The sequence below is a fragment of the Nicotiana sylvestris genome, chromosome 6, assembly GCF_000393655.2.
Source record: "Nicotiana sylvestris chromosome 6, ASM39365v2, whole genome shotgun sequence".
In the NCBI taxonomy this organism is placed as follows: domain Eukaryota; kingdom Viridiplantae; phylum Streptophyta; class Magnoliopsida; order Solanales; family Solanaceae; genus Nicotiana; species Nicotiana sylvestris.
The window spans coordinates 15,626,649-15,698,737 of NC_091062.1; the positions used below are offsets into that span (position 1 = coordinate 15,626,649).

Here is a 72,089-nt window from a genome sequence, read left to right on the forward strand (position 1 = left end):
TGTGTACAGACTCCGGAGGGGCTCCCAAAGCCCAAGCTCTAAGCGCGGACAATTCATGTGCCATCATATCAATACCTGGATCAGCACGGTCAACTCACGTGCTACGCGGACAACTCACTCGCTATGGTATCAATACCTGGACTCGCACGATCAACTCACATGCTACGCGGACAACTCACGCGCTATGGTATCAATATCCTCACAACCAGGCCCTCGGCCTCACCAATCATGTACCTCACTAGCCTCACCATCATCAACAAATAAGGGGACACAACTCATATCAAGTATCACAGCATATTACCAAATAATAGAGACTGAGGTAAACATGTACAATAATTTCAATGACTGAGTACAACTAATGTGAGCATGAATAAATTCTAAGTATGATCTCTAACATGAAGGTAGACAAGTTCAACAACAAGTAACTATGTAAACACAGATGATGGCCATAAGGCCTCATGGGACGGACCAAGTCTCCATCCCTCGAGGTATACACCCACACGCCCGTCACCTAGCGTGGGTATCACCTCCAAACAGTCATACGATATCAAATTCTCCGAGTTTATACCCTCAAATCCAGAGTTAAAACTGTTACTTACCTCAACCGTATAAAATCCTACTCCGGGATGCCCTCGTCTTTTCTAGATCGTCTCTTCTCCTTTCTGTGATAGTTATGTCCAATGAGTTTCTTTGTTGATATTGAGGACATGGTGTTAGCCCGTTTATTTGTTGTGCTTCTTTTCTATCTTTAACTCTTTAGGTAGCCCAAATGCCACTAATTCTCTTTTCGTAGAAATGGCGTGACCTTCCTTACCAATGGGTGAAGGTGAGGTTTCGAATACACGATTGCGCACCTTAGATGCGGAAATGAAACAGTATAAATACACTGTATTTTCGTTTAGGAAAAGAGATAGAAGAAAGGGTAACATAGTCTTTTCATATTAATTTTAATAGACTAGTGGCTACCATTGCTAAGCATTAAAAATACTGGATAAAAAGTAAATACCAGCTTAAACAGTGGCCACCCCACGCCATTTCTACGAAAAGAGAATTAGTGGCATTTGGGATACCTAAAGAGTTAAAGATAGAAAAGAAGCACAACAAATAAATGGACATAACTATTAAACTCAAATTGCTGATTGTTCTTGTCTTTTGGTTGGTCAATATTTTTGGTTGAACTCCCAGCAAACTGAAAAATTTAAATTAGTTAGGATATATATTTTAGAGGTAACATAAATAGTTTTGTTAATATGATTAAAATTCAAATGTTACTTTTGCATCAACTTGATCATTTGGACTATTTATCACCTGCAAAACAGTCTTGACTGACTCCTTTATTAGGTCTCGAAGGCTACCTAGTTCTTCAAATACATCTTTCCTAAAATCTTCACACAATGTTGTTTAGGAATACATGTTACCTTCTCACGACCTATTTTTAACTTTGTTTTTTTTACGAAAAATAGACTTCTTTTCCTCTTTTCCAATTGATTTTTTGGGTTCTAATCGAGGACCATCAACTTTGAGATCCTCATAAACATGTTCAGCATCTTCAATTATGTACTCAACTTTGTCAGGAAAAGACATCACTGAAAGCTCTTCAGGTGATTCATTTATGTTGGTGAACAGAATGATAAAAAAAATTAGCTATTAAGGCAGAATATGTATACAAATTGTAGATATTTTGTAGGTAAATTGTATAATCATAAATAAAAACCATTTACCTTCATCCATTCAGGCTTGATCATTCTGTCTTCAATTGCAGCTAATCAAATCTGACCCTTACTAGCTGACTAGTTAAGTATGCGAGGGATTGAATTAGAAATCCTTGTAGCTATATCAATGTTGACGGAGAAGCAACACTCATACAACCATACTTGCATGGCTAGTGGGAATCCTCGAATGAGATAAGAATGAACGAAAGTATTTAGCATGTGCCTAACTGATTCAATCAACTGTCTGTAAGACTGAATACCCCATGGAAATGTCTCGTACTGACCGGATTCCACCAAGTAAAACATAAAATGATCTACCAAACCAATATGGTCTCTCTCTGAAGGACAAATGAAGAACTCTATGAGATATAGAATACATAACTTTACTGCATCCTCATCATTTACCCAGCTTTTGCTGGTTACTATCTGTTTTAGGTATGTCTTCTCCACTTTTACTTTGTTTGGAAAGTAACTGCTCATTATCTTACTGACATAATTAGGAGTGTAACCAAAGTCTGTCACCTCGGTATGACATTTAAGACCAGTTATTACTGCAAACTCTCTCAATCCAAAATTTAACCTCTCACCTTTTAGCTTAGCTGAAAAATATGAAGCATCGGATTAATTCAATTCATACTTCATAAGAAGATGAATAGCTTGATTTTGCATGCTTAAATTGGGAATGACAGTAAATAACCAAAGCATGTCTTCTTAAATAGCTTCAAACCATTTGGAGACAAAAGCGCTTTAATTTGGCTAGGAATGCCAAGGTCACATAATGTTTGGAATCTAAGCACCCCATAATCAACATTATGGGATGCAAAAAATGTCCATTCTGCAAAATTCAAAAAATATAATCTAACATTAATACAGTGATTAAAAAACATAGATACATTTGCATTTTATCTACAAAATTACTTCAAAAAATATATAAAATATCAACCATTTTAAACAGATCAACAAATCTACAATTAATCTTCAAAATTAAGACAAATAATCTTACATTAATTCAGGGCTTAAAAAACATAGATACATTTGCAATTTATATACAACATTTCTACAAAACATCTACAAACCAAAAACAACACAAATTATGTAGATTTTTAACAACTAAAACAAGCGAAATAACTAGTGAAGAAATTACAAAATTCTTACCTTCACCAATGACTGTTTTCGAACATTTTTAGGAGATTCAACACTAGGGGCTTTTTTTTTTTTGAATTTTTCTTCTTTTAGGGAGTTTTTGAAATGGGAGCCACCTTCGCTTTCTTTCCAGGTTTACTGATAGGCACATCTTCTACAAAATCATCATCGAACACTATCTCTTTTCATTTCCTTTCCGCTTGTTTGATTGGCCTCGAAGATTCTCCAACATCGAAATCATGTTTTTGTTTAGTTCTAGCTTCAGCCCTGATTTGACGCGGAGAAAGACTATGCTTCATATCTACAATTGCATCTGCAGATTTCTCTTGCTTTTTGGGTGAATGTGGTGATAATACACCCAAATCGAAAGAAGGTATATCAGCTTCTAGAGCTTTTTTAGGGCTGTGCTTTGAAGGTTTGTTCTTCTTCATTGAGAAATTTTGAAGCTAAAGGTAAATGTGTGTATGAACTTTGAAGATTTGACTTCAATTTTGACTGGTTGTAGAAGAAAAAAATTGAATTTGGACGTTAATTGTAGGGGGTTACATATGTTTCTCTGGTTTTAGCAGAGGGAATAATGGTTTGAAACGTGGGTGTGGGATGATACGTGGGTGAGGGTGAGGGTGTGGGTGAGGGAGAGTAAAATGTGGGGAGGGGGGATTTGGAGGAATATACGGTACCATTAATTTAGGAGTGATATACGGTACGATTAATGTATCGCTAAAATACATTATGCTATAGAATTGATAATTAGGTATATTAAATGTAATTATATCAAACCTTAAACATTGAGGGTAATATAGTTTTCTATATGGCATAGGAATGTAAAAATTTCTAATTTTTTTGTTAATAGAAAGAAGACCTAATCAGAGGTTGAAAGCCCACTCCATTTGGAGAGAAGGCACAAAAGAAAAGAAAGATGCCCCAGCCTCCAGACAGGAGAAAAGGGAAAAGAGAGGGGGAAGTGCACGGTTGGTCACTAATAACACATGTATTTACTTTTAAGCCACTGTTTAAAATATCTTTAGTCTTTAGCCACTGCTTTAATAAACTTTAACTACCCGGACGAAAATACCCTTCTACTCATGTCCTTAACTTCAGGACCTCAGGACTACATGTCCTTAACTTTTGAGCTTAGAACTCTAAGTTCAGGACTTCAGGACTACATGTCCTTAACTTTTGAACTTGTAACTCTAAGTTCAGGACTACATGTCCTTAACTTTTGAACTTCGAACTCTAAGTTCAGGACTTCAAGGCTACATGTCCTTAACTTTTGAAATTGGAACTCAAACTTCAAGAGCAAGCATCCTTAACTTTTGAACTTGTAAGTCAAAGTTAAGGACCTATTGTCCTTAACTTTTGAACTTGTAATTGTAAGTTAAGGACTGCTTGTCCTTAACTTTTGAACGTGTAACTATAAGTTAAGGACTGTCTGTCCTTAACTTTTGAACTTGGAAATCAAAGTTAAAGACCTATTGTCCTTAACTTTTGAACTTGTAACTGTAAGTTAAGGACTGCATGTCCTTAACTTTAGAACTTGTAACTGTAAGTTAAGGACTGTCTGTCCTTAACTTTTGAACTTGTGTTCTTAACTATTGAACTTAACTTTAGGACTTCAAGACTACATTTCCTTAACTTTTGATCTTGAAACTCTAAGTTCGGGACCATGTCCTTAACTTTTGAATTTAACTTTAGGACTTCAGGACTACATGTCCTTAACTTCTGGGAAGGAATTGCATTTCCTGTTTACTCATCACTCTTTTTCTTATTTTCACAACGTCATATCTTAATTTTTTTTTTAAATCTAGAACCTCTCCCCATTCTCCTTTTGCTTTTGTAATCGTTCTCTTATGTTCTTCATGCTTGTTTAGCTTATCAACAAGAACTATAACCAACGCCATTTAACATTCAGTAGCATTAATAGAAGTCATACCATTTGGTGCTCTCGTTGACCTTCATTACCAATGGGTGAAGGTGAGGTTTCGAATATACGATTGCGCACCTTAGATGCGGAAATGAAACAGTATAAATACACTGCATTTTCGTTTGGGAAAAGAGATAGAAGAAAGGGTAACACAGTCTTTTCATATTAATTTTAATAGGCTAGTGGCTATCATTGCTAAGCATTAAAAATGCTAGATAAAAAGTAAATACCAGCTTAAACAATGGCTATTCCACACCATTTCTAAGAAAAGAGAATTAGTGGCATTTGGGCTACCTAAAGAGTTAAAGATAGAAAAGAAGCACAACAAATAAATGGGCTAACACCATGTCCTCAATATCAACAAAGAAACTCATTGGACATAACTATCACATAAAGTAGAAGAGATGATCTAGAATTTCAAGAGCATGGATGTATCATGAGCATCAAAAACTTGAGTTTCCGAGAGGAGTGTTTGAGAGATATATTTTTGATTTAGCGATTTTAAAAGTCAAAACAAATACTAAAAAAAGACAACGGAAAAAACTAAAAAGAAAACGTGTAACCAATAGGGGGGGGGGGGGCACAAAACAATGTCTTTAATTAGAAAAAGCGGCAAAGGCATGGGGATTTACTTTTATTTATTAATTAAAATATAATTTAAGAGAAGAAATGATACGGGAATCGAACTAAAAGGTAAAAGGTGTAACTCGTTACCAATGCACTAAAATGGCTACTTAAATTTGGGTTTATTCATGCTAATTTAAGTATTTGAACTGAAATCCGCTGATAGTTATATATAATTTAGGGAGAGGCGGATAAGTTCTCGTGACTTCTTTTATCTAAACTTCTTGTTGTTTGACTAGTTGCCTCATAATACCAGTTGACCATTAATAAAAAGAAAAAAGAAAAAAGCTTCTTCTAATAATAAAGGAATAAACTGTACTTATTTTCTATTCCTACTACTGCGGCACGTGGATCATGACTAAAAAAGATGATAGGCTTATTTCAACCATATAATATTAAATTATAATTTTATTTAAAAAGAACCATATATATATATATACTTGGTGCCCAAGTACCACCAACTCTATGGTCACTTGTTGTTCTGAATATTTTAAATATTAAGGACCATACTTTGATTTTCCAAGTAGCACTAACTCTGTTGTAACTTTCATGTGCTTACAAATATTTTAAAATGGACCATACTTGGTGTCCAAGTAAAATTAACTATATGGTCACTATAAGATGCTTATACTGAACCAATATCTAATTCATCTTTATCTCTCCTTCTAATCAAAACTTTTGTGTTTCTCAGTCCTTTATTTCTTTTTTTGGCACATCTTAAGTGAAATTTTTATGTGCTCTCTTTAATCAAAGGGTTTCTATTGCTAGTTCTCGAACCAGATATATATCTCTGATTAATTAAGAGCAGAAGATTCGAACCATCCCACCACACCTTTCGGCCAAGATGGATGTCCCCGACACACAACAAAATTATGATAAACAAAGTGAACTAAAAGCCTTTGACGACACAAAAGCTGGTGTCAAAGGGCTAATTGATGCTGGGATTACTAAAGTACCTCGAATATTTATTCATCCAGAGGCCTTAGAAAACCCCTCGAGCCCCAGAAAAACACGTTTTATTTTCCCATTAATAGACCTTCAAAACATCAATAAAAATCCTATCAAGCACAAAGAAATAGTAAATAAAATTCGAGATGCATCGGAGACATGGGGTTTCTTTCAAGTGATCAATCATGGAATTCCAGTGTCAGTACTAGATGAAATGTTGCGAGGAGCACGTCGTTTTCACGAGCAAGAAATCGATGTTAAGAAGCCATACTATAGTCGAGATGTGGCAAGGAAGGTGATGTATAACTGCAATTTTGATTTGTTTAGTGAGAAAGCTTTAGCAGCAAATTGGAGAGACTCACTTTATTCTGTTATGGCTCCAAATTCTGCTAAGCCAGAGGAGTTGCCTGAGACGTGCAGGTACTTTTTTCGAGTTTAACTTTTATTCACTGATAATTAAAAACATGTAATGTCATAATAATTGCAATTAATAATCTGGAAAACCAGTTAAATACATTAATATTGGTTGTTGTTGGCCCGGGGGAGTTATAATGTCGGTGAATATAAGTTCAATTATTTTCTGAAAACTAACTTCATCTGTTTCATTTTATATGACACTTTTTCTTTTATTATTTTCTCTATCAAGCTAAATTTTCAATCATTACGTTGTTAATATAGTATACAAGTAAACTTAATATCTTAAAGTTCAATTGGAATTCTGTCCTATAAAATTAGAAAGAGGAAGTAATTAGGAGCATGATACAATGAACTAAAGAAATTTTGCTTTCACATCTTTTAGTATCAAATAATCCCTCTCCTAAAATATCTGAGCTACTCGGGTAAAGTTACTGTCATTTGACCAGAAGTTTACGTGTTCGAGACGGGGAAATAGCCTCTTACACAAATACAGGGTAAAATTGCATACAATAGACCCTTGGGGTCTGGCCCTTTCCCGAACCCCGCGATAGCAAAAGCTTAGTGCACCGAGCTGACGATAGTTCATGGTTCTTTTATGCTATTAGATAATTTAACCTAGAATAACAGGTAATTGTTTTATAAGAAAACACATATGGTAACTAAAGAATAGAATAATAACACGTTACAATGTGTTAGTATGACAACAACAATAATAGATCCAGTGTAATCCTACACGTGGCCGGATCTAGGGAGGATAGTGTGTACGTAAACTTTATCCCTACTTATGAAGGTATAAAGACACTATTTCCGATAAATCCTCCGCTCAATAATAAAACGTGTTAGTGCGATTTGTGTATATAATATAAAATTCCATTTTAATTTATCAACTTTACTTGCATTCTTGCAGGGAAATTGTAATAGAGTACTCAGATCATGTGATGAAATTGGGGTGCAATTTGCTTGAGTTATTATCAGAGGGTCTTGGTCTCAAACCTAATCATCTCAAAGAAATGGACTGTGCTGAGGGACTTGGCATTTTGTGTAATTATTATCCAGCATGTCCACAACCCGAACTTGCAATAGGCACAAGCAGACATGCAGATAATGATTTTTTCACAGTACTTCTACAAGATGATTTTGGAGGACTTCAAGTTTTTCACCAAAATCATTGGGTTGATGTTCCTCCTATCCATGGAGCTTTAGTTATCAATATTGGTGATATTCTCCAGGCAAGTCTTTTGTATTCTTTACTTCTTGACCTTTTGTTTAGGGTCAGCTTCGTGTACGAAGTATTCCGCGTTCACGCAGGGTTCGGGAAAAGGTTGTACCTGCACTGATGCAAGCATCAAGGGCTAGTTTCACGGCTCGAACTCGTAACCTATAGGTTACACGGAGACAACTTTAATGTTGCTCCAAAGTTCCCCTTCACTTCTTGACCTTTTGTTTAGGGAGCGTCCCGGGGCACGAAGCATCCCGCGTTCATGTAGGTCTATGAAAAGACTGCACCCCAAGGGGTATGATGTAGACAGCCTACCTTGATGCAAGCATCAGGGCTAGTTTCACGACTCGAATCCGTAACTTATAGGTCACACGAAGACAATTTTACCGTTGCTCCAAGACTCCCCTTCACTTCTTGACCTTATGTTTACGCATATACTTTACGGATAGTCATCCAACTATTGAATTATTGTATCAAAGTCATAATACTAGTTTTTTTAATTGAAGAAATAACTCAATTATACACATATCATAGAAAATAAAATGAAAAACAGAAAATGCTAGTCCGGTCCTGGAAACACAAGTGGCCGCTACATAACAACTTAGAGGGTGTTTGGCTAAGCTTATAAGCTGGTCAAATTGGCTTATAAGCACTTTTTGGCTTATCTACGCGTTTGGTAAAATTAAAAGTGCTTATAAGCCAAAAATAAGCCAAAAGTCATAAGCTGGTCTCCCCTAACTTATCAAATTTCAGCTTATAAGCACTTTAGGTTTGACCAAAAAATTTACTATTCTATCCCTAAAATACTTTTTTTTTAAAACAAAACTCTTCATATGTCAGTTCTTCAATTGCTTATTATTAATTTCAGCACTTTTATCCAAACACATAACTACTTATTTTTTAAATCAGCTTCAACACTTAAAAGTGCTTTTGAGCACCTAATACTTATCAGCTACTCTAAATTAGCTAAGTCAAACTTACAAAATATCTTTGTGCCATTACTTAAAAGTTAAAAATATTATTTTCTAAATCGCTTTAAAAAAACATGATGTACCACATGGTGGAAGAACGTTTGATATTAGCTAGGTTGGGTCAAGAAATGAGCTTTTTATTTTTTAAAAGTTGTATCACCTAATTGGTTATGTACGGTGAGTTGCTGGCATGACATATTTACATAGTGATTTTATACATATGAGAACTTATAACTTATTCTTTTAAAAAATTGAAATTAGCATTTTTCGGTTTTTTTTTTTTACTTTTAATGTTATATAGACATACTTGAGTTATTCTTTTATTATAAAAGTTAGTTTTGCGACTTTGATGCAACCGACTGAATAATAGATGATAATCCATAAAAATTACCCTTTCTATTTTCGGCTGATATCAAATAAATCTTTTTTTTAATCAATTTTAATAGGTCACTGTCATTTTTTTTTTTTTTTTGAACTTTCGGTTTTCAGCTCATATCAAATGACAAGTACAAAAGCATAGAGCACAGAGTGCTGGCAAACAAAGTTGGTCCAAGAATATCAGTAGCAAGTTTCTTCGGCACAGGGCCATTGGCATCTTCAAGGATTTATGGACCAATTAAGGAGTTATTATCAGAAGACAATCCTCCAAAATATAGAGAAACTACAATGAAAGACTTCTTTGAATACTCTAGCCAGAAAGGACTTGATGGCAATTCTAATTTGTCTTACTACAGAATTTGAAACTTACACTTTGTTTGGATCATTGTTCCCCATTGTTTTATAATGTATTGTATGGTATTGTACCGTATCGTTTTATGAATAGAATATTTGGATAGATTGTATTGTTTATTATTGTTAAAATATATTTTGTTGTTTGGTTTCACTGTATCGTACTTTACTATAACTGATAAGTTTACTAAAATACCCTCAATTATTTAAATATTAAATTTATCAAAAATTATGTATAAAAATAATTTGAAAAAAACAAAACAGAAGAAGGCAAAACACCTTAAGAAAGCAAAACAAAGGAGTACATCTAATTAGAATTGAGTTTAAAGCAAATTAGGAGAAAAAATAAAACAGAAGGCGGTACTTTAGCATTGGCCTGAGAAAAAACAAAGTAGGTTATAGGTTGGAGATTTGGAGTTAAAATAGAAAAAAAGATAAAGGGTAAAATAGAATTGTGGAGTAATAAGTTAAGACATAATTGGAAAGAAAAATAGGAAACAATCCCACCACGCCAAATCGGTTGTTTCAAAAAATGGGATTTTTCATTGTTCCGAAACAATGAATTTAACAATACAATACAACCAATTTTAATGAAACAATAAAAACAAACATTGTTTTGGAATAACAATACAATACGATACAATGAGGAACAACCATCCAAACAAAATGTTAGATATTGAGTTGAAATAACGTTTTTGTGATTTAACTAGTAAATATATATATCCTTGAAGAGGTCCATGCCCGACCTCTTCCCTTGTACCAAAGGGTTATCGTCGTCATCCTCATCCTCATCCTCGTTATCGGAACTCGCTCCGGAAGCTGAAGACGAGACCTCGACCTCAGCTCGAGGCCAGTGAGACTTGGGCTTCTTTGATACAGGGGATTCGGCAGTCGTCCCCTTTTTCCTCTTCTTACCCTTATCGGGCTTAGAGGACCCTCCCTCGCCGACAGGAGGCGGTCTCATTAGCACTCAATCGCCAAGGCCTACGTGAGCATAGTAATCAAAATTTATCAGCACAGAGGATATGGGGAAGAAATATGAAAACATGATAGAGGCGGCAAGAAGGAACTTACCATGATTCTTGGCCACCCACCGCGATTTAGCCAACTCAGGCTAAGAACGATCGGGATAGGGGAGCGAGGTATTTAATCCCCTAATCCACCCCAACAGGTCCGAAATAGATTCAGGATACCAAAGGGCGGCTGTGTGAACAAAGGGAAAGTTAGTTTTTTTAGGTGAAAGTAAGAAGACAATAAAGCATACTCAAAGAAGAGGCACTTACGCTTCATGTTCCACTCCTCTGGGAATGGCATCCACTCAGCCGAAATAATGTCTAAGGTCCTTACTCAGACAAACCGGCTTATCCACCCCCGATCCTTGTGCTCATCGATACTCGAGAAAAAGGGTTTCGAAGATCGAGGGTGAAGATTGATCAAGCCTCGAAAAAGACGGGGGATGTACAGCCTGATCAGACGATCAAGGGTAAGAGTCGTACCTTTGACTTTGCTGGAAAAGTAGTGAAACATGTAAACTATCCTCCAGAAAGAGGGGTAAATTTGGCCAAGTGTCACCCGGTATTTACAATAGAAGTCGAGAATGACCGGGTCTATAGCCGGAGAAGAAGGGTTCGAGGAGTCGACAGGGCCCAAGGTGAACGGGTATGTGTATACATAAAGAAAACCGGCCTTATGGTCCGTTATGCTCTCTTTAGGGCTAGGGATCTCAATCAGCACTTTCTTCTCCCATTGCCGGTCCGCCCACACTTTGTCTATATGCTTCACAACGCTAATGAACCAAGACACATGTTCGCATCGACCCGGCGTAGATAAAGGTCTCTCGATGGAAAAATCCTTCATACTATCGAACTCGGTGGGTGTACACTGTACGACGGTAGGTGCCACTTTGGTCTTACCCTTGGATTTATTCTTGGATGCTCGAGGTAAAGAGGCAGCTTCATCTTTTTGAGGCACTGTCTTGGAGGTCCTGGCCATGGCAACAAAAAGTTTTCTTTTTCTCGAGAAGGAAGGCAAGAAACCAAGAACAAAAGAAAGAGGGGCGCAGAGGAAGATGGATTTGGCTCTGAAAGCTTGAAGGAATCACAAAAGTTGAGTCACTAAGCAATTGGGGTATTTATAGAAGCCGTATGGGCAGCGGAAAAACCCAACCAATAATGGTTCGTGGGCTTTTCGATAGTCGTGTTGACAGCGACCCTTGTGTGGCCGTTGAGTTATGGCATTTAATGCCCTGATAGGCTGACGTCATGACGGGTGCAAAAGTTCAAAATCGTTTTCTATCATCTTACTCTAGGAAATGCGGGAACTATCTGTATGCGGTAAAATCGGCGGGACCAATTTTCGGCCATTACGATGCTTCGTAAGCACGTTTTCCAAAGGCTCGAGGCTACGGTCGGGATTTACACCCGAGGGGTCATCAACGTATGACCTCAAGACAGTGCAGATCGACAGTTATGGTGAAAAAGTGTGAAGTTCTATAGGTGCGCGACTAGAGCTGACAAAGTCTAGTAGGCTAGTTAGGACCCGTATCATGGCATTAAATGGTTGTACCAGCCCCATATCTTTGTAATAAATGTATTTGTACTATGTTGGGATTCCCTCTCATATATAAAGGAGATCCTTGTCATTTTGTACAGGATATCTGATGCTCAATACTAAAAAATACAAGAACATTCTCTCTACTCTCTAACATATTCTCTTGATCTCATTACTTCTATTTATTGCTTATATTCATTGTGTTCTATTTATTGTTCTTCATTTATTGCTTATTATTGTCCATAAAGAGCTGTCATTGAATTTATCATAACTGTTAATTCCCCCTCGATCGCCCCTAGCCGAGCATCCGATTCGACCTCGGGGCCCGTATATGCCAGCTCGAGGCTAAACAACTAGCATAAAAATAGATCACATATTTTTAAAACCACAAAATTAAATCTACATGTTATTACCATTTTCGAGGTAAATAGCTACTGGACATTAATGTAAGTAATCCATACATAACAAACTCTTGATTATTATTCACCGTACAAATAATTATTTTATTACAACACCCGGCATTATAATATTTGAACAAATGAACAGTACGTTTTTTCAATATCTGGTTTTGTTAAAGTTTCTCAAATCAGCTAAAGTGTGAAATATCTTTGTGTAGATGCATCTCTCTAATAACAACAAAAACAACTCACTATAATCTCATTTAGTGGGGTCTGGGAAGGGTAGTGTGTACGCGGACCTTACCCCTAACTTAGGGTAGAGAGGATGTTTCCAAATAGACCCCCGGCATCCTTCCCTCTAAGAACTTTCCATCTTGTTCTTGGGGAGACTCGAATTCACAACTTCTTAATTGGAAGTGGAGGTTGCTTACAATCAGAGCACCTCTTGCTTACCATGTCTCTAACTTGTTCATTATCTGAATTCTCTACGTGGTGTAGATGTGATGACAACGATAGATGCTTCGTATGTCTCCTTTGCTTTTTGCTTTTTCTTTTTTTTGTTGGCTTATTCTATGTTTTTCCATTAATGAGATACATAATTACATATAATAGAAAAGATCTCAAGAAGGCAATCACATGGTCCCTGCAAAATTATAGAGAAAAGACCACGTTTACTATCACACAAGATCAGTCAGTTTAAAGAACATAGACCAACGATGAGAAAGAAGTTATTTCAAAATTAATTATCCCGAGATTGTTATTGTACCTTTTTATAAGGATAAATTATCCTAGGAATAATATGCGATATTTGTGACTGATCAAAATGGGAGTTAGACGAGATTTTTGATTCATTCTTCAAATTTTCAAACTTAGAAACTCTAGAAGTGATTTTTCAAAGAAGTCTTCTTCCCCAAATCATTGGTAAGTAATTCTAAACTAGTTTATTTCAATCTTTCACTACTTTTCCTAAGATTTCAATATAAAATCTAGTGTGTTCATGGTGGAAATTGGGGGTTTGGGTAGAATTAGGGATTTTTATAAAATGGGGATTCAGACCTCAAATTGAGGTCAGATTCCAAAACAAATTATATAATCGGGCTCGAGGCCAAATGAGTAATCGTATTTTGGTCCGAATTTCGGGTTTGGACCAAGCAGGTCCGGGGTCGATTTTTGACTTTTTGGGAATTCTAAATCTATGCATTGTAATTGATTCCTTTAGCAATATTTGATATTATTGAAGCAATTGTGGTTATATACAAGTGGTTTGGATGCAGATTCTAGGGGGAAAACCCCGATAGAGCTTTTAATTGACTGCGGAGTGAGGTAATTGCCGTGGTTAATCTTGACTGGAGGGAATTAAAAACCCTCAGACTATGTGCTATGTGAATTTCATGTGAGCGACGTATATGCAAGGTGACGAGTGCTTATACCCCACCGAATTATCAGTTTACCTGATTTTCCGTTTTTTCTTAATTGTCTTTTTCCTTGTCTTAACTGTTATATGCTCTAAATGCTTTCCATGTTTAACTGCTACCTGTTAATTAATGTCTTCTGCAGTTAATGATGTTAGACCTTTTCATAGTTTCCCTGCTATTTGACTAAATTGACTCACTAGCACATTCTAATTGTCAATTACTGGATTGGTCTCGCTGAGTAGTATTACTTATGTAGAACCCTCTGTTGTACAAGGTTTTTCTTTTTTGGTTCCGTTTGGTATTTATTGATTGTAAAGGTTTTCCTGGTACGAATTATTAGTTTGACTATGTACATTGAGTACTTAATATTGATATGGTGGGATTGGGTTGCACGTCACAATATGTGGAATAAGGGTGAAATGATATGGTGGAATAAGGATGAACTTGTATTGATACAGTGAGATCGGGTTACACAACGCAACAGGTGGAATAAGGGTGGATTGATATGGTGAAATAATGGTGGATTATGATACTGATATATGGTGGGATCGGATTGCGCGCTGCAACATTTATATATTATCTCTGTTGTTGATGTCATTACGGTGAAATAAGGGAGGATTCTGTGTTGTACGGTGGGATCGGGTTGCGCGCTGCAACAACCTATGTGTTTTCATTTCTTGAGTTGTGTTGGTTTTCGGTATTATCATTTTGAAATGGTAAGGATTGGTAATTCTGGACGACACTGGTTTTTTTATTTGAGGTTGTTGTTATTATTTGCAGTTGACTTTTCTTATCATGTTCTGTATTTCCTTTTTCTGCCTTTTATTATATATTGCGTACAAATTGTAGTGTGAGTGACCCGCCTTAGCCTCGTCACTACTTCGTCGAGGTTAGGCTCGGCACTTACAGAGTACATGAGGTCGATTGTACTCATACTACACTCTACACTTCTTGTGCAGATTTTGGAGTCAGTCCCAGTGGCGGCTATTAGCGTGCTTGGATTGATCAACTCAGCGGAGACTTGAGGTATAACTGCTCAACGTCCACAACTCCTGGAGTCCCCTTCTTTATTTTTATTTAGTTGTGTATTTTCATTCAGACAGCTCTGTACTTATTTCAGAACCTTGTATGTATTAATCTAGTAGCTCATGCATTTGTGACACCGGGTTCAGGAATGTAATAGACTGTTTGGCTATTTTAGCTTCCGCATTATTTATTTTGGATTATTGCAGTTAAATCAGTTCTTCTTCATTATTTAATTTTAAATTGTTAAAAATGATAAAATTGTTCTATGGTTGGCTTACCTAGCAAGTGAAATGTTGTGAGCGCGTGATTTTTGCCCTATATGAATTACTCCTATAAAATTCAAGAAAATAAAAAACTTCATTATTCGCAATTTTATAGGATTTTATTAGAATTTTTGTTAATTGTTTACATTTTTTGTGCATGTTTATCTTATTAAAATCATAAAAAATATAAAAATATCATGTATTGTATTTAGGATTTATCTTTACATTTTTAGGATCAATTAGCTAATTATTGATCATATTAAAAGTGAAAATCACAAAAATGATTCATTTTGCGTTTTTAGTTTTAATTTTAGAATAGTATTTTTCCTTTTCTAATTTAGAATTAAAGAACCTTTATAATTTTTAGAAAGTGGGTAGTGTTACAATTTAAATCAGTTTTAGGTTTAATTTAGTTTTGTTTCATTAATTATAGTTTAAAGAAAATTGAAAAAAAGAGAAAGGAATTAAGTGAAGGTTGTTACAATTTGGGCCAAAACTTAAAATTGAGCCCAAACCCCACGTTGGTATTCAACCCGTCCGACCCAATTCCAGCCTTCCCGGTCCCGTTCCCCGATCTCACCAAACGACGCTGTTTCAGAGGTGTTTAATCCCAACCGTTAATCTCCATTGATCGAACGGCCGGGAACTGAGAATTCATTTATATTTAAATGTCCGAAATCAACCCTATCCCCCCCCCCATTCGAACCCCTTCCACTCTTTCACCTCTTTCAGTCAGGAAACCCTAGATCCGCCGCCCTAAAATCCCACCGTCCTAGCCGGTGGCACAACCCCAATCAGCCCCAAATTAACACCACACCACCCCCGTTCCCTCCTCTTTCCAAACACCCCAACCGTTTTCCCCAAATCTTTATCAAGTTCTTCGAATTTGAGATTGAAGATTGGAGTTCCAAACCCTAACTTACCCAAACTCGCCCAAATTTGCACCCTACAGTCCCTATGTCTCCCTAAACCCAAAATCCTTGGCAATTTCCCCAAATGAACTCTAGAATTTGTTGAATTTGGAATCTAGGATTTGACCTAATCTCGGGGTTGGAATTGTGTTGAAGATTTCTGCTCATCAGGGGCTCGAAGCTCACCTTGACAGAGCATTCTTGATTAAGAGTGTTCACTAGGGTGAGTTTCCAGCTTCGATGAAACATTTCGAGTGGCCAGTCATTCATCTCTGCTTCCTTTGCCAATACTCTCCGATTTCTTTGGTTAGTCTTTCATTTTTCCTTTTCTTTTGTTGTTATTTGTTTATTTCTATTTTCATCTCTTCTTGTTTCTTTCTCTTTCTTTCTTTCTTTCTTTCTTTTTGGTTAAAATCGATTTCTGCTTGCATGGTAGATTTAAATTAGTTTATAGTAATATTAGCTTAATAATATAACATATCTTTTTAGTACTTTTGATTTCGTACTTGTTTTTTTTGCTCCATTCTCCTTTTGTTTTTGTTTCGTTAGAATTCTGATATCAGGAGTTTACAACTCCATTGGCCTGTTTTCTTGTGGTTTGTTGGTTTTGGATTAGAATTTGGGCTTCATAGGTCAGAAGCCCAGAAAGGGGAAGGGTTTCAATTCTGGTTGTGTAAACCATTGTTTGGATTTTAATAAGGTAATAACAGCCTTCTAATATTTAGGGGAATTGGATAGGGGGAATCTTTCCTAACTGCTTGGGGAAGGTTCTAGGAAGGTGGGAATTAATTGGGTAGTTTAACAAACAGGTTTAAATCTCAGGATCTGAAATGAAAAGAGGAAAATTGGGGAAGGGGTAAATGGTAAAGTTTTAAATCAATTTTGCTGCCCTAAAGCTGGCTATAAAAGACTCATTCCCTTCATTTTCTGGAAGGATGAGAATACCAAAATAGAAACGGCTGAGATATACACTATGAAAAACACTCAAGTTTTCTGCATTCTTTTGGTTGGAAATTATTTGAAATTGTTCTTTGATTTTCATTGTTGAAAGAGTTTAAAGGTCTCAAGGGATCTCTACTTTGTTTGGGGGTTAAAAATGGTTTGAAAGAGCTGAATATTGCTGGGTTAATGTGTTGATTTACTGCTATTTTCTGAAATCCTCACCTTATTTTGTTTATTTTGACTTCCAAGTATTTCCTTGGCTCTTATGTAACATATGAAGTGCGAGTCTAAAAATGTGCAATCAAGTTGGAAGATTTGAGGATGAATCTCAATTTTTGCTGAATATCAATCTATGTTCTTTAGAGTTTTTTCTTGTCTACGTGTTAATTCCAGTGCTTTCATGTATTTCCATTCAATCATGTTGATATTCTTATATTTCATCTTCAAAGTGTGTTATAGGTTTTAGCTTGTTATGTGATTGAGCTGAAGGTCTTTGTATTCGAACATTTAAAGGGTCCGAATGTTTCTGTAGTGCAGGCTTAAGTCAGTTAGGGAACATTATATTGGTTTGGTTTAAATTTGCTTAAGTTGATGTTTGAATTTCAGTTCTACATTAATGCATGTTATGATTACATGGCTTTAAAATTTGGTCTTAAGTTTGCATCGTTTTGAGGATTTTAGTTCAAGCAGGGGGTTACATGTTTGATAATCATTGCAAAATTAAACTGGTTAGGTACTGATTAGGATATGTGAATAATTAATTGATAGTTTCGAACCCCAGGTGTATGTTGTCAGTAGAATATCTCAGAAAGATGTGCAACATGTTATTGGAATATTGTAGTTTTGGAATATTGCATATTATCTTATCATATGTTGATTAATATCACTAGGGCCTTATTCAATCCTGGCTGGTTTGTTTGTGCCAAGTTTGAGGCAGTGACTTGACCCAAACGAGGTCTCCTAGGCTGTGGCTCTATCCTTGGCAGGCCTAATGATATTAATCATTAGGCTCAATTTCCCCTTGGCAGCCTCAGCTATTCCCCTTCTCCCATTGGGCTCAATTTCAGGCCCAAGCCTCTTCAGTTTTATTACCCCTCAAACAACCATCTTGAGGGGCGATTTGAGCTGGATCAGTTGGTCAGCAATGGGCGACCTTATGCCCAGCCGCGCGCCTAGGCTCGTTTTGAGCCCAATTTTTGATAATTCACTGAGTTTAAGCCCAAACCAATTGACCTTAAAGGTTCCACACCCACCCCAACTCTATTGCCAAAATTGTCATTTACTAAGTTCAAGACATTTGCAATAAGGATATCCTTTGGGCCTAATTAAACAAATTGAGGCGTGCCATATCAAAAAAGACCTATAATTTATGGCCCTCTTAAGATTAGATCAAGAAATCACTTTAAGAGAGAGGTTTGAGGCGTGCCATAAGTAAATTAAAACATCTATGGCCCTCACAAATATTATAATTTAGATATTAAAAATGAACTTCGTAGTTTGCTTTAGGCGCGCTAATTATAATTATCACAGCTATTACTAAAATCCGGGGGTACATTTCCTGTGGCCCGGTTCTAATTTTCAACAAGGTTAAATAGAACGTGTCGTGAATCACGGGTGCATTTCATGTAGCGTGGCTTGCGATGTGTTTTAAATAACCTTGAAATAATTCCTTAAATAAATGGAAGCGATTTTAAAGTTAAAAATGCACATAGGTTTAAAGATGTTTTAAAACCATATAATTAGACCAATAATAATAGTTGAGTGACCGTGCTAGAACCACGGAACCCGGGAATGCCTAACACCTTCTGCGGGTTAACAGAATCCCTTACCCGGATTTCTGTGTTCGCGGACTGTAAAACAGAGTCAAACTTCCTCGATTCGGGATTTTAAACTGGTGACTTGGGATACCATAAATTATCCCAAGTGACGACTCTGAATTTTAAATAAAAATAATCCCGTTTCGATTGTTACTTTAATTGGAAAAACTCCATTATACCCTTCCCGAGGTAGGAAAAAGGAGGTGTGACAAATGTTAGGCGCCATCACGGTACCAACGGTGGGAATTCCGGGTCGTGACAATAACTAATCCAGAGATTAATTGTACCGTGATTTTATCTTAACCAAACGTGTAATTAACTCATTTCAAATTTAATCGTGGGATTAATTATCCCTTTTCCCATACCAAACGAGCTAAAATGTCTAAAATGAATATCGGGTGAATTCTTTTTGTTTAAAAAATGTATTAGATCACATACCAGATACAGAATCCAATTTCCCTTCCTCCTCTGTTTACTTGTTAAATCTATATAAGGTACTCCCTAATTAATTAATACTTTGCACGACTAATATAAATATAGTAATCCAATGAAATGCACTATCATTCAGTCAATGTTGGTGGTGTAATAATAATAATTGTCAAATTGAGTCGAAGATGCACAACTACTATATTAGTGGAGCAATAAATGCACCACACACAATTGTTTATTATCTTTAAACCCTTCTGTATTTTGTATGATATTTTAATACCTATAAGTAGAAACATGATCTCCTCCACTAGTTTGATGTCCCTTACTTTACAATGCATTCCCAGATGCAAATCATGTGTACAATATGAATCTTAAAAGGTTTGAATTCACATGGTATTTTATATGGTTCTCTACTTATTTTATTAAAGGCAGTTAGTTGCATAAGGTATTTCGCGTTCACGCAGGTTTCGAAGAAAGGTCGTACCTCAAAGATGTAATGTAAACTGTCTATCCTAATACAAGCATTAATGGTTGTTTTAACGGTTCGAACCTGTGACCTATAGGTACACAGAGACAACTTTATCATTATTTCAAGGCTCACCTATCCTTATTTTACTAATAACCTTTAAGTAAAAATAATATTAGAAAACTAGCATGTGTAATGGAATTGAAACAAATAATATACATGAGTTACATATATATTATATACCGATCGACTATTTTAAATTTAAGTAATTAGATAAGCAATTATTTGGTGAGTTCTTCTAATTATGTATTAATATCATAATTTAACTGGTTGTCTCCGTGTTTTGGGTTCGAGTCGCGGAATCGATTACTAATACTTGAGGTGCAACTCTTCTTGGACGCTTCCTAAATACTAGATATTTTGTACAATATTTTCGAATCTCAGAATATTCTTAATTCAGTCACCTCCTTCCACGTCTACGTACGAAACACCAACCATAAAACCATAAATATCCCAACGCTTTTCCTTTCTTTTCCCTTCGTCTTCCCAATTCCTCCTCCAAAAAAAAAAAAAAACTCGATTCAGTTTCATTTCTCAAAATCCCAATTCTCTCTCCAGATCAAACAATTCTTCATTCAACGGAATTGTTAATTTTTCCGTAGAATTGTTTCAATTCTGATCAGGAGAGAGAATATTTTTAATTTCGATCTCCATTTTTTTGGTGTTTTTACCCTTTTTGCCCTTCTCGCTTTTGTGTGTGATACGCATGTGTTCTAATTCTAATCACTTCATTACTTTCTTTTTAATCTTTCTTCTCCATTTTTCCCCTCAGATTTTCAATTTTAGGAGTAATAATTGTAGTATCAACAACTCATTAATACTGAGATTCTTATTAAGATAAGATTTTTAACGATAATCTTACTTAATCCCATTATTTTTGTCGGGACGATTTCCAATTAATCGCATTTTTTAGCCATGGATTCTCAAAACAAGAGTAATCGTCAGTTCCAAAGAGGTTTGTTTCTTTAAAGTTTTAATTTTTAATCTATTTTTCACTCTTTTAAATTGAAGTTCGTACTTACTTTTGTCGGTGGAAAGATTTTTTATAAAATGTAAAATGATTTAAAAAAAAATCTATTTACAATAGACAACACTTACTCTAAATTCTATATTTATTTCTGCTTGTACTCAAATTCAGTTCGTTTAGTTTTTAACAGTTAAATTTTGTATTATTGAGCTGAATAAGCCCATTGACGGTTGATTTATCAATTATAGTTTATTTAAAACTGTGTATACTGCAGCATCAGAATGTAAACTTTTGGTTTATTTAATAAAAAATCCACTTTTAATGTTTTCAGCTTGCAGGAATATGCTTTTCTAACATTTTCTGACGCCACCTGTTTTTCGTCCTTTATATCAAGAAACAATACTCCCTTTCTTTCAAAAAGAATAAACCTATTTCTTTTTTAGTTAGTTTAAAAAAGAATGCCCCTTCTTGGGAAAGAATTCAATCTTAATGAGATAATTTATAGCCACACAAATATTCATAGATTTTTTTGGATCACAAGTTTCAATTTTTTTTTTTTCCTTAGACTCTGCCTATAGTCAAATAGGTTCAAACAAATTGAAACGGAGGGAATACTACTCCCTTTGTCCTAATGTTGTTTGACCGAGTATAAACAAAAATTAATACTTTTGAAATTTGTGATTTAAAAGGAGTCATAGATATTTGTGTGACTATAAATACAAAATGAGAAGCTTAAAGTTAAATTCTTTCATCATTCTTCTCGGACAGACTAAAAAAAATCACATATATTGGGATGGAGGGAGTAATACGTTAGTCTAGAATTTCTATGCTGGAGCAGGTCTGGACAATGTCAGAAAACAACATATTGGTTTTATTTGATAAAAAAATTGTTTTTGAAGTTTTCAACTTGTAAGGAATATGCTTGTAAATGGGTTTCTGTCAATGTGATGCCGCATATTTTTCATCCTCTATATCAAGAATAATACTGACCCCAATTTCTGTGGCGTAGTTGTTGCTTTTACTATATCAAGATTAATAATGCGGTACTAGTAGATTTTCTATCTCTGGACCAGGTTTATAAGCGCAAACCTTTTTACTGCTTAACCGCCATTTAGAAGATGCTTTGTCCTTCCTTGTTTCCCGAATTAGCAGCTATCCTGCTTATCGAAGAGGCAATGTTTGCTAAATTTAGCATAAATGAGTTCCTGATTAAAACTTAGACACGGGACAAGACACCCGATAGTTACAGTCCTTTTATGTTTTGGGATCCGAAGCACGTGAAGCATTAAAAAAAATGCAAGCATTAGACCAGTTCGTATTTTGCTTATACTAATACAAAATTTTGTCACCTTCTGTTTTGGCTGTCTATATGATCATTTCAAACATGAATTTATACATTTCTGTGTCTGATCTTATGGATGCTTATCATTTTTCTCGGTAAAAAACTTTATTAAGTGAGTTGTTATTTTCTCCCTAGCTCCTTGCTTCTCAAATGTTGGACGGAGATATGTGGCCTCGCCATCTGTCATTGTAATAGGTGGTGGGATGGCAGGCCTTACAGCTGCTCGTACTCTTCAGGATGAGTCATTTCAGGTATGCCCTGGAAATATGTAATAGTAGAAATATGACCATTTTATGATTTTTTATTTACTATAATGGTGATGGTGGGAAGGGGAGCCTTGGTGTAACTGGTAAAGTTGCTGCCATGTGACCAGGAGGTCACGGGCTCGAGCCATGGAAACAGGCTCTTGCAAAAATGTAGGGTAAGGCTGCGTACGATAGACCCTTGTGGTCCGGCCCTTCCCTGGACCTCGTGCATAGCGGGAGCTTAGTGCACCGGGCTGCCCTTTTTTTTAATGGTGATGGTGGATGTGCATCATGAAGATAATATTCTCTTGCAGGTTGTTGTGTTAGAATCACGAGATAGAATTGGAGGCCGAGTTCACACTGATTACTCTTTTGGTTTTCCTGTTGACTTGGGTGCATCATGGTAGTGAATTGTTGTTTTTTGAAATTATGACTTGTATGTTTATTACACGGTAAACATATGCATTTTGCTTCCGATGGATGTTAAGATTTTAACTGGTGTAGGTTACATGGCGTCTGCAAAGAGAATCCTTTGGCACCTCTTATTGGAAAATTAGGACTGCCTCTCTATCGTACAAGTGGTGACAATTCAGTCCTGTACGACCATGATCTGGAAAGGTTTATACTCTAAGCTCTCCTTGCCTTTCATGCGTGTACTTAATATGCATCAAATCCATGCATAAATACTTACATGATCAAGTTGATATGCTTCTACATGTCATTATGTGCAAGTCTGGAAACACTAGTGATTGCTAATTTTGGGATAGTGACCTTTCTAATCACGTATAATAATCAACTAACATATCTTTCTATTCTCCAGTTATGGGCTTTTTGACATGGATGGAAATCAAGTTTGTCAGGACTTAGTTGCAAAGGTTGGCGAGACATTTGAGAGCATTTTGAAGGAGGCATGTTCTCCCTTTTTTCTACCACTTATATTTCTGAGTCATGATTTATGAAATATCTAATTCTTTCCGAGTTTCGTAAGGAAAGGATCCTTCTTCCATGTCTTTAAAGTATGTATATTGTGGACATTTTCTGACTATGAGCTGACTCGCTTTGTCTGCAGACTGATCAAATTAGGCAAGAATCCAGTGAAGACATGTCTATCAGTCGTGCTATATCAATGGTTTTCGAAAGGAGACCCGATTTAAGGTCCTACTTAATTCTGTTTGTTGACATATTGACCCAACTCCCCGAATCACCCAAAGAGGAAAAAAGAGCATTAAAATTTTTACTAAGTGAAAATTGTTAATACAGGTTGAGTGGCCTTGCTCATAAGGTGTTGCAGTGGTACCTATGCAGAATGGAAGGCTGGTTTGCCGCGGATGCAGATACCATATCACTCAAGTGTTGGGACCAGGTTGGTCTCCTTGCCTCCTTTTGACAGAGTTAACTTGTTGGAGGAATGCTCACCTTCTCATTGACAATTGTCTTTCATAGGCATTTGAACTGGTTATAGGAACTTGCTGATGTTAGAAATGGTCTTACCGTAGTGTACACCTGAAAAGATAGCTTGTTCAGATTCTATAATTCCTGTTACCGTATGGTGTCTGTGTCAGCTGTCTAGTGTAGGTAATAAGTAAGATATCTGGGGATGAGGAAAAGAAGTTACTTTTTGACAATATAGAGTACAATTGATAGTAGTGAGCAGAATGCTTGGCTGAGGGATTGGAGTTGTCAATATAGTTATTTAATGTTTCATGAAGAAGATAGCAGTATATGCTTGACCAAGCGATTAAATAGCTTCAGTCCAGGAAAAATGCCTCAGGCATGATCTGCAATTCCACGTCCTCAGCTGACAACTAGCTCCGGTGACTTATGTCCACAATTTCATGCCTAAAGTTACTTTTATCTTTGTTAAAAGCTTTACACCCCAGATTCTCCTTCAATCGCACAAGCTCTTCATGTCAGGATGTCCAGAATGTCTGGGTCATGTCTAAAAGATAATAATATTATATGCCATTCTCACTTCTTAAAGGATTCAAGTTAATTTAAATTATGGTATGATGACTCCCTATAACACTAACTGATCAACTACTGAAGTTTTTCTTCTATTGTTACAAATACAGTAAGTCATTAAGCTCTATGCTTAGTCAAATTATATCATATGAAATAGGAGAAAAGAAATTGATTGTTTATTCAACATTTGAATTCTACACGTAGCTGGTCTTGTCGGTAGCTGAGGATATAGGTGACATTGACCATTGTAGCTTTTTAACTTCCTACTAGGATCATGAGTACCATGGAGGAGTAGTGTTATGTGTCATGAGCTGAATTAAACTTTCTTAAACATCCATCCTTTGTTTTCTTTTTCTGGTTTTTAGCATCCAGTCTTCCTCATTTTAATTTTGAATAACTTCTTTGTAAGATCAGTCCACTGGTATATTGCTGCATTTTTTTATATGAAGCAATTTGACATGAAAAGATAATATTTAAGTCTTGTAACTTATTACTAGAAAATGCAAAACCTCAGTATTAGAACGTGGCACCTCTAATAAATGTGAAGGGATCATCACATCAGCTCAGGAAAGCTTAGATCTCCTTATAGCTGTGTCAGAAGAATCACTACATAAGATGTCTGAAGCTCTGAAATGTCTCTTCTATAAAGAATATGTATTTTAATTATATGCTCCCCTATTGGTCATTTGACAAGAAAAACATCAAACAGCAAGAGTGTAGTTTGTAGTCCTTGAAAAAGTTGTTTAAAGTGTTGCCTTACAGATTCATGATTTTTATATACAGGAAGAATTGCTTCCTGGTGGGCATGGTCTTATGGTCCGGGGATATAAGCCTGTCATCAATACACTAGCAAAAGGGCTTGACATTCGGTTAGGTCACAGGTAAAGAACATCTCCCTGACATCCCACCCCTCACCCCCTGCTGGAAACAAAGGACACTAGCAGTTCCTATGACTCATTTGTTCTTGGAATCATTCCTCAGGGTTACAGAAGTTGTTAGACGTTATAATGGTGTGAAGGTAACAGTTGAGGATGGGAGTTCTTTTGTAGCCGATGCTGCCATTATTGCTGTTCCACTTGGTGTTCTAAAATCAAATTGCATCAAGTTTGAACCAAGATTACCTGAATGGAAGGAGGCCGCCATTAAAGAACTTGGTGTAGGAATTGAGAACAAGATTATTTTGCACTTTCAAGACGTGTTCTGGCCAAATGTTGAGTTCTTGGGAGTAGTTGCAGAAAGCTCATATGAGTGCAGTTACTTTCTTAATCTTCACAAGGCTACTGGCCATCCTGTCCTTGTTTATATGCCTGCTGGACAACTGGCCCGTGATATCGGGGAACTATCAGATGAGGCTGCTGCTAATTTCGCATTTAAGCAACTTAAGAGAATCCTTCCTAATGCGACTGCTCCAGTAATGTTACACTTTCTTTTTTGCTCCTATGCATATTTTTTGGGTTTTACATTTTTCGCGTTGCTCTGAAAATTCCCTTCTCTATTTTGTTTTCTCAGCATCGTTATGTGAATTAACTCTTTATCATACAATGTTGGTTTACCGCTAACTCAAGATGTTAGTGGCTGACAAGTTTTAGTAACGGAAATCTTCCTCTAGTTTATTTGTTCTCTGGATGTTCAAGAAGCATGATTAAATGTCTGAAGCATCATGATCTTTCTTTAACCCATTAGTAGTTTTTTTGGTCGAACATGATGCTTCTGAATCAAATAGTACAAAGTTCTAGAAATTTTGTCTTAAACCAATATGTAAAGACTAAAGATCTGTACGAATTGTCTTACCCATGTTTGTGACTTGCGCTGACTTTAATGTGCTTGTGGGTTCTTTCAAGAAAAGCATTTGACTGGTTTAAGATATCATACAAAGGACTGTTGAAGCAATTTATTCTGAGTAGTCCTTTCCCGTTACATCGTTGTAATTACTATGTTTTTATGAAAGTTATATTATCCTAATAATCACAGTATCTCACTCTATTTATTCTCCTGGTCTTGGTGCAGATTCAGTATCTTGTTTCTCATTGGGGTACAGACACAAACTCACTGGGATCATATAGCTATGATACAGTTGGGAAGCCCCATGATCTATATGAAAGGCTGAGAGTACCAGTGGATAACCTATTCTTTGCTGGGGAGGCAACGAGTTCAGATTACCCAGGTTCTGTACATGGTGCATATTCAACTGGATTGCTGGCTGCTGAGGATTGCAGGATGCGTGTCCTGGAGCGACATGGAGAGTTGGATATTTTCGAGCCCGTCATGGGTGAGGAAACACTTATTCCCATTTTGATTTCCAGATTGTAACTCGTAGGTTCCGATATACAGAAACAGAAACACTATGAATTAGTTGCCATATGGGATTGAGTTGACACAATGTGGCTGGCTGCTTAACGATAAATTATTGAAATCACACGGTTTTTAAATGAAATTTCAGCATCAGATAACATGAGTAGTCTCTCCCCGGTGAACTAGGTAATAGAGGACATTTTTGTAATATGGTGCTATAGCTGTGAATTGCAGCTTGTAGTGACACTGAGTTTATACCTCTGAATTTTTGTGGTTAAGAAGATTATTTTATGAATACTTTATTTTTGCATAATGAGGTGCATTCATTTCCCAGGTTTCTTTTCATTTTGGCAGATGCAACACTAAACATTTCGTTTTTTCATCTCTCATCACATATATAGTAAGATTCATTTATCTTTTGGTAAACTTCAACTACCAAATGCTAAAACTACTTGATAACAAATACTTGCTGGGGCTTGAAGAATTTGTGACAAGTTTTCAAGGAAAATTTATGCATTTTGATGTGAAAGCAAACACTCATTGTCAAAATGTTCGTTCATCGTCATGGAAAAATAGTTATGAATTTGTAAACAGAAACTCTCTTCAAGGGCTGTCTGCAAGATCTTCACTTTCTCTATTTCCAGCTTCCTTTAAGCGCGCAGCAGCGGTTGCAACCTACATTTCAGTTGAGAATTTGTAGCGAGTAACATGTATAGTTGAGACTGCATTCTGGATTTATAGTCAGTGAGTTCATAGTCAAACGTGAACACATACACACACCCAAGCATAAAAGTTTTTGCATATGTAACTTATGAGTCAAGCTGAAAGCAATGGGTTCAGTTGAATTCACAGAATCATTAGCTAATGCCAATGTCGAGGCGAGTTTGAAGTAATGAAAATGGAGCAGCAAAGTTACCTCAGTATTCCAGTTTGTTCTGGCAGTTAAAATAGATAATGTGCATGTTTGTAGGACAACTCCTGCAATCATACCCCACCATATTCCCTGAAAGAAAAACCATAGTGATTTTGTATGTGTGAGGCAAAAGGCCAGAAAAGGAGGAGAAACATAATTTCTGAATATCCAATTTTGTTAAGAAGAAGAAAAAAAAATGAAAAAAAAAACTCACTGCTTCCTGTAAACTTGTTTTGAAGCCAAGAATACATCCAATTGGGAGGCCAATAAAATAGTAAGTAGCTAGATTGACATATGCTACCACTGCTTGCCATCCACTACCAACAGCCACACCTAAAGATTTGCAAGAAATTATGACAATCCACTGCTTGTAATCAGATTCAAGTAAACTTAGAATTTAATAAAGGATTTAAGTCATATACACCGACTGTAAATAGTTTTCACACTACCACGATAGCTTAACCTGTTATAGCAAGTAACTTAATATTCCTTTTGGTTACCGATCAATATAATTATAAATTATGTTGCTCGTATCCTCTAAAAATTATTGCAGCAGCTGTGAAGGATCCTCCAAAAGCTGCACTATTTTTTTAGGATCAGACACAGGTGCGGCGGAACAAAGACTATAAAGGTACCATTTCAAATGACATGATTCCATAAATATTTTTACACCATCAGTGCATATAACTTATAGTAACCTTTACTAAATTGGTTCTTTAAAGAGCAAGAATTGCTAGAGCTTCTTTACCAGAGAGAATAGGTTGAATGCCATTCAACCAAACAGAAATGGCAAGTAATGGAGTCAAATTAGAGACAGCCTCAATGACTTGAGTGTCACTTGTAAAGAGTTTGCTTAATCCAATCCTGAATATCAGCACAACAATGCAGAGAACTGTGCTGATCAGGATACTTGTCAAGCTCACTATGATCACTGAAAACTTGGCAACTCTTGGATGTCCTGCTCCAAGCTCATTACTAACTCGAACGCTGCAAGTATGAGTATTAACCACTATTGAAATAATGATGTTCTTTAGCTGCCAAATGAACCGATTCTTTAGGCGTATACTGTAACATACCTGGCTGCAGCGCCTAGTCCTAACGCGACTTGCATATCCCAGTTCCAGTAATTCATGCTGTTATTGTCACAAGAAGTTGTGAGCCTGAACAAGTAATTTGAGAAATAGAACAAGAGAAAGGAAGTTTTTCTATCTTTTACCAGATAGAGATGGAGTCTAATGAGATTGTAGAATTTGGAAGGAGGCCTGACACAAGCACTAGGCCTTGAGAGTACCATATCTCCAAGCTACATTCAGAAATGAATTAAAAATTATTACTACTTGACCATAAATTTTACAAAAGCCAGTTAGTGGCTGCTGAGCATTGGATTTCAGTTAGCCGGGCCAGGTTGCTACGGCCTATGTTGCTCGGACTCTCCGAAAAATTCATCGGGTGCATGTCGGATCCTCCAAAAGTAGTGTATTTTTGGAAGATCCGACACGGGTGCGGCATCATTTTCGAGAGTCCGTGCAACATAAGCTACGGGTCGCTAAGTGGTCCCTGGCCGAGCCCAATTCGCGGGTCACATATGTGAAACAGTCCCAGGCCGCTTCCTTAAAGAACCAGGTCGGTTAATGCATGAGGCGGGCCGGGCCAGTTAAGGGGGTCGACTTAACTGGGCCGGGTTTTGGGTCGGCCCAGGCCACTTGACAGGTCTAGTATTTGAGAGGGAAAGGGGTTCTGGAATATCTGAACTAACCATAACATGACAGCTGAGGCAACAGTTAGCTTGAAGTAAGGCCAAATGCTTTTGAAAGCATCAATAGAGAGACCAGTCCAAGTTTCCTTGCATAAAGGACTAAAAATTATATAAAGATATTGCGCAACGACTAAGAACCACCACGAGAAGCTCTGTGCGAGAGAAGCTCCGAGAAGCTCATATTCCAAGACATCAACCACTAGCCAAGTAACCAGAACATGCACAACAAACACGGCGACAGCTATATAAGCCATAGGATTGACAATGTTCTGTGCCTGCAGAAACCTCTGCATTGGGCAGCTTATAGCAAATGCATAAAGCTGAAGGATCAATCCACGGGCGAATAATTCGCCTTGTTCAGAAATAGTGTCTGATTGCCCTATTGCTTTAAGAAGTGGCCCGGAGAACCAATATGGAAATGAGAGGAGAAATGCTGCTCCAAGGTGTAATATAATTGCTCTCTGGCATATTACTCCCATAACTGCATATCTTTTTGCTCCATATGCTTGCCCACAAACTGTCTCAACAGCACTTGCCATACCTAGCTGTTATCAAGGAGAAACATTAATTTTAGGAAATACAAACAACAGAAAGTAAGAAGAAAGACTTTGACTCATGAAATAATCACTATCCTTAAAGAATAGTATTGCATGGTGGAGGCGGACCCAGGATTTGAAGGTTGACGGTGACTTGTAGGATTCAACCAAAATCTGTATAAGGTGCCCACTACTAATATATCACAATTTTTCTAAAGACATATACATGCATATATGAAATTTTTGCCCAACTTTACGGGTGCCAGTGACCCCTCTTGGTATAGCATAGGTCCGTCATGCATATTATTTTGGTGGATACAACACAAGTTTCTTCAGGATACAACAATGCCAAACTAATCAACTTAGCCACTGTTCATAAAAATCAGAATTTATAGAAGTGAAACCAAGTCTATTTTTATCAGACATATTATTTCATGAGCAGACATACTTGTCAATCCCCCCGTCATATATTACAAACCATCTAATGAAACAAACTCTATTAAATGATGAAATGGTAAAACCTAGCAAAGTTTGCGAAGTCAAAAGTTATACGACAGAGGTGAATCCAGGATTTGAAAGCAGCAGGTGTATCATTTACTAGCATTATTTACATACCACTCAATAATCTTTGTAACTTTATATATACATATAAATGTATTGACTTTGACGCGTAATGGGTGCACGTGCATGCATTGTGTCGCGCTAATGCTATATCAGCATGACGTGTAGTGGGTGCACGTGCATGCACTGTGTCGCGCTTATGCTATCTCAGCAGTTACTGATCAACTAAAACAAAAGCATACATATAAAAAAGAACAAAAAATACCATGACACCATAAGCAAAGCCTTGAATTCCCACACTAACAATGGAAGCAGCAGCTAATTCCAATGAACCAAAATGTCCAACAAACATGAGTGTGACAAAACCAAGCATGTAGTTAAAAATCAAGACTATAATAACAGCCCCTGATAAAAGCCAAAGTAGTCTTGATTCCCATGCAAACAACTTGAAATACCCTTTAAAAGACACATTCTTGTGTTCCAAGAACTCTTCGATTTCGTCCGACGACATGTCTGATAACTTAGTTGTCATGTCAAGTATACTAGGTAGCAATGGCTGGTCCTCCATTAGTCCTGTTTCTCCCTGTCTTTGTCTCTTAACAATGTACCCTTTATATGCATTTAAAGGAACAGAATTTGAGTAGATGTAAATATTTTTGTACAAAATTCACTAAGGTGAACAGGTGCAACTACCAGTCCTGTTTGAGACTAAGGTATAGACTAGTATTTGACCTTTTCTTTTTTCTGTTTTCTTGATTTATTATTTTTACCATGAAAAAGGGTAGCTGGTAAAACCAGAGGAATAGTTGTTAAGTATTTTTTATAGTACAGTAGGAAGCTTAGGTATGGATCCTCTTGACTGTCCGAGTGGTGAAAAATGTTAGGTAGCCATGAAATTGCTTTGGAAGTTCCACGTTCTGTCTCTCTTGAATGTAATATGTCTCCTTATTCAAAACTAGCTAGTTTGTAGTAGGACTTGAGCCATTAAAGTTAGAATTTTGTCATATTATAAGTTAATATGTTCCTACTTACTGGTTAGTAATAAGCTTTAAATATTATTATTTTTCTTATTATATATATAACACAAATTTTTACTACTACTCTTATTTAATTTTGACATGATGATGATATTAGTTGAACTTAAAAAAATAAGTGAGGATTCATATCGCCGATCCCAATTATATTTGGAATTAAGGCATAGTAATTGTTGTTGTATTAGTTATTATGTTCAAGGGCACCATTTGACTAGCAAAGACTTAGAATTAGTTTTGACATTCAAATTATGTTTTATACTTTTAATAGTTACACCTGCTTAAGCGACTTGACTTGTAACAATAGGTAACTGCTTATAGCAAAGATCATCTAGGACATGAAAAATATAATAGATAACCTATTATCACAAGCAATGTTTTAACAGGCGGGGTGAGGCGAGACGTTTTATTTGACATGATGCGAGGGCTAAGCCTCAAGATATGGGGCATAAGTTTCACAGATCTTTGAAGTTTTTAATTTATAAATTAATAATATAGCATTATAATACAAAAATATATAAAAATACTTTAAAAAGTTCAAGAAAAGTAAAAAGAATTAAAAACTATTAGAAAATACAATATCTAACATGTTTTACAAGTATAAATAATGCAACAATATTAAAGTTACTATGAAATATAATTCAACTATAACGTCTTAACTTTCAAACAATTAAAAATCATAATTTCTTAAAAAGTATTATCAAACTGCATATTGTACCTCCCTAAAAGTAAGTTCAATATAAATTTTATCAATATTGTACAACAACAACGACCCAATATAATCCCACAAGTGGGGTCTGCGGAGGGTAATATGTACGCAGACCTTACCTCATGAGTAAATAAAAAATTACTTTTAAATAGCAAAATAATAAATGTATTATAATTTTGATAGACATTGAACTAAGACAAGTACAAATATAAATTTTGGTAATCTATTTTCAGAAAAATGTTCAAATTATTCACTCTAACGATGTTCCCAATTAGTAAATATGTAATACTATGGTTCGTTATTTGAGTTATTCAGAATTTTCATATTCCTTTAGATGAAAAAAACTTTAATCATTCATTTGTTAAAGAATTTTAAGAGTCAACTGTATTAATTAGTGAATTCGACATATGATTTGCATAAGAACTATTGGGCGAGCCCCGAGCATTGAGAGCTAGGCGTGTTTAGGACGTACTGTTGGACGCTTGAAGGTGTAATTAAGCCTCATAGAACTAAGCCCCACATATGAGCCTCAAGGCGTTTTGATAGTGTCCCATCCCGGAACGAGCCTCGAGGCAAGTCCCAAAAAAGTCTTTTAAACCACTTATCACAAGTTATCGTAGGTTAAAGGCAATACGATCTCATAGCCACTTAAACTTGTACCGATTTGTCATCCCGATATATGAACTTAGGAGTGTCCCATTTTAACACCTTCAGTCAATAAAGTGAGTTCTTGGAGGTTGTGAGTTCCAAGAGGGGTTGCTCTGATGGTAAACAACCCCCACTTCCAACTGAGAGGTTATGAGTTCGAGTCTCCCCAAGAGCAAGGTGGGAAGTTCTTGGAGGGAAGGATGTCGGAGGTCTATTTGGAAACAGTCTCTCTACCCTAGGGTAGGGGTAAGGTCTGCGTACACACCACTCTCCCCAGACCCCACTAAGTGGGATTATACTGGGTTATTGTTGTTGTAGTCAATAAAGTGAGTACTAATAAACACTCTATTGATGCGCGTTGCTCAATTGCACTGATGTGTCATTCACATCAGCGTCCGCATCACATAAATGTCATTTATTCTTAATTTGTATTTAGAAGAACTCCAAGATCACCCCTTCCCCCCTGGCTTCCGTCACCCCATCTTCGTCCCCTCTAATATTCCGATTCCTTTCTCTTTCACCACCATAAATTGCGCTAGGAAAAATTGATAGACTCACCATAACACATCCACAACCATTTTTCTTTTGCCTAAACAATATCTAGATTCTCTTTCAAAACATTAATAGTCTCATAAAAGCTATGGGAATGATTTGCCAAATCAAATAAAAAAGGGATATCACCATGGCTATAAATCGAAAATTTGAAATAGCAGCCAGAAGAAAAAACACCATTAATAAGTAGAGGGTGTGGCTACAGGTAACCATTATTTATGGTGTTAGGCACGCATTTTTGCCACGTCAGGTATGTCGTTGCCATATAAGCTTGGTCAAGGGTCAGAGGGGTTATTAGTATTCATTTAACAGAGTTGAGGTATTAAAATATGACACTTCTAATTTCATATACTGGGATGGTAAACCAGTGCAAGTTTAAGTGGCTACAGTATAAGGTAAAATATGTTTATATTAAATGCTTGCATAATGATGCGACACGTGGAGCCGGAGGCAGATGGAAAGCGAGGCAAATGGAAATCAGGTCCGAAGGCAGCAATCCCATTTGTTCCCGAAGGGAATGATGTTCATAAAGACAAAATAAATGCCTGTCACCCGGTAGTATTTTATGGAGAATATTCGATAGCATTAAGTACGTAGTCCGTCACAGAGAATATGGCATTCATTGCCTAGCCTTACACATTCTTAATGGCCCCCATAATTGTCATTTAAGAGGGGCTTGATCCTAGTACCTTGTTCCTTAGGAACAACTATAAATAGTGAGTCCAACAACCATTGTAAGGGGAAGAATTTTCTGATAAGCTTATGCTATATACTGTTCAAAGCTCAATAATATTTTATCTTCTTGCTTATTAATATTGTTACTACTGCCTTCGGAAGCTCTGCTCCCGAAACCAAGATTTCTGCTGTCTTATCTCGATTTCAACGCTAAGTCTTACATTCTTGTTTAATTTATTTATCATTTTGGGATCAAGTCGATTCACTTGTCTATAAACCATGTAAAAATTCAACTATACTGTTTTAATGGTAGATAGTTTGGCACCCACCGTGGGGCTTAGATAGTTGTGTAATTGAATTGATCCTTGCATCTATTACTAACCTGTTTGATTCTTTGTTCTTAGCAAAAATCATAGAAAATGGCAGATAACGATGTCAATATCGCACACAACATTGAGGCCTAAGGAAATCAGCCTCAGCATGAAGATTCGATCAGTGCTACCCGCAAAAAGGGGGACGAGGCCAATGGGTCCATGATGGGCGATATCCACGACATGTTCGAGAGGAAACTCCTAATGATGTTGAATAGGAGCACGTCGTTGAAACAGTAAGGATCCTAAGGGAGCAACAAAAAGCCATTATAGGCCATCTCTCATGACATGATCAGATAATAACGGAGTTTATGCAGGCATTGTCAGGTGCTTCCAACAACACGAATGGATGAGGTCCAGTTCCTCCCATTGCTCCCACAAACCAAACAACGCAGAGGGTCGACAACAACACCTCGAGGGGCGAAGTCGGCTTCGAAAGGGGCCTGGGGGATCGGTAGCAGATTCGATAACAATAATGAGAATGATCCCTTTAAAACTGAACTCATGCGTTTTATGAGGGAAATAAATGCCCGAATGGATCAAATTCCGAACGTATCAACAATGTTGAAAAGACCAGACTCAAAGAAATACACCTAGTCATCGTTCAAACCAAAAGCGGTGCCAGAATTGATCTCAAAGCAGTTTAAAATGCCAGACGTGCCAAAGTATGATGGGATTTTGGATCCTCAGGAGCACATCTCCACCTATACAACGGCGGTGAAGGGGAACGATTTATCTACACACGAGATTGAGTCAGTCTTACTGAAGAAATTCGGGGAGACCCTCACAAAGAGGGCCCTGACATGATATTCTCTCTTTCCCAAGCACTCAATAGATTCCTTCAAGATGTTTGCGGATTCTTTTATCAAGGCCCATGTCGGGGCAAAAAAAGTACAGGCCTGAAAGGCCGACATATTCAGGATTGCATAAGGAGAGTTGAAATTGCTACGGGAGTTCGTGACCAGATTCCATAAAAAAAGGATATTGCTACTGGCCGTACCGGATGAATGGGCAACTGAAGCATTTACTAAAGGGCTAAATCCGAGAAGTTCCGATGCTTCCCGAAAACTGAAAGAAAGTCTGTTCGAGTTTCAGGCAACAACATAGGCGAATGTTCATAAAACGGTACGAGTCAAAAATAAGAATTGAGGATGATCAGCTCAGTTTCCCGGCATCAACCAAGGGTCAGGATCGGGAGAAGAACTAGGAGAAATCAAAGGATGATTTCGACACAAGTGGACAGTCTTCAAGAGGTCGATTTTTACCTTATAAAAGGGTCGAAGGACGTGGTAGAAGTTTCCGATCGATGGATAGGTTCGCTACCGATAGAAGAGCTAATCGCGGCCAAAAAAATATATTATTGTAGGATAAGGATATATCGGGTTCCCGAGATTCCTCTTACCCCATGATATCCGAATATAACTTCAACGTCAGCGTAGTGGAGCTAGTATCGGCTATGAGGTACATTAAGGAAGTACGGTTCCAGAAGCCAATGAGATCCGATCCCTGTCAAAGGGATATTAATTTGTGGTGCGAATACCATGGGATAAATGACTACCAGACATGGGACTGCTGGCATTTGTGTGATGAGGTGGCGATATCGCTAAAAAATGGCTATCTTAGAGAATTCTTAAGCGACCAGGCTAAAATAACTAATGGTTGCAATCGTGATACTAGGAACCCTCGAAAGTAGGAGAGGACACTCCTTGTTTGAGGATCAACATGATTTTTCGGGGTGGGGGGGGGTGGGAGGGATGAGACTAATGGTGGGACATTTTCGGCGACAAAAAAGACGAAGGTGTTAGTAACACACAGTAAGAGACTCCGAGAAGTCACTGAGGACGAAATTACTTTTATGGAGGAAGACGCATATGGACTATTGCTGCCGCACAATGATGCCTTGGTAATCTCACTTGATGTATGAGATTTTAAAATTAAACGTGTTTTGGTGGACTGAGGAAGTTCAACCAATATTATCCAGTGGAGAGTGCTGGAGCAAGCCAAACTGACCAGAAAATATCATTCCGACCATAAAACTCCTCGTTGGGTTCAATTTGGCATGCGTGACAACCGGAGGAGAGATTCTGCTACCCACAAATGCCAAAAGGGGTAATAAAGACAACCCTTTTTGAAGTAGTAGATGGAGATATGGGCTACAATATAATCCTAGGGAGACCGTGGTTGCACGAGATAAAGGCTCTACCATAAACATATCATCAATTACTGAAATTTCTAACTCCCGGGGGAATTAAACAAATAAGAGGCAACCAACCGGCAGCAAGGGAGATGAACGCAATCTCAGTTTCCAGTAGCAAAGAGAAGGAGAATGAATCATAATAATTATTGGATACGACGCCCGGTACCGAGCCGAGTAAAGTCAACTAGGGGGAGGAGGAGTCATAATCCTATTAGGTACCAAGATATTTCCAAGCACCAGAAGAAACAGATGCAACAAAGTCCACAGCGGAAGAACTTGAGCAGGCCGCATTGTTCGAAAAGTTCTTGGAGAGGAAGTTCCACTTGGAGACAGGACTAAACCCCGAACTCAAGTCTGGACTTATCGAATTTCTTAAATTTAACGTTGATTGTTTTACATGGTCGCATACGGATATGACACGTATCTTTCCAGAAGTGGTCGTGCACAAACTAAGACTGGATCCTAACATCCCTCCTATAAGGTAGAAAAAATGTCCTATTGCCGAGGTTAAAAATAAATTCGTCAAAGAAGAGGTAACTCGTGTGCTTGATATCAGTTCAATCCGAGAGGTAAAGTATCCTTACTGGCTAGCTAACTAGTAGTATTTCCAAAGAAGAATAATAAATTTTGCATGTGCGTAGACTATAAGGATCTAAATAAGGCATGCCCAAAAGACTCGTTCCCATTGCCGAACATTGATCAAATGATTGATGCGACGGCTGGTACGAGATAATGAGTTTTCTCTATGCTTATTGGGGTACAACCAAATCAAGATAAACCTAGAGGATAAGGAAAAAACTTCATTCATAACAAATTTCAGCACATATTTCTATAATTTGATGCCTTTCGGGCTAAAAAACATCGGATCCACTTATCAGTGGCTCGTAAACAAAATGTTTGAAAAGCAAATAGAGAAAACCATGGAGGTTTACATAGATGATATGATGGTTAAGTCTGTGAACGCATGTTATCATCTTAAACACCTGCAAGAAACCTTTGACATCCTTAGGAAGCATAACATGAAGCTTAACCCCGAGAAGTGTGCATTCGGAGTAGCTCCGGTAAGTTCTTGGGATTGCTGGTGTCGTAAATGGGGATAAAAGCTAATCCCAGTAAAATTAAAGACATGGAAAACATCCCTGAGCAGCTATCAAGCATAAAAGAGGTTCAAAGGTTGACAGGAAGACTGGCCGCTTTAAGCAGGTTCATTTCCTGGTCTTCAGAAAAATGTCATCACTTCTTTTCACTCCCCAAAAAGAAGAACAACTTCGAATGAACTCCGGAATGCTGGAAGGCTCTGAAGGATTTGAAAGGTATTTATCGAGTCCTCCATTATTGTCAAAATCAGAGGAAGGCGAACAAGTGTTGATCTACTTAGTGGTCTCAGAGGTAGCGGTAAGTGAAGTTTTAGTTCGTGAGGACGAAGGTACACAATCTCCTATCTATTATGTTAGTAAAATTTTAACGGGAGTTGAAACTCGCTACCTACATCTGGAAAAATTAGCCTTAGCTCTCGTAATCACCTCTCAAAAACTTAGGCCTCATTTCCAATGTCATCCGATAATCGTGGTGACCACTTTTCCCCTGCAGCATATCCTTTATAAACGTGAACTTTCAGATAGGCTGGCCAAGTGGGCAGTCAAAATGAGTGAATTTGACATAGAGTATAAACATAAGACTACGATTAGATCACAAGTTTTGGCCAACTTTGTGGATGATTCCAAGGCCCGTCGGCCCGATGTTTGGGAGTTTCCGAAGCTAGCTGTGTCATGAGATAAGTCCACAAAGGGATTTGTGGAAATTACTCGAGCACGAATTTCTTATTGTTAGTGTTAATTAGAGAAAGATACTACTGGCTCTGGATGGAACAAGACGCTAAGGCTTATATTCAAAAATGCAATAAGTGACAATGCCATGCACTGTTGGTACATCAACAGGCAGAGCTACTACACTCAGTTTTGCCGCCCCGACCATTCATAAAGTGGGGAATGGATATAGTCTGTCCGTTGCCGCCAGCCCCCAGTAAGATAAGATTTTTTTTTTTAATTTTAACTGATTATTTTTCTAAGTAGGTTGAAGCAAGTCCTTACCAGAAAATTGGCGAGCGCGAAGTGGTAGATTTTTTGTGGGAGAATATAATTTGCAGATTCGGGATACCAAAAGAGATGGCCTGCAATACCGGGCCATAATTTATAGGCTCAAAGGTCACAAAATTCCTTGAAGACTTGAAAATCAAAAGGATCCCATCATCACCCTATCACCCGAGCGCAAATGGTCAAGTAGAATCAACAAACAAGGTGATTATCCAAAATCTTAAAAAGAGATTTGAAGCAACCAAAGGCAAAGGGCTCGAAGAGCTACCAGGAGTACTATGGGCATATTGGACAATGGCCAAATCGAGCACAGGGGAGACTCCTTTCTCTCTTGTATACAAAGTAGAAACCTTGATCCCGGTGGAAGTAGGGGAACTTACCTTGAGATATTTCCGGGTGACAAAAAAAACAATAAAGCATTATTGGTCAAATTGGAGTTTCTCGACGAATATAGGGACTTGGCGCATATAAGGATAGCAGCCCAAAAAAGGAGAATGGAAAGATATTACAATCGAAGAGCCAACCTGTGTTATATCAAAGTAGGAGATTGGTTTTAAGGAAAATAACTCAGAATACCTGAGAGCTCAACGCAGGAAAGCTAGGTCTGACATGGGAAGGCCCCTACCAGGTTTTAGTTATCACCGGGAAAGGGTCATACGAATTGGAAAATCAAGATAAAGTAAAGTTGCCAAGTAACTGGAATGTGGCACCCCTCAAAAGGTATTATTGTTGACGAACATTGCCTATACTGAAAGTATGTGCTGCACTCTTTTTGACTTCGTCCAGTTCTTGTCCCAATTGGGTTTTTCTGGCAAGGTTTCTAACGAGGCAGCAACGGAAAACATAATGTGAAGGAAGCTTCTTCAACAGAAATAAGACATTTAAATGACAAGGCATGCAGACAACGAGCCACTACGGAGCGGTTAAATAGTCTTTTGCTCGGTAGCAAAGTTCCTACCGGGAAGTAAAATTTACTATCGGGCCAAATATTACCCGACCTTTCATGAGTGCAAGCCACTAGAGGGGATTTTTAGATAATCTTTGCCTCAATAGCGTTCCAAAGGGGAAGTGAAGCTTGCTACTGAACTAAAGATTATCCAGCAATTTACGAGTGGAATCTTCAAAGGAGCAAGACTTCCAATGATCAAATTCGCATTATTCGCATTCGAACACAAGGGGGGATGATATGAGAATATGGAAATGACTTCCACATCAATCGGGACTATGAAATTCGGGAATTTTTTTTATCATCGGGACTAGGGACTACGCGGCCAGCCCCGTAGAAATAAGTTGTACAAGTTAGCCACAAGTAATGGCAATTTATTTTTATCACAAAGAATGCTTTTGTACTTTTGAAAATGGAAGGAATAAAGTAAAGTCCTTTTATTTTTATCTTGTATCTTATCCTATCGATGAGTTAATTTTATTATTTGAAAGTTAAACAAGTACTTCAAATGCTAATGCCGTAATGAATAGGAGACATCCTCTTCAAGAGTACCGTAAATATAAGAAGGCCTTCTCTTATGAAACCCTCACGGTAAAGGGTTGATTTCGGAAGAACTTATGCCTGGAATCCAAATGCTATCGGGGAAAAATACACCCGAAGCCTCGCATAACTCGACGCAAAAAATTAAAATTTGCACAATACTTAAACGAAAAGTATGCAAAGAGAAAAGTTGCGCAATACTTAAACGAAAAATTACTTCTATATTCAACAAATGTTCTAAGCAACACGAGTATAAAAGTATGGCAAAAGAAAAAAAAGTGAAAAGAATGCAAAAATCTAAGCTACTGTATCTCCAGAATCTGGAGGAAGAGAAGCATCTGCACCCCCAGGAGAAGTAGGCAAATCCATCGCCAGCTCACCATCTTGGCCTTCACTATTATCCCCTTCCGGTTCTTCTTCAGTATCGAGAACTTGAAACCGGAACCAGAAAAGTCAGCATCATCAAGTTGGACTGAGAGACCCCTTCGGGTAGTTGATTCCAAGTTTTTTCTCCTCATGTTATACATAGAGTACGCTTTTTCAACAATGAAGGAAGCCGATTGACGCTGAAGCTCTTCCTTAAGCTGGTCAACCTCGGTCAAAAGGTTATTCCTCTCGGACCTAATGGCTTGAAGGCTGACATCAAGGTCACAGATAGTGGAGTTAAAAACTTATTATGCTCTATGACTCTTTTCCAACCAGGCATATTTCTCCTAAGCAGCAACAACTTCTTCAGCATTGGAGTTCACGGCTGCTTCCAAATTATTCAATAAAGGTAGCCTCCCGATCGGATGCAGTACGAATGACATTCTAAACCTTTACCCACTTTGCCTTAGCTTTTTAAAATTGTACCCTTAATAGGGCAGTATCTTAGCTATGGGTCACTACCTCTTGCTCGTGTTGCTGCAACCGAGCCTCCAACTCAATGGTATCACCAGCTTGTGCTTTCAGTTCTGGGAGGCGAGCATCAATTTGATCCCGCTCGGCCAACAATTGATCCTGCTTGGAAGTGAGTTTCTCCTTGTCAAGGATCAACCTCTGAAGGCCACCTAAAGCAAGGAAGTTAGCCTACAAAATAGAAGTACAAACTAAAAATCTTGCCATAACAAAGATAGAAGAAACAACAGAGGAAACAAAGATTATATCGCCAATGTATTGTGCATGGCATTGTTCACCATACACTCTCCCAAGAGAGATTGTATTTCACTCTTATTCTTTTCTGAAGCCAGAGGCTTCAGATAATTAGCAAGTTCCACCAACCGGAACAATAGATGGCATCTGGTAGAAACCGAGAAGGAAATACTCTTCCTCATTTGAGGATTTTCGGAGGGGGCAGAATAATTATGTCCCATATTCCCATGAACGGGGGACTGGGAAAGAGGACGTCCTCATCTCGGACGACTACATCCGGTGGAGATGATGTAGCAGTTGCTGGTGGTGAAGTCAAAGTTAGCGAAAAAGGAGATGAAGCTGATATTGTTATAGGTTGAGAAGTAGCTGCGGCAAAAGCAGTGCTAGTTGTTGGTTGCTCATTAACCAAAGATGATAGAGACTCGGTACCCAGCCTCATGGTACCGAAAATAGCAATTGGGACTTGGAACAGATTAAACATTTTGTTGAGCTGATGAAGGTCGTCGTCTTCTATATAGAGAAGCCCTCTCATCACTCGTTCCTCCATCATCATCGATCATCATAGTGTCTATGGCTGGCTCGGGTGCGAGGCTCATCACCACAGTATCCACAGATGGCTCGGGCACGACGCTTTTTGCCTTCTATTTTGCCCTCAGCCATGGAGAAATGTCACTTTTTTTGTTCCTTGTTCTTTGGCTAGGGACTCTGAGAAGAACACTTGCACTGGAAGCAGGTCCGATGACACCTATTCGGGTAAAAGGCTCATCCAGCAACCTCGGGGATAGTAACACAGCCCTGCGAAGACCTGAATTCAACAGGAAAGAAAAGATAACCAATTTTCCAATACGAAAAGTAAAAACAAGATAAGTTCAACCTATAATGATTTTTGGCCTGCCACCCGTATTTAAGGACCAGTTCTTTCCACTTGTGGGTCTCAGGCATAGTGACATCCAAAATCTTCTGGACCCACTGATCCAAGCCTTCAACCCTTGGTGGTATCAACTGAGTTGCTGAAATAGCGAAAGAAGAAGAATTAGTAATAGCATGGGACAATCTTTAACTAGAAGGAAAGACAGACGATGAACTTACAAGTACGGTTCCATGATTCAGGAAAGGGTGGAGTCGTGACCGGGATGATGTCCTTAGTGGTGACTGCAACGAACTGTTCCATCCATCTACAGTCGTTATCATCGTCCATGCTGGTTAGCAAAGCATGGTGACCACGCTTGCTGAAGTTTATCATCCCCCCACGGAAAATCTGGGGGGAATAAAGGTTCGTTAGCCGAGCCACAGATATCTCCATTCTTCTGGCATAGACGCCGAAGACAAGCGACCGTCTACCACACAAAAGGGCTCACCTGTGCCAAGCAGACTTGGTAACGGATGCAAAAATCCAAGATAACTGAGTCAAGTCCCTCGATCAGTGAGAACGAGCCCAAAGTGAAGGGGTACATATAAGCATACGTAAAATCCTTCTTGGAAAAGGTTACCCGCTCTGCTAGGTCAGAAGCGATGATGTTCAAATCTTGACAACCACAGTCTTCCTTCAAAGCAGGGATGCTTGAAGGATAGATAGAAGAAGAATATACCCCAACAGTCCATATGAGGGGGTTAGTAGAAGGGTACTTCTTGTTATATCCCTTACCTTAGCATTAGGATGTGCCGTAGTAAATCCACGTGAGTTCGAAGGGATTATGTCTATTAGGAGGCTATAGAGGGTTTAAGACATAATTATTATTATGAGATCCTGTAAATTTACAACCTTGATACTATTAGATATTATGTTAGTGTGGTATTTTCTTTTAAGTGCAATATTTTAATAAAAGTTTTATAAGTATAATTTTGTATAGCTACCATTATTACTATTTTCAAATATGTTAAATTATACACATAATATGAGAAAGTTTATAAATGAGATTTTCTTTATTGTAAAGATAAAAATTATTTTCTCACAAGAAAAGAAGGTTATCTTTTTACTATTTTAAGAATTAAGCGTACGAAAATATATACTCTTTATATGAGTTTAGGAAAATTAGAAGTTGAGAATATATATATTTACATGGACGTTTTAACAAAATAATAGTGTATTTATTGATTTTATATAGTACCATGCTTTATTAATATTTTAATACTTTAATAGTAGTACTTTAGGATGATGACAAGACTATTTTTGAGGTTATAAGTATTTGTGATATTTATAACAAGTGATAAGTAAAGTCAAGAAGGTGACAGGGTAAACGAGTTGAAGAAAATGAAGTTGGTCGAAGTTTGATATTTGGAGATAAAATACGGTCTGAGCAATAATGTCCGGTATTTATGGACTAGTAATATACCACATAACTATTATAGTAAGGTGTATAAAGTGAGTTAAAAGTGAGTCGTATTTTAAGTAATTTGAGATAATTCTTAATTATATGGATAATTGGGTAGTTATTGATTTTTAAGTGGGAGATTAACTTGTAAATTGAATTTTGTGGATAATTAATTAAGAGAGATTTGGATAAGTGTTAGAGGGGACAACATACACGTGTCGTTTATGGAGACTTGGCAGCGCAAATTAAGGATTAAAATTAAGGTGCGTATCTATATATTGCTGCATACCCACTAAGTAATATATCTTGGAGATACATTATGTTTGATTTGGTTTTGGGCTAACGGGGTTCTGTAATTAAGTTCAGATAACTAAGTTGGGAAGAAAATTTTAGATTATAGATAGAGTTTTATTGGATTTGGTGTTTGGATTTGGATAATTCTGATTGGTTTTGTTTAAAAATCAGGTTTATGTACGCACCATCACCCGATCAGCTGGTATACGTTGATGATTTTTCCCACAATGGCCGAGATGATATGATGGGATGCCCTCAGAGGCTTGATGATGTTATGAACACATGTACCTATGCACGACATGACATTCATACGCATATGCATGACACTATAAGTATTAAATGATATACAGAGTTATCTAGACTTACAGGTTGAGTCATGTACTCCATGTTTCTTTCATGTCCTTTATATTTTGATTTACATGCCTTACATACTCAGTACATTATTCGTACTAACGTTCTTTTGTTGTGTACGCTGCATTCATGCCTGTAGGTATAAGCAATCAATTTGATGAGCCCTCATAGTAGACGAGGTTAGCATTCAACGAAGGATCGACAAGACTCCATCTCATTCGGAGTGCAGCCGAGTCTATGAGTCATTATGTCAGAGTTTTACTTCAGACTTATGGGTAGGCAGGTACCCTGTCCCATTTGATGTCAAATAATCTTAGAGGCTTTGTAGACAGAGGTTCAGTTTGTACAGCATATCAAAGGCCTTAACGACCCATATGTGTTCACGTCTTAAGAACGATAGTTTATTGATACAATGTTTCCCACTTACAGTTGTACATTATGAGTTGTGGCCATGTTAGCCTATGATAATTACAAAAAGGAATGAATTCAGCCAACTCGACCTATGTATGTTCTAGTTTTAATCGAATGATTTTGAGTTACAGAGTAGTTCGCTCGGGCCAGCTAGGCACCGGGTGCCAGCCACGCCTCCCCAGGTTTGGAGCGTGACACTTCTCTTCGAAGTCTTTAGTTATAGTAAGCCTACTAGGAATAATGGTGCTCACCGTAGGAGGAGCATCATCATCAGTGTTTTCTTTGTTCTTTGAAGCACTGGAATTTCTGGAAGAAGAAGCTATTATTATCAGAAGAAAGTAAGGGTTTTTTTTCTCCGAAGAAGAAGACTAAAGGAAGTTGAAACAAGTGTGAGTTGAGTAAAGAGAGTTTAGAAAATTATGAAGTGTAAAAGGAGAAGATTAATACATATAAGTAAAGGAATAGGCGGCTAAAATCGTGGCCATCATTACCTCGAGAACCGGAAAAAGTGTTGCTGAATCATGGGATGACGCGTGTTCGGGGTATTAAATGCGGAGACACGTACGTCTAATCAATCGTCAGAAACTTTTCAAAGGGGGTCAAAATATTTTCCGCCAAGAAAGGTATCTTCACTAACTTTCCGGTGACACAAGGATGTGCCACCGGAAAGTAGGAGGACTATCTATATATGGTAAAATATATTCATATTAAATGCTCGCATAATAATGCGACACGTGGAGACGGAGGCAGATGGAAAGCGAGGCAAATGGTAATCAGGTCTGAAGGCAGCAATCTCATTTGATCCCGAAGGGAATACTGTTCATAAATACAAAATAAGTGCATGTTAACCGGTAACATTTAGTGGAGAATATTCTATAGCATAAGTACATTGTCCGTTACAGAGAATATGACATTCATTGCCTATTGTTACATGTTCTTCAATGACCCCAATAATTATCATTTAAGAGAGGCTTGATCCTAGGACCTTGTTCCCTAGGAACAACTATAAATAGTGAGTTCAACAACCATTGTAAGAGGGATAATTTTCTAACAAGCTTATGCTATATACTGTTCAAAGCTCAATAATATTGTATCTTCTTGCTTATTAATATCGTTACTACTGCCTTTGGAAACTCTGCTCCCGGAACCAGGATTTCTGTTGTCTTATCTCGATTTTAACACTAAGTCTTACATTCTTGTTTAATTTATTTATCATTTTGAGATCAAATCGATTCACTTGTCAATAACTGTATCGTTACTACTATGAGGTCATTTTTTCCTAGGTTAAAAACTGATAGTGTAAGAAAATTGAAACTTTTTGCATATATAACTTAAACCCCATGTAGTGTTATCTTATACTAAGAAATTCAATTTCTACCTCTCTAAATATTGAACCCAAGAGCTTTTAGTAAGGAGTCAATTGTTAAATACAGTATAGAAGTGTTAACTTATACTATAATTTAAATATAGTATCACCATTTCTACAGTTTTGTCTCTTGGAAGATAGTTCCCCAGGCTTAACAACAATAAATGTTATCATCTACATTGTAATTTTATAAGATTGGATCTTTAGAGATTGGTGGGTCATATTTGATATGTGATAAACAAAGGATATTATTAATCAAATCCAATAAATCAGGGGCAGTTTTGGTCTTCTTTCATTTTGTCTTAAATGATCTGTTAGTTTATAAGGCCTTTTTTGGCCAAAAGAAAACAGCGGAGGTATTTTTGACTCAATGGGCAGACGGAAGGCATTTTTATACTAAATCCAAAAAGTTAGGGGTAGTTTTGATCCTTTTTCGGTAAATTTATACAGGAATTTTTTTCCTTCCTATACAATAGTTAAAACTTCTTTACTCAAATTGTCCTAATTTTATATATTACCCGCCGTAAATAAGGATTACTTACAAATTATATACAATACATTATTAGTGCCTTAAATTAGATGATTTAGTTACATCTTTTTCCTATTTTCTCTTCATTACTCTTTTAATAAGACTCCTTCCATGACAAATAACTTGAACATTGCCAGCATAGTTTAAAGATCGATTCGAGCTGGAGTTATCTGGATAAACTGTTACTTTGCTTTCGATCCGGATTGTCCATCTGGAGGATACAAAAGCAGCGGCTTTGAAAGGGATTTGGGAACGTAAGGACTTTATAAATATCATCAAGTTAAATCTGTAGTCATTCTCATTTACAACTCCCCTTGGCTGTAATTTCTACAGATATTAAGTGCAACATAAGAGAATACTATTGATTTATAATATCTTTTCTCATGTTTTGCTTTTTTAAAAAAAGACTCCTTCCAATTTTGTATTACCTATTTTAAATCATAACAAACGGAATTTCAGTTACAAAAAAAAGATACGCTATAATATGACAACAGTTTTGAATGCAATTATTGCCAAAATTTATCCTTGTTTCCATCTCTACGATTGCTTTACTCTTCTTTTACTGAACAATTTCTTAACAACATTATCAAACTACAACACCAATCGTAGTTGAATCAAAAAGCGTATTGAGCAGATTCGAAGTTTTAGCAGATTTTAAATAAAATCCAATCGCCTCCAAATTTCGAATTCAACTTTGTATTAGTATTTCCAATAAGAATCTATGCTACCCAATTAATTCCTCACACAAATTCAAATCTCACATAAAACTCTGTTTTTTCGAAGCGTGACGATGGCACTTTTAATGTGAAACACGAAATTTCTCCACCCAAATCATTCAGTTCCCATCAATATTCAAGTTTTTCCGTTCAAACAAATATGAATCAGTGTACATGAGTCGATTTGGAATTTATTCTCTACTTTTCTTTCCTTAATAAATCAACTGAGAAAAGAACAATGTATGGTACATCAACATACAAATTAAAAATAAATTTCGTACAAATTTAATAAAATTTGAATATCTACAACAACATACATAGTAAAAATAAATTTCATACAACTAATTATATAGTATACAACTTATTTACAACTTATCTACAACTTTCATACATTATTTATACCCAGTTAAATACAACTGTAACATCATATAACTTAAATACAATTTTCATAAAATTTTTATACAATATGTCTTTTGTATATTTTGTATCTGATTTGTATATATTTTGTATGTGGTGTCTGCTTCTTGTTCTCTAAAATTCCAATCAAAACTTTCTCTCTTACTCCAATTTTGATACATACAACTTTATGTAAAAAAAATATTATTGATAACTTAAATACAAATTTTATACAACGATTCATATATTATACAATTATTTTTCAACTTTCATACAACATTCAAATAAAAAAAAATATAACTAGAACAGAATACATTACATATAATTATAATATAACTTTACTACAATTTCGTAAGTATATTGTATGTCATATGTTATTCTTCTATTTATTCGAGTTTAAACTTGAAATTCAGCCAAAAATCAAGTGTAATCTTCACCAAATACCCTTAAAATTGAGATATAAACTCCAAATAATATTCACAATTGTTTGAAATAACACCCAATTCAAACAAATAATGGTTTTGAAAACAAAAATTCGAATTCAAAGCTTCAAGCTTTTTAATGGGTGTCAATGGTGGAGAGTCAAACACCTTCAAAATTTATTGTTTGATAATTTTAATATGAACACCAATTGTGCAACATGAAAGGAAATTGCTAAGTTAAAACCCTATAGTAAAACGATTGAAATCCATTGCTGAATTCCATTAAAAATATATACAATATGAAAGGATAAAAAGTAGAGAACATTAGAGGAAAGAAAAATTGGGGAAAGAACAGAGAATTAGAGATAGAGAGATAAAGAGAGACGGAGAGAGAGAGAGGACGCATGAGAGAGAGAGAAGGACAGAGAGAACAAAGGTGAGAAATAACTGATTCCTTATTCAATTCCTAATTTAAAGGAATATTCATTTAAAACTAATTTGTATATAATTGGTAAATTATATATGACCATATAATTAAATTAAAACTTGATTAGGGAGGGTATAGGAAGGTAAAAATCCCTAGGTACGTAATTTTCGGTAATAAGTGAAAATGGGGTTGGAGAGGAGGGCTTACTCATCTTTTTGGAAAGTACAACAAACCGTGAAGCAGTCATCTTAGTTGAGTGAAAATGGTCTCTTTAGCTGCTGTTCACTTATTGGTGTTTAGCCTTGAAATTTGAAATTCCTTTCACTATACTTCTGCATTTTAGTTAATAACCATGTTACTGCTATGAAAAAAGCTACAGATTCCAGTAATTTGGAATATCATTGACATGGAAGTGTAACAAAGATTACTGGTGAGCAAGTTCTATATATCTTTATATGATTTTCCAATTTATTATGCATAATTTTGTGACACTTTTTTCAATTTTCTCTAGTAGCCTCCTTATTTCAGATAGTATAAGACATACATTTTCTCTTTTTCCTAGCCCACCCTACCCCTACTTGTTCCATTAGTGTAAACCGATGCATATTAAACTCGCAGTATTAAAAAAACTTACGGTAATTGGTGCAATAAAGTTCTTCTTGTTATAATCATTTTAAAGGGAGAAGTGGCGATATACCCGATTTTAGGGCCATCATTAATGTCTTACGCGCACTGTATAAAAATTTGTAAAACAACTTCGGAATACAATTTAGAATTCATGTATGAAGTTACAAATTTAGGGTTTTATAAGATTAGAAGTTCTTCTATTGCTTCAATATGCAATTTCAAGAAGCGAATCTAAAGTTCTTTTATTGCTTCAATGCAACTTCAAAAAATCAGATATATATGAAGTTCTTCTATCGCTTCAAAGTGTAACTTCAGAATTAGATAAAAAATGCTTCTATCACTTTAATACAATTTCAGAAAATTGGGGTCTGAATTTCTTCTATCACTTCAATGTAACTTCAAAATCGAATCTGAATTTCAACTACACTCCAGACACCACTTCAAACGATATAGTGCAAAACTTCATAACCGTTAGAGCTAGGATTGGGTGGTGGATGGATAGTGTTTGGTGGTTCAGTTTTGGTTTTGGAGATGGACCGCGGTATTTTTAGGTGGTTTCATGGTGGAGCTCACGATTGGTTTCAAGTAGTTTCTATAGTGTTTGGTAGTTCGAATCTTATGGTGAATAGTGAGAAAGAAACACTACTAGAAACTAAGCCTATGGAAACCCTTTCAAAATCGTGGCAATAGATACATTAACCGCCCTATAGGGATACTGAGACGGATTCGGAACCGTTCCGGGATCTGGCGTGACAATAGGTCACTTGGAACGATTATTTGTAACGGTTTCAAAACCAACTCCATAGAGGGATATTGTAACGGTTATGGAACTACTACCATTGTTCCATCTTTGGGAACGATTTTCGGTTTTATTGGGACAGTTATAAACCGTTGTGGTATCATTATACTAGAGATTTTCTTAGTCTATTGCGACGGTTTTCATGTATATTGCAACGGTTTTGTGATATATTCCAACAATTATCATTATCCTATTGCAACGGCTATTGCAACATATTGCAACAGTTATTAGGGGCTCCTGTTATTATTTTAGGTCTATTGGAACGGTTATATTCTCTATTGCAACAATTCACAATTATCGTTTTTGATATTTATTGAAGCAAAATGAGGAATATATTCCTATGCAATGTAATTTAATATACCATAAATTATATAAACCACGAAATAAAATAAAAATATTCAACTAGCTTTATCCATATACAAAAACAAAATATGAATACATTGTTTGATCAACAATTCAAAAGTCAAAATAGATGAGTTTGCATACAAAAAGTTATAAAATAAAATATTGAACACGATAATAGTACTTTCAAGTAAGGTCTTCTTCACTGCTTTCATCCGCAATCGTTGCACCTACAAAAGACAATCAGAAATAATTAAATAATTTTTTTAAGATAATTGAATGACAAATTTTCTAACTCTCTAAATTCCTAGAATTTTCGGCAGAGTTTCCTTTGTAAATACGACTATCCCAAAAATTTTAATCTGCTTAAAACATCATTATTCTATAAGAAGTTATAACAAGTGAAGTTTTCTTTGATCATTTAGAATTGGAGTTGGTTCAGCAACTATATTGAACTTGCAGAGTATCGTTGGTCTGGAAACATTTTTATTCCAAGCAAATTTGTTTTCACTTAATGATGTCCAGATTTGTTTAATATTTATGATACTAAATAGATCATGATGATCTAACGTCCTAAACACTTTCCTGTAATAAGAAATATGATGGAGTACCTAAGCTATAATTGGGTAAAAGAAGGAAAAACAGCAGCAACAGCAACAAGCAAGTGAAAGACGCAAAACATAGCAGCAATGAAGTAGAAAACGAAGGGGTAAAACAGCAGCAACGAGCTAAGTATGCACGGCTTTTTCGACAAATAAAAAGCTGTAAAAGAAGGAAAAACAGCAGCAACAACAACAACAAGCAAGTGAAAGACGCAAAAAACTAGTAGTAGTGAAGTAGAAGAAGAAGGGGAAAAACAGCAGCCACGAGCCGCAACTCTGATTTCAATTGGACCATAAATATAAACTTATAAGTTCATCGTATTAGGTGCTTCCATGTCTTCTATCCATAGATCCTTTCATTTTAAGTGAAAGCAGCACAAGCATAATCGGACAGAAGTAAAAGAATGTGTTTATCAAAAATATTACTAGAGAAAGAAAAAAGGAGCAGCGAAATGATTTTCAGAATAACCAAGACAGCGACATCGAATATCGATAGCAAAGATCGAACAAGGAAAACCTCATGGTTTCAAACACAAAATCAAAACCTAACAAACTCACATGGTTAGTTTCATATCCAATTTCGCATATTCATATCCATCAATTAGTCTCAATAAGTAATTTCTAGCGATTAAATTTAGCATATTCTTATCACAAATTTAGAATAAAAGCGTTGCAAAGAGTTGAATTCAATTTCCCTGTTAGAATTCTTTGATTTCACTTGCTAGATAATATAGTAGGCAAAAACAACAAAATTATTCCCTCTAATTTGTAAAGTATGGTTCTATAAAATTGTAATACCCTATGGATCACTACCTGCTATTAGCTTTCGCTGAAAATTTTAACTTATCAGTACTATACATTTAGATGTAAGTTAATTCTGCACAATATATTTTTCCTGAACCTAAAGTTAAAGAAGAAATATGAGGGAAATTATAGCACTACCGTGTGGTACTATATTTCTTCATTATCATGATAGGCATATAGGTACTTTTCATGATTTCTGAGGGTTCAATATCAAGTTAAATTAATAAGTATAGGAAAGTAGGAAATTCAGTTTAGTAATTTTTAAATAGTATCAAAGATGTCAACGGAAGGTTCCTAGAGATGAACTTACAAACTAGACAATTCCGCCTAAATTTTTTTAATGCGTAGTATCGAGAAACTACGATAAATATGTAAAGATAACAATCAAAGTTAAAATAAGCGGGAAATGATGTGTTCCAGCCTTTTTTGTGGCTTCTGATGAAAATATGAGTTTTCATAGATGAGTTTACAACATGGTGTGTTAAACAATCAATTTTTCAGCTTCATGAACTGTATTTGCTTGAGGATTCACGGAAAATATTGGATGTAGTGGTGCTCTTAAAGGTCTAGATTTTTACTTTTAATGACCTTTTCTACTCTGAATGATTTTGCTCCCGAGCTTTCAAGGATATTTCTGAAAATATGTAAGTGGAAGTTTTTGTTCAAGTTTTAAGCTGAAGGCCCGGAGACTTTGCAAAGCAGTGACTGGTAATTTTGAACTTATTAATGAACAACTACAATTCATGCAAAACAATATAAATCAACCATAAATTTCCTTCACTTCACAACGAGGACAACACATTAAGATCCACAGTGAAGAACACATACAGATTCTATTTGTGTTATAACCAAAACAATCAACTAGTTCTTCAAGAATGATATTTTTAGCGATCTTAAGCATTTATATATTAATTAAATCAATAGAAGTAGTGAACCTTAAACAGAAACTACAAATTACCAATTCCATAAAAAAAAGGGACAATGAGATAGACCTAAAATTAGAAAAACAAAGGAGATAGTAGTATAGTACCTTCGAGATAATCTTGAATCTAAAACTATGCAAATGTCCAGCAGGTAACCTCTGTAAAATGCCCTTCGCAGCAGATTCTTGCACTACTGGTTGTGCCCGTTTGCTACCAAAAAGCCTTAGCACAAATTCGATAGCATTTGATTCCACTATTGCCAATGATGTTGTACACTAAAATATACAATAAACTACAAGTTAGAAACAAGACTTTTTAAATTTACCATAAGTCCCCGGCCATAATGTCCACAAAATGCTCCTTTCCGTATTACTTTCTATTAGGCTGTATGTAACTGTAACTAGGATTTAGGAACAAGCAAATCCCTATGATTCCAAGCAAATCGATTATAAATCAGAAAACCAAATATGATTGAGAAGATATCTAAGCTCAATCAAACTTATATGAATGAAGTGAAAAGGTAAATCACACCACTTTAACAGAAAAAGGACCATTTCAAGCCTCCTTGTTCAAATCTGAGAAAAATAAAGTTAAACTATTAGACATTACCCCAATAGATAGAACTCATCTTTTCTCTTTGTCATATACTCATAACAAGTGTAAATTTTTTAATCTTTCAAAGTTTAAAAAAACATCAAAGTAAACTTCAACTTTGACAAATCTTTAAACTTTCAGTAGCAATTGTAATATGCAATTCTAATTTCTATTTCTAAATGACTAATGACATATTCCATTTCCAAAAAAGGAATTACTTTTGTGTTTTTTTCCGAATGAAAAGATGATATAGCCACAAATTAGATAATTCAAAGACTAAAAAGAGTACAACTTCCAAATGAACTATAACTAATAATATCTTATTTGGTCAACCATGAATGAAATAAGGTCACTAAAGCTTAATATTCGTCAATATCTCTTCTTCCTAATAGATTAACATATAAAGAGAACAGAGGCATCAAGATTGCATTCAGGCTTACATATCAATATTTGTAAATTGAGATACATTCAAGCAAAAAATAAGATTTGAGTAACCATTGCTAATGGGTCGGCATTTCGTCGAATAGTTAATATACATGACAAATTTGAGTAAGCACAATTTTAGTATACAACCAAGCAAACAACTCGCTAATAGAAAATTGGGTATTCAAAATCATTTTACACACAGAGTAGGAAGAGATAATCCAGCAAGTCTACTAACTATTTAGATGAGATAAAATTGAACAAATTAGAAGAAACCCCCAAACCCCCAAAAAGAAAACTGCAGTACATATGAAAATCACTAACCCGAAAAGAACTAAATGTGAAATGGGGTTGGCTTTGCTCGATAATAGACTTAGTTGTGCAAGAAAACAATGAGTTCTTTTAGCAGCCCAGATCGGCGACCTTTACCAGCGAAATGGGACCTAGCTATAGAAGAAAAAGCTATGTTCTTTAGAAGTCCAGATTCGCGACCTCCATAGGCAGAATAGACCTCCATATTATCGCTTCAAAACGATGGAGTCTTCTTTAGGAGTGTTATATCAAGATGCTATATTTTTTATTCAACTATCGATTTGAACTTGGCAACAAAAGGTCTTAGAGTACTACTTTGTCTCTCATCAGGCTTAGAAATATTAGCAACTAAAATAAAACTCCACTCAAAAGGTTAGGGATTTGAGAAAAATAGAAAGGGAAAATAAGGAGGGAATCTGAACCGTCCCAATAGATTTTATTTTAAGATAACCGTTTCCATAGATATACCTATTGTGATGGTTATGAAAACCGTGGCTATAGAAAAGACTAATGGAACGATTCTAACACTACTACAACGGTTTACTTACAAAAGTGTCTCAACAGGATCCATACCCTATGCAACGATTATAAATGTTGTAATAGACCATCTATAGCAACAGTTATATCAACCGTTGCCAACAAACTGTTCCCATAGGCCCAATTTCTAGTAGTGAAAGCTACAAATATTCCATTGCGGTTTTACAAAAGCAGGAGAAAACGGGAGAATCTGGTGGTGAAATAGTGAGGAAGAAAGCTACAAGTCCCATAGAGGTTTTACAGAAGAAGACGGAAAAGGCGGAAGACATGGAAGAAGCAGAAGACATACAAGAAACAACATCTGACTTGTTCACTAAACTATGTACAAATTAAATATTTTACATTTCAAAGTACCTCATGGGTCTTAAAAATAGGATAGGTAAAACAAAGGATCTTTACACAAATAGCCGGTCAAGTTCATTATTTTCTTTTAAAAATATATAGATTATACACTATAATACATAAATTATGTATATATTATATCTAAGTGATTAGATGAGCGGTTATTTAGGTTTAGTTCTTCAAAAACAAACATTAAAGGCTTGTAGCTTGTTAGAGATAGATGGTCCAGCCTCAAAACTCTAGTTGGTCTATGCAAGATTTTCTAGTGTTTGGTGATAAATTGGACAGGCCTAGCAAAAGGTTTCGTTTGCCATTATATTGGACTGAGTTTCCACATGAGTTTGTATTGTGAAAGATTGAGTTTATATATATTGAAGTGATTGAAAGATTACGTGTCATGACACGAAGGCTGGTCAAAGATTGACGATTAGCAAAGAGGTACGAGTCGCAACAGATACGAGCAGAGGCATGAGCAGATATTCAAAAGACTCGACGCTCGTACCTATTTGAATCCAAAAATTAAGGAGAATGAATCTGACAGTACAAGAGAGTACGGATACAGTATTTAATAAGTATTAAATACTAAAAATGTTAGAAAATCTGTATTGAATTATAATGATTACTATTGTAACGTAGTTAGTGCCTTTAATTGTTTATTATGACAAAGGCAAAATGTATACTTTAGAAATAACTATAAAAAGGAGAAGACTGATCATTTGTAAACACATAAAAGATCACTGAAAAATACTGAATTACTTTGTTTGCTTCTGTTTATCTTATTATTATCAAAGCCAATTTCTTTTATTCATTTTATATATTGATTATCAGTAACCCCAGTTCTTCTAAAATAAAGCTTTGACCGAAATTCCACTTTTTGGTTAAACAAATTGGTTCCGTTACCGGGAATCTGATAATCTATTCTTTCTTACCCTAACCTTTTTGTTGCATCAACCATGTCAAACATTAATGACAACACCCAAGGAAACCAAGGAAACCAGGGAAATCATCAACTCTAGGGGAATCCACAGGATGATCGCACCCCGATCCCTTTTCCACAAAGCTCCTCTCGGCGGTCTCGAGAAGGAACTCATGATGGATCTCATTCAAAAGCAAATGATCAATTTGAAAATGATGAAGCTATCAATGAAGCTTTGCAAAAGCTAATCGCTCAACAGGTCAATAAAGCTCTTGAGGCCTTTGTCAGCCAATTACCTGTTGGACCACCAACACCAACTCCAAATAACAATACTTTGGAGAAACCTCGTTTTGGGCTTGCTAATTCAGGAAGTGGTGGAATCCCTAGCGAGTCACGAGATGGAGAACCAGGTAACTTAGTTAATTCTGATTTATAAAATTTAGTATTAACATTGCAGAAACAACTCAAGGAGCAAAGTGACTGCATAGAGCAAATACCTGGAGTACCGCCCGTAATCAAAGGGATAGATATGGATAAATATTCACAACAACCTTGGAAGCCAAGTGCTGCCCCCTCCCAATTTCAAAGAAATTCAAAATGCCCAATATTCCAAAATACGATGGAACAACTGATCCACGAGACCATGTGACTGCATTCACAACACGCGTAAAAGGCAACAACTTGACCAAACAAGAAATTGAATCAGTATTGGTCAAAAAATTCGGTGAAACACTCACCAAGGGAGCATTAACATGGTATTCTCTTTTACCCAAAAATTCCATAAATTCTTTTGCTGAGCTTGCAGATTCATTTATCAAAGTACATTCGGGAGCTCAAAAGGTCGAAAAAAGAATGGAAGATATTTTCAAAATCAAGCAAGGGGACTCAGAGTTTCTTAGAGAGTTCGTGGATAGATTCTAGCGTGAAAGAATGACGTTACCGCATGTACCAGACAATTGGGCAGTTATAGCCTTCCCTAGTAATTTGAATGAAAAAGGCTCAGAAGCCACGAGGCGACTCAAGGAAAGTCTTCATGAATTTCCAACAACAACGTGGAATGACGTTTACAACAAGTATAGCACGAAGCTAAGGATAGAAGAAGATATTATCTCACGGTCTCAAAAAGAGGAAAAGGTGAGTTTGAGACGGGCGGAAACCGAAAGAAGGTCCGGTAAAAATAGATACGAACCATATATGGGCCCAGCGGGAAAAGATTCACGATCAAAACAGGACAATTCAAGGTACGATCATAGATCGAGGAATAGAGAGTCGGGCTCATCATCAAGATTTGGGAATGATCGAAACACACGAGAGTCACGGGATGATGATAGAAACTTGAAGGCAAGATTTGGCAGTTATAATTTTAATGTAAGCACTTCCGAGCTCGTAGCTGTTTTAAGAAGCATGGGTGATAAGGTGCGGTGGCCAAAAGAAATGAAATCAAATCCAAACAGGCGCAATCCTGATCACTGGTGCGAATTTCACAATGATCATGGTCATAAAACGACAGACTGTAGGTTGCTACAAGGTGAAGTTGATCATCTGTTAAAGCAAGAATATCTCACCAAATTATTCAGTGAGAAAGGTAAGCAAGCATACATGAAGAATAGGCAGGAGCCCCCTAAACCACCTTCTCCCAAAAGGACCGTTAATGTTATAAGTGGAGGTGAAGAAATCAATGGTGTGATGTACACAATAGCCAATAAAGTTTCAAAGGTCACAATTACCCATGGGAAGCGGGTTTGACATGTCTTAGAGGAAGAAAGTATTACATTTGATGATGTAGATGCGGATGGCGTATTAACTCCACATAACGATGCACTGGTAATATCTCTACTTGTATATGATACTAATATAAAACGAGTTTTGATTGATCCAAGTAGTTCCGTGAACATTATTCTGCTAAGAGTACTACACGAGATGCAAGCTGAAGATAAATTAGTACCAAAGGCGCATACTTTGTCTGGATTCGACAATTCCAGCATTGTGACGAAAGGGGAGGTAATACTTGCTACATTCGCAGAAGGAGTTGTCAAAGATACAAAGTTTCAGGTGGTAGAGATGGAGATGGCTTACAATATGATTCTTGGGAGACTATGGATTCACGAGATGGATGTTGTTCCGTCTACCTTACATCAAGTTATTAAATTTCCATCACCATGGGGAATATGTCAAATCCGTGGGGATCAACAGACATCCAGGAGCATCAACTCCGTAGCAGATTCAAGTACGAGAAATGAAGAAAAATAGCAGTTACAGAATCCAGTTGAGGATACCACAACACAAGCCTCAACTAAACAAGGGCGAATAGATGTGGACTCAAGGCCCGATTCCATTCAGGAACTAGAGGAAAACAAAAATATCAAAACAACGATTGAAGAACTGGAGGCTATAGAGTTATTTACACAATGGCCTGAAAGGAAACTCTACGTAGGGGCCAATCTAAGCCAAGACATGAAAGGTAAGTTGATTGAATTTTGAAAACTAACGTGGATTATTTTTCTTGGTCCCATTCTGATATGACAGGAATACCACCAGAGGTAATGACTCACAAATTAAATGAAGATCCATCATATCCACCTATCAAACAAAAGAAGAGAAAGCAAGGAACTTTAAAAAATCAGGTGATTCAAGATGAGGTCCAAAAATTACTGAAAATTGGGTCTATTCGCGAGGTAAAGTATCCTAATTGGTTAGCCAATACTGTTGTGGTACCGAAAAAGAATTGTAATTGGCGGCACAGACCTTAATAAAACTTGTCTTAAAGATTCTTTTCCATTACCACATATAGATCAACTAATTGATGCTATTGCAGGTCATGAGTTGTTAAGATTTTTAGATGCGTATTCAGGATACAACCAGATCAAAATGGATCCTATAGATAAAGAAAAAACTTCATTTATAATAGACAGGGGGACTTACTGTTATAAAGTAATGCCTTTTGGTCTCAAAACTGCTGGTGCAACATATCAAAGACTAGTGACCAAAATGTTTCAAGATTTGGGAAAAACTATGGAGGTTTATATAGACGATATGCTCGTTAAAACTCAACATTCAGTGGATCATATATAACACTTGTCTGATATGTTTCAGGTCTTACGAAAATTCAATATGAAATTAAATACTGAGAAATGTGTCGGTGTTGCATCAGGTAAGTTTTTGAGTCTTCTTGTTTTAACCTTGGTATTGAAGTAAATCTCGCACAGATTAAAGCCAATAAAGAAATCCCTGACATGCTTACAAGTAAAAAAGAAGTGCAGAGGTTGATAGGAAGAATTGCAGCCTTGGGGAAATTTATTTCCAAATCATCAGAAAAGTACTTTAAATTCTTTTCAGCTCTTAAAAAGCAAGATCAGTTCAAATGGACTGAGGAATGTCAACAGGCACTCAAAAATTTGAAGACATACATATCAAATCCGCCGTTGCTCGCAAAACCCAAGGTTGGGGAAAGATTTCTCATCTATCTTGCTGTCTCCGAAGTAGCGGTAAGTTCTGTGTTAGTTCGTGAAGAACAAGGTAAACAATCTACAATTTATTATGTCAGCAAATCATTATTAGATGTGGAGATGCGGTACCCTCAATTAGAAAAGCTTGCACTTGCACTAATCATGGCATCTAGAAAACTAAGGCCTTATTTTCAATGTCACCCTATTGCTGTAGTAACTGCTTATACATTACGTAATATATTACACAAGCATGAGTTGTCAGGTAGGTTAGCCAAATGAGCTATAGAATTAAGTGAATATGACATCACATACCAGCCTAGAAACGCGATAAAATCTCAGGTATTAGCAAATTTTGTGGCTGATTTTAGACAAGGAATGCAATTAGAAGCAGAAAAAGAATTACGTGTGTTCAACGGATCTAATCCAGGAATTTGGACCTTATTTACTGATGGTTCATCTAATGTGAATGGAGCAGGCTTAGGAATTGTTTTGGTACCACCTACGGGTGAAACTATTCGACAGGTCATTAAATGTCATTCTATAACTAGCAATGAGGCAGAGTATGAAGCTATGGTTGCAGGTTTAGAACTGGCACGTGAACTCGGCATTAATTAGATTGTAATCAAAAGCGATTCACAGCTTGTAGTTAACCAAATGCTGGGGACTTATACTACCAGGGAAGCACGAATGCAACAGTATTTAGAGAAGGTACGAGATTTGATTAGGTAATTTCAAACCTGGAAGGTCACGCAGATACCAAGAGATGAAAATGTCGAGGCAGATGCCCTAGCCAATCTCGCATCTGCGGCAGACGTGGTAAGCAATGAAAATGCTTCCGTAATCACTTGTTTCATTCAGTCCTCGATCCAGACAAAAATGAGGTAAATTTTAATAACTTAACCTGAGATTGGAGGAACGAGATTGTTTCTTTTTGGCAGTGTGGTTCCATCCCTGAAGACAAGAAAAAACCTCACGCGCTTCGAGAAAATGCTGCTCGACATTATTTAAAGCAAGGCAATCTTTATCAAAAAATGTTCGGTGGTCCCTTAGCAAGATGCCTCAGGCCTTCTCAGACGGAATATGTAATGAGAGCAATACATTAGGGGCATTGTGGGAATCACGTCGGAGGAAGATCACTGGTAAGAATCATGATTAGGGCAGGTTATTATTGGCCTAAAATGGAAGAAGAAGCGGAAAATTTCATGGCTAAATGTGATAAATGCCAAAGGTACGGTAATAACATGCATAGACCCGCGGAGTTGCTACATCCGGTCATTGCACCATGGCCTTTTATGAAATGAGGGATGGATATCATGGGTCTGCTACCACAAGCAAAAGGACGGGTAAAATTCTTGCTCGTTCTCACTGACTACTTTACTAAATGGGTAGAAGCCGGAGCATTTAAACAGGTATGAGAAAAAGAAGTGAGAGATTTTATTTGGCGAAATATCATATGTTGATTCGGTGTGCCAAAGGAAATCGTGTGTGATACTGACCCGCAATTTATAGGTGCACAAATCACAGAGTTTTTTCAAAGTTGGCAGATCAAAAGGGTTACATCCACACCTTATCATCTGGTGGGTAACGTACAAGCTGAGTCGACAAACAAAGTCATTATCAACAATTTAAAGAAGCGTTTGGAGGAATCCAAAGGTAATTGGCCAGAATTGCTACCTCGTGTTTTATGGGCATATCGCATGACATCAAAAAAAAGTACGGGAGAAACGTCATTCTCATTGGTGTATGGAGCTGAAGCCTTAATTCCAGTTGAGATAGGAGAGCCAAGCACGAGGTTTACACAAGCATCAGAAGAATCCAATGACGAATAAATGCGCATAAACCTTGATCTATTTGAAGGAAAAAGGGAAGTTGCATTAATAAGAATGGCAACACAAAAGCAGGTCATGGAATGATACGACAATCGAAAAGCGCGCCTAAGATACTTCAAGATTGGGGACTTCGTGCTCAAAAAAGTTTTTAAATCTACGAAGGCGGCCAATGCGGGAATATTAAGTCCAACCTAGGAAGGACCCTACAAGATTCATGGTATCGCAGGGAAAGGAGCATACGAGCTAGAAACGATGGATGGCAAGATACTACCTTCACATTGGAATGTCGTTCACCTGAAGAGATACTGTTTCTAAGGAATACCCATGGTCAGGTATCCATATTTTAAAATTTTATTTTTGAATTATTAAAATTTTACTAACGATTTTAGATGATAGGCAAAAAGCTAGCCCGTACTAAATGATGAATCACGACCTACAAGGCACGTGGAATAAATTAAAATTCCCGGTCTAGGGTTACAACTATTTTGATAGAAATTCAGACGGGTTAAGCAGTCTTCATCTATAATCGCACCTCCGAGTCACGTGTGTTTTTCCTTTTCAGGGAAAGGACCAAATGAGAGGAACAATCAATCGCTCGAGACTTCATACTTCAAAGCTCAAACACTTGGGGGACTATATAATATACATAGACATATGTATAAAGAAGGCAAAGAAGATTGGGAAATAATCAAAGTTCAAGCCTGAGAAGTTTACTCATTGAATGAGTCAAGTGCAGAGCAAAGTCATGAGCTAAGGCCAAAGAAAAACCTTATCATAGTTAGGGTAAATGCAATGTACTAAAACGGGTTATAAGTAAAAACCTTGTGTTCATTTTCTTTTTTGAAATCTGTTATAAGGAAAACAGTTACGAGAAAGTTATAGAAGTAATTCAAATACATGTAAAGTGTTATTTAAAACTTGACAAAGTTTAAGTAAAAACTAGTCGAAGTTATTCTAAAAAACATGTGTATTCCTATTTCTTTTATCGTACATTAACACCATTATGAAGTCGAGACGTTTTCTTCATTAAGTGTCGAATTAAAATGACCCTCTTTTATAAAATTCATGATTAATTCAAGTATTCATGAAGTTAAAAAAAAAAGAAGAAGAAGCATTTTTGAAAAATAAAAATGCAAGTTATTCAGTAAGTCCTTAAAAATAAAAGCAAGAATAAACAAAACAGAAGTTCGAGCAATAACGGAAACTTCTTAATATTAAAAAGTATAGACTAAATATGAACTTAGTCATAAACCAAAAGTTATTTATACAAAGCACCCCATGAAAGGTTTGGGGACTTAACATTTTCAACAAACCCTTAAAAAAGACCAAGGGTTACAACCACATACCACCAAAAAGAAAAAAAAACAAAGGAAGTCAAACATCATAAACTTTTCACCAAGAAGTTGAAGGAACTGAAGCAGGGTCATCAGCAGCATCAGGCTCAACTTGACTTGAAGGAGTGGGGATACCCATATCATCTTCAACATTTCCAGAAGCTTCAGCCACGGGAGAAGAAAAATCTTGGTTCTGCTGAGTTTTCTCAATAGTCTCTTTGCTATAGGCAAACTCAGATTCCAAGTTGAAATTCTCCTGGCTAACTTCAACAAGGGTATCATGGCGAGTTTAAAAACACCCAACTCATATCAATGGTAGTTTTATCTTTAAGAATCTCATAATCTCTTTCCTAGTCAGCAATTTCATTTCTTAGCTTCTCATTTTCAGCATAGGCAGATTCATAAGAAGTTTGAAGAGAAGCGTGTGAATTTTCTAAGGAGCAAACTTTATCAGAAGATACCCGGTGGTCTTCTTGAGTTTGAGTCAGAGTCTGCACGAGTTCACCAGCATATGCTTCCTTCTTATCTAAGAGAGCCTTCAACTCTCTGATCTCTTCACTTGCCTTGGAGAGTTGCTCAGAAAAAGAGGTTTCGAGACGATTCTTTTCTTTACCTGTTTGATTTGATGAAGCCTTTTCAACCGCCAAATCTAAAGTCAAAGCCCTTACCTGCTGCTCTAAGGTACATTTACTTTCTTCTAATATTTCCATGTCGATTTGAAGACTTTCAAACTGTTCCTTCCAATTATTCGCCTCCACTTGGTAGTCACGCGCTAATTGCTCTGAGAGGGAAACCCTCTTCATCATCTCTGTGCCAATTAGATTGACCTAAAAAATAAGGGAGAGGGGAAAGACGAGAACACTGAAAATAGAAAAAAGGTAAAGTAAAGTTTGAAAAAAGAGATACCTTTAAAGAAGCATGCACTATATCGTTCATCAAAGTCAAGGAACTGTGGCCATCAAGTTTAGCTCTTTCAACTGGACCAATCAATGGCTTCAACCACATGTCAGCTTGACCTGATTTCCTCAAAAGGTTTCCCTTAGCAGGAACTTCAATGGTAACTTGCCTCATGGCTTCACTTCTACTTGAGGAACCAACCTCAGTGTAATGAACAGTTGAAGGAGGAGTAGTTGAAGGAGGAACTGGAGAAACAGTCAAAGCAGCTTAGGGAGGAACAGTAATAGCCAAGACTGGCAAATGAGGTATCACAAAAACGGGAGTAGAAAAAGAAGCAAGGGGTGCTTTATCAGAAATCGGATCTAAATTTTCACTTCCAAACCCGCAGCTAAAAAGTTGCTCAACTGAATCATGAGCAGCAACGGGAACAACATCATTAGGAATCATCACCGGGGCTTCAATAGACTCGGTAAGAGGAATACAACGAGGAGAAGAGGCTTCATCATCAGAAATGATTCGTCTACGAGATCGTGCCCTTTTTACCAAAGAACCCCCATCATCTTCTTCTTCTTCTTCTTCTTCTTCAGAATATTGGTCAACAACAACTTTTCTTTTCGATGAAGAGCCCAAAATTATCTCTTGGGCCCTTTCCAAATAAATTCTAGAAGCTACGACCGCCTCAGCACTAATACCTCGCATGACAAATCCTGATAAAAAGAAGGATTAAAATAAGTTCTGGAGGAAGCAATAAATAAAAAAACTCTTACCATGAGTTTTCACTTTCCAACCAAACCACTAGGAGAGAGCTTTCCAAGATCTACCCTCCATTGGGGCTGTATTCAACAATTTTCCTACCCAACCACGAAAATTGAGAATTTCATCAACAATTCCCATGGTTGCTAGAAAAGAAAAGGAAAATTAGGATAATGGTCATCAAAATTGAAGAAAAAAGGTACGAGAAAGTTATTAAAAAGAAAACTCACGTGCAAAATTCCACTTCTAAGGTAAGGGAACATTTTTATCACCCACTAAACCAATAGTGTGGGCAGCAACAAACCTGGCATACCAGCCACGGTCTCTGTCATCTTCTGGACTAATCAGAACTCTTTTGCTCGTTGCTACTAAAGTAAAAACACCTTGGCAAAAGAGTCTGGGAGAGTAAAGGTGAATTAAATGGGCAAAAGTGAAAGGCACACCGGCCATGTTAGTCAAATGCCTCAAACAGGCAACAACCCTCCACACTAAACAGACGTCGAAAAAATGACACAATTCAAGGATAACATGGTTAATAGAAGGTTTGAAACCTAATGTGAAAAGGTATGTATAAACAAAAGAAAACCCAATTAAATAGGAGGTGATCCTTTGATTCGCATTGGGAATTATAATAGGGAAGTCATGACTCCAATAACAATCTTTACGAACTAAAGAAATCAAACTTTCAGTGATCTAGTTGGATAGATATCAGCACGATCCAAAGAGGACACTTGGTTTCTAAGGGATTCTCTATCATTGTAGAAAGATAGTTCCGCAGGAACTATTTCCTTTACTGAAGGTTTACGAAGAGGTTCAGAGGGTTCCTTACCTTTAGAAGAAGATCTTTGAGAAAAAACCTCTGGTTCTAGAAGAAGGACTGGAACTAGATGAAGGAAGAGAAGAACCACGTATGGATGAAGACCCTAAATTACGTAGTCTACCTCCTCTTCTGCTCCTACTAGGGGCAAGAGGAAAGTTATCAACTATGGGGCTCTTCTAGAATTAGGGTTTGATGAAGACATGATAGTACGAGGAGGGAGTAAACAAGAATTGAATATTCAGAGAACTTTATGTGAGAAAGACAAAGGTAAAAGCTATATTTATACTAAGAAGCAACCGTCAAAGGAAAAGGTGCAATGATGGAAATGTCATAATGAGAACTGTCGCTTCGTAATTGGTGAAGCTGTAAAAGAGCTTTAAAAAGCACTGCAAAGTCGCAGAACTAATAAAAAGATGCCACGTGTAATAAGCATTAAATGAAAGTGACAATTGAAGCATCGATTCCATAATAACATTAATGGCGGCAAATATTCCCGCTTTCATAAAATCCACTTCCCAAATATTCAATTGATGAATAAATGGCAAGTGGTGGGACTATCTGTATTGGGAAAAATTGAGTTTATATATATTGAAGTGATTGAAAGATGACGTGTCATGACACGAAGGTTGGTCAAAGAATGATAATTAGCAAAGAGGCACGAGTCACAACAGATACGAGCGGAGGCATGAGCAGATATTCAAAAGACTCGACGCTCATACCTATTTAAATCCAAAAATTAAGGAGAATGAATCTGATAGCACAAGATACAGATACAGTATTTAATAAGCATTAAATACTGAAAACGTTAGACAATCTGTATTGAATTACAATGATTACCATTCTAACGTAGCATTAAATGCCTTTAATTGTTATTATGACAAAGGCAAAACATATACCTTAGAAATAACTATAAAAAGGAGAAGACTGATCATTTGTAAACACACAAAAGATCACTAAAAATATTGAATTACTTTGTTTGCTTCTGTTAATCTTATTATTATCAAAGACAATTTCTTTTATTCATTTTATATATTGATTATCAATAACCCGAATTCTTCTAAAATAAAGCTTTGACCGAAATTTCACTTTTTGGTTAAACAGAGTTATGAATCGGGTAGCTGTTTTTTCTTACCACTTTGATAATATCATAGTATTTCAAACTTTTTAGGAAACTGTATACATTAATAATATCTGAGGTATAAACAATATTGAGAAAGGAGTAGGAGCTAGATAATTATGGCTTACACCTAACATATCAGATATGCAAAGTTTTATCCTCCAGGGTGTGTTTGTTATGGACTATTACGGTTTATACTGGAGGTACTAATGAATTATTTTTTCTTGTTTTTTATTTCCGTCTTTCTAAGTCGAGGGTCTTTCGGAAATAGCCTCTTTGCCCTATCAGGGTAGGGGTAAATTCTACGTACACATTACCCTCCCCAGAGCCCACTTTGTGGGATTTTACTGGATAGTTGTTGTTGTTGGTGGTGTGTTTATTATGGAGGAAAACTTTTTCCTAGAAAATATTTTCTAGGAAAATAAATAGTTTTCTTCCTTATTTTCTGGTGTTTGGTAAGGTAACATAAAATACTTAATGGGTAAGAGCGGGGGAGGGTGGTAGGTCGGGGTTTAGGGTCCAGGGTGGCGGGCGGGATTATGGGGTAGAGGCGTGGGGTTGTAGGGGCCGGGGTGGGTGCAGTGGGCCGTGAGCGGTGGGGGTTAAAGTGATGGAGGTGGAGAGTGAGGGTGGGGAGGTTGAAAAAGAGTTTTGAAAAATATTTTCTCTCATTTTGGCAGGGAAGTCATTTTTCTCCAATTGGAGAAAAAGGAGTTCATGAGAAAAATATTTTCCAAAATATTTAAACCAACCAAATATAAAAAATCAGAAAATATTTTTCAGAAAATGTTTTCCTTCGTACCAAACACAACCCCAAAGAATGATCCTTTTCTCTTCTAGAGATGAAGTAAAAATACGTTAAAAGCCTTAAATAACATAATTGTGTATTTATGAAACTTCTTATAAAAATGATAAATTAATTTTTTTCCTCTTAGTTAGTAGTTTAAGTAGGAACATGACTAATTATCTTAAATTAGCATTTGTCAACTAGGAATTTATGACAAAAGGGATAATACAACAACAACAACAACAACCCAATATAATCTCACTTAGTGGGGTCTTGAGAGGGTAGTGTGTACGCAGACCTTACCCCTAATTTGGGGTAGAGAGGCTGCTTCCAAATAGACCCCCGACATCTTTCCTTCCAAGAACTTTCCACCTTGTTCTTGGGGAGGCTCGAACTCATAACCTCTTGATTGGAAGTGGATGTTGCTTACCATCAGAACAACCCCTCTTGCCTAGGAATTTATGACAAAAGGGATAATGTAGATTGGAAAGTCAAGCAAAGCCTATTTGAACTTCAATTACAAGTTTGGTTATCTCAAACTGATATTTCAATATTTTACTTGAAGTTCAAATAAAGAAAGTCGGTATTTGTAATAGTCATCGCTAAATAATACTCCTTCCGTTTCAATTTACGTGAACTTATTTGATTGGGCACGAAGTTTAAGAAAAAATGAAGACTTTTGAAATTTGTGGTCCTAAACAAGTCAAAAAGGGGCCAGAGTATTTGTGTGATTCTAAAAACTTCTCATTACGGGTAAAATTATAAGTTTAAACTAAAATGTTTTCAAATTTAGAAAAGGATCATTCTTTTTGGAACGGACCAAAAAGAAAATAGGTTCACATAAATTGGAACGGAGGGAGTATTTATGAATAGTGCAGTTCAGAATTTTCAAATACTGAAGTTGTAATTAAACTACAACTCCAATCCTGATCATTCATTAATTTGCATTTATATTTTCTTTCTACGTTTTTACTCATAGTTTGGTATGTAATTAGGGAAATAGTAGCTTAAGAAATTCTTTTTATTTCGTAAGCCCAAATTAAAAATAAATAATTATAACAATAATAAATAGGAAGCCAAAAGATGGATGAAAATTAAAGGCTAGTGATTCTATTTTGACTTCATTTGCCGAACCCATACCATAGGTATTGAATTGAGCCGTTAGAATCTCTCTCTCTAACTATACTTTTCAAACACACAAGGTAGCTTGAAATTCTAAAAAGCTTTTTGGGGTTCATTTTTATTTTTTATTTTTTTATTTTTTAGCTTCAAATATTGCGTTACCGAAAATATAATTGTTACCGGCCAAGAGTATATTTGCTCGATATAGCAATAATAAAGTGACTTATCTGTTATAAAATTAAAGAAAAATCACTTTGTTACGTCATTTGCAATAATTGAGTGACTTTTTTGTTATAAAATAAAGAAAAATAACTTTATTACACAATTTTAAATAGTTGAGTGACTATATAAGCAGAACTCTCTCTACTTTAAAATCGTAACTAGTACGTGAACCAAACAATCCTATAGGTAGGCATGGGCAGGAAGTAGAGATTATGTATATGTACTTTACAATATGAGTTAAAGGGGCTACTAAGAGGCAGATTCAAGATTTAATGTTTATGGGTTCCTGGAACAATCTCGAGTAATATTTAGTGACTTTTTCGAACATATTTAAACAGTTTGAACAAAAACTATTGGGTTCACGTGAACCCGTAGGTTGCAAGGTGGATCCGCCCCTGGCTACTAGAGTAAAGTTGGAGAATAGTCACAAAATTATGCATAATAAATTAGAAACTGGCATAAAGTGAGAAAATTCCTCACCAGTATCCAAATATTTTTCTTTTATTCCAATTCCATGTCAATAATCATTCAAATTTCTGGATAGCAATAGCTTTGGCCACATCATTAATTATGTTTATAACATAACCAAACACCCTCTATTCCTTGAGCATAGGGTCTATCGTAAACAACATCTCTATCTTTCTAAGGTAGGGTAAACACCAAAGGAGTGACCTGCAGTTAAAGTGACCATTTGTAATTCAACTAAGATGGCTATTTCAAGGCTTGTTTCACTTTCTCAAAAGATAGTTAAGCCCTCATCTCCAACTCCATTTTCACAAAGAATTCACAAGCTCTCTTATGGACCAAATGGGGACTCACACCTATATGCCGTTTTCTTTCTTCTACCCAAAACAAGACACTGCAAGCTCTCTTGAACCGTCAAAGGTCTCCCAAATTCTTGAGAATCTCTTTCCAAAGTTTTAACCGCATATTATCCATTTGCTGGACGTGTACGCGACAATTCCTTTGTTGAATGTAATTGAATGTAATGACATGGGAGTCGATCTCTCTCAAGTCTGAATTGATTGTCCAATGTCAAGTATTTTCAATCACCCTCGTACTGATATCGATAAGTTAATATTCCCTAAAGATCCTTGGAGCACATCTACGGACAGTATAATCGTAGCTCAACTCAATCATTTTGAATGTGGTGGCATAGTACTCAGTGCATGTATTTCCCACAAGGTTGCTGATGGTTACAGTATGACTAATTTCCTAACTGACTGGGCCCTCGTCGCACGTGATTCAGAAGCAAAACCATCTCCCCTTTTTAACGGAGCATCAGTCTTTCAACCGGCTAACTATTCTGCACCACCACAAGTGGCTGATCCTAGTCGAAAACAAAATGCATCAGAAGAGAAGGTCCGCAAAATTCCTCCTACAACTGTGGAAGCTGTCACTGCATTCCTATGCAAATTGGTGAAACTGCAAAGACTAATTGGTGAGCTTAGAGAAGGAAAAGAGAAGGTCCGCGTTATGCTCAAAGATATTAAATCAGAAGAGTTACTATGTTCAAGGGTATCTGAACTAGCTACACAGATAAACGACCGAACCTCAAGCAATGATTTTTCTATATATAGGTTTTCTAGTTTAAGGAAATTCCCGTTCGATGACATAAATTTTGGATGGGGGAGGCCAAAAAGAGTGGATCTTGCTACTTTTCCAGTCAATATGTTTCTCCTTCTGGATAACCAAAATGGGGATGGAGTTGACGTAATCGTAAACTTGGAAGAAGGAGAGATGTCTGTATTTGAAAGTAATGAAGAGCTTCTTCAGTTTGCTTCTCCAAGCTCAGGACTCTAGACAATTTGAATCCTTCAGAAAAAAGGGAAGATTTCCTCTTTTTGTTTTTTAAATTCTATATTTTTCTCCGAGTGCTAGGAGACTAGACAAACCTCCGTCTTCATATTAATAACCAAGATATTAATACACGAAGGAGGTAAACATTTTACCTCCTCAAATACTGTATTAAAATTGACCAATCTTAGTCCTTATGTCATGGAACATTAGTGAGCTATGACCCGAAAAATAAGTAACTTTTTTGTTCAAGTTTTACATTATGATTTAGATACAAATTAACCTCTTCCTTTTTGTTATGTTGTATAATGTAGGGGTGTGCATTCGAATCGGTTTATCGATAAATCGAATCGATTATTTGTTATCGGTTTATCGATTTATCGATTTATCGATTTCGATTTCAAAATTTTCCTTATCGATTTATCGATTTCGATTTCGATTTCGATTTTGTCCTCTTCGATTATCGTTTTATCGATAAACCGATAAGCTACAGTAATTTTTTTAAATTTTTTATTTTTTATTTTTTATTTTTTATTTTTTTTATTTTTTTTTTAATTTTTTTAATTTTTTTTACCCTTATTCTATAATACCTTTTCCTTTACCCTAAGTCCCTAACCCTATTATTTCCTCTACCACATTTAAGGAATGATATTATTTAAAGCTCAAGTAAATGAAGTTCAAATTAATGGAAAACAGAATTAGCCGTGATGATGTATTTTGATTTTTGTTTGTTTATACCGTTGGAGTGTTGGTGACATACATTTGATCCCTTACTTTAGTTTCGTTGCATGTGCTTGTTGACGCAATTTTTATGTTATAAACGATGCTCTTATTATTTTAGCTTCCTTTTGTCCATATTAGTTAGGTGTGTTTGTAGCGATATACTTTCCGTGGAATCCCGTAAATTTTCTTATTGGTGTAATCGATAACCGAATCGATAAGCCCCAAAAATCGATAAATCGAAATCGAAAAAATCGAAACCTTATTGAAACGATAACGATAAGCATATGTACAAATTGATAATCGATAAGTAATTATCGATAAGGGTCAAAATCGAATCGATAAATCCAATGCACACCCCTAGTATAATGTATTTAAATCATAATGTAACATTTCGACAAAGGAGTTCTACTTATTTTAGGATCACAACTCACCGATGACGTTCCAAGACACAAGAGACTGAGGTTGTTCAATTTTAATATAGTACTTGAGGGGGGTAAAAAGTTTGCCTCCCCCGTGTATTCATATTTTGGTTATTAATAAAAGAAAGGCAGCCCGCTGCACTAAGCTCTCATTATGTGCGGGGTTTGGGGAAGGGTCGGACTACAAGGGTCTATTGTACGCGGCGTTATCCTGCGTTTCTGCAAGAGACTGTTTCCACAAGCCCAACCTGTCACCTCCCGGTCACATGGCAGCAATTTTACCAATTACGCCAAGGCTCCCCTCATTTTGGTTATTAATAAGAACTAAATAATTGAAGCCCTTGGAGAAACTAAATAATTGAAGAGAAAAAAAGAAGAGAAGAACTCTTCCCTTTTTTCTGAAGGCCTCAAAACATCTTGAACTATAACCTTGTTTTACCACATTGAGGAAACGCACTCCGTGATCACTTAACGAGTAAATGGCAAAAACATCCTTTTGACTATATTCCAAACATAAACTAAATTCTTATACTACCATATTGAGCCGAAAAAAGAATCTCTGAACTATCGCAAAATTAGCAAGTTATATCCTCCCATTAGTATCTGTCAAAGAAACGAACTGCTGCAAAATAAGAACCTTCCCAACTTTTCATATCCAAAGAAAATATAGTATAGGCAATTTCCCATATTCTAGTTCAATTCTGTTCGTACTTGAACTGATCGTCTCTTCCAGGGAGGGTTTCGTTTTTTCCGTATACATTGGTATATCTCTTTAATTGAATTCTCTTGAAGTTATGCTTGGGAAGTTTTGCTTCTTTACTGTGATATTTTCTTGTAGTTAGTTTATTTCTCTTGGTTTAAGTTAGCTTCACTCATCTCATAACTTAATTATAAAGGCATAAGAATCTTTCCAAAAGGTTAATGAAGCAATAGCAAATACTGACAAC

The 72,089-nt window shown here is 36.5% G+C and overlaps 3 protein-coding genes, 1 long non-coding RNA gene and 1 pseudogene across 5 annotated transcripts; 3 read left to right on the forward strand and 2 right to left on the reverse strand.

Moving 5' to 3' along the window:
• The first annotated feature begins 6,049 nt into the window (after positions 1 to 6,049).
• LOC104242728 (1-aminocyclopropane-1-carboxylate oxidase homolog) lies at positions 6,050 to 9,805 on the forward strand. The gene is made up of 3 exons (XM_009797810.2): positions 6,050 to 6,771; positions 7,676 to 7,997; positions 9,448 to 9,805. Exons 1-3 carry the CDS (start codon positions 6,248 to 6,250, stop codon positions 9,697 to 9,699), a joined length of 1,098 nt encoding a protein of 365 aa, XP_009796112.1. The 5' UTR covers positions 6,050 to 6,247; the 3' UTR covers positions 9,700 to 9,805.
• A 10,623-nt stretch (positions 9,806 to 20,428) lies between these two features.
• LOC104226820 (polyamine oxidase 2) lies at positions 20,429 to 27,085 on the forward strand. Its single transcript, XM_009778896.2, has 10 exons — positions 20,429 to 20,919; positions 22,409 to 22,524; positions 22,833 to 22,921; positions 23,023 to 23,136; positions 23,339 to 23,426; positions 23,588 to 23,673; positions 23,779 to 23,881; positions 25,264 to 25,361; positions 25,462 to 25,891; positions 26,488 to 27,085. Exons 1-10 carry the CDS (start codon positions 20,880 to 20,882, stop codon positions 26,788 to 26,790), a joined length of 1,467 nt encoding a protein of 488 aa, XP_009777198.1. The 5' UTR covers positions 20,429 to 20,879; the 3' UTR covers positions 26,791 to 27,085.
• A 75-nt stretch (positions 27,086 to 27,160) lies between these two features.
• On the reverse strand, positions 27,161 to 31,133 carry LOC104226819 (protein DETOXIFICATION 41). 2 transcript variants are annotated; one of them, XM_009778894.2, is made up of 8 exons: positions 30,804 to 31,133; positions 29,442 to 29,986; positions 28,902 to 28,988; positions 28,762 to 28,818; positions 28,434 to 28,672; positions 27,900 to 28,018; positions 27,689 to 27,775; positions 27,161 to 27,447 (listed from the first exon to the last, which is right to left on the reverse strand). In XM_009778894.2, exons 1-8 carry the CDS (start codon positions 31,104 to 31,106, stop codon positions 27,376 to 27,378), a joined length of 1,509 nt encoding a protein of 502 aa, XP_009777196.1. In that variant the 5' UTR covers positions 31,107 to 31,133; the 3' UTR covers positions 27,161 to 27,375. The 2 variants fall into 2 exon arrangements, with proteins under 2 accessions (XP_009777196.1, XP_009777197.1); XM_009778895.2 differs by having other exon boundaries at positions 27,161 to 27,501.
• Positions 31,134 to 50,465: 19,332 nt separating this feature from the next.
• LOC104226818 (uncharacterized) lies at positions 50,466 to 54,958 on the reverse strand. Its single transcript, XR_710941.2, has 3 exons — positions 54,094 to 54,958; positions 52,860 to 53,027; positions 50,466 to 50,653 (listed from the first exon to the last, which is right to left on the reverse strand). It is a non-coding gene; the product is annotated as an uncharacterized lncRNA (long non-coding RNA).
• Positions 54,959 to 68,837: 13,879 nt separating this feature from the next.
• LOC104226823 (acylsugar acyltransferase 3-like) lies at positions 68,838 to 70,294 on the forward strand (annotated as a pseudogene).
• The last annotated feature ends 1,795 nt before the right edge of the window (positions 70,295 to 72,089 follow it).

Coding starts and splice junctions, on each gene's coding strand:
- LOC104242728 (XM_009797810.2), top strand. CDS start 6,248: ATGGATGTCCCCGACACACAACAAAATTATGATAAACAAAGTGAACTA. Junction 6,772..7,675: donor GAGTTGCCTGAGACGTGCAG/GTACTTTTTTCG, acceptor GCATTCTTGCAG/GGAAATTGTAATAGAGTACT. Junction 7,998..9,447: donor ATATTGGTGATATTCTCCAG/GCAAGTCTTTTG, acceptor TTCGGTTTTCAG/CTCATATCAAATGACAAGTA.
- LOC104226819 (XM_009778894.2), bottom strand. CDS start 31,106: ATGGAGGACCAGCCATTGCTACCTAGTATACTTGACATGACAACTAAG. Junction 28,673..28,761: donor GGACTAGGCGCTGCAGCCAG/GTATGTTACAGT, acceptor TCATACTTGCAG/CGTTCGAGTTAGTAATGAGC. Junction 27,776..27,899: donor AAACAAGTTTACAGGAAGCA/GTGAGTTTTTTT, acceptor TTTTTCTTTCAG/GGAATATGGTGGGGTATGAT.
- LOC104226820 (XM_009778896.2), top strand. CDS start 20,880: ATGGATTCTCAAAACAAGAGTAATCGTCAGTTCCAAAGAG. Junction 22,525..22,832: donor TTCAGGATGAGTCATTTCAG/GTATGCCCTGGA, acceptor ATTCTCTTGCAG/GTTGTTGTGTTAGAATCACG. Junction 23,427..23,587: donor TTGAGAGCATTTTGAAGGAG/GCATGTTCTCCC, acceptor CTTTGTCTGCAG/ACTGATCAAATTAGGCAAGA.